The sequence below is a fragment of the Gossypium arboreum genome, chromosome 5 (assembly GCF_025698485.1).
Source record: "Gossypium arboreum isolate Shixiya-1 chromosome 5, ASM2569848v2, whole genome shotgun sequence".
NCBI lineage: Eukaryota > Viridiplantae > Streptophyta > Magnoliopsida > Malvales > Malvaceae > Gossypium > Gossypium arboreum.
The window spans coordinates 45,448,604-45,509,551 of NC_069074.1; the positions used below are offsets into that span (position 1 = coordinate 45,448,604).

At 32.0% G+C, this 60,948-nt stretch overlaps 2 protein-coding genes across 2 annotated transcripts; both read left to right on the top strand.

The window, feature by feature from the left end:
- The first annotated feature begins 39,912 nt into the window (after window positions 1-39,912).
- Window positions 39,913-43,812, top strand: LOC108451968 (putative Myb family transcription factor At1g14600). Its single transcript, XM_017749685.2, has 7 exons — window positions 39,913-40,192; window positions 40,329-40,567; window positions 40,664-40,740; window positions 40,845-40,881; window positions 41,275-41,398; window positions 41,690-41,897; window positions 43,300-43,812. The coding sequence occupies exons 2-7, from the start codon at window positions 40,438-40,440 to the stop codon at window positions 43,630-43,632; spliced, it is 909 nt and encodes a 302-aa protein (XP_017605174.1). The 5' UTR covers window positions 39,913-40,192; window positions 40,329-40,437; the 3' UTR covers window positions 43,633-43,812.
- A 1,627-nt stretch (window positions 43,813-45,439) lies between these two features.
- Window positions 45,440-47,064, top strand: LOC108451171 (uncharacterized). Its single transcript, XM_017748901.1, has 4 exons — window positions 45,440-45,803; window positions 46,153-46,247; window positions 46,352-46,413; window positions 46,497-47,064. Exons 1-4 carry the CDS (start codon window positions 45,440-45,442, stop codon window positions 47,062-47,064), a joined length of 1,089 nt encoding a protein of 362 aa, XP_017604390.1.
- Window positions 47,065-60,948: the final 13,884 nt, after the last annotated feature.

Sequence of the window (60,948 nt, forward strand, 5' to 3'; positions counted from 1 at the left end):
GTGTGCCTTGGTCGTGTGCCCTTAAATGGTTGCTGATGTCACAAGTAGAGAGTTACACAGGCTGAGGACATGAGCGTGTCCCAAGCCACACGGACGTGTGTGACCACACGGCCTAACCCACATGGGCGTGTGACTCTCCAAAGCAGGAAAATTAGTTAAGTTTCCCAAAGATTTTCAAATTTCTCGATTTAGTCTTATACCACCCCGATATATGTTATGGGCTTCGAAGGCTTGTATGATGGACGATATGCATGTGTTTGAGATGTTTTAATTTTGGGCAAAAATTTTGTGGCCCGATTTTTCATGTTGTGAATGTTTAAGTCTGGTAATGCCTCGAACCCTGTCCCGGTGTTGGATATGGGTGAAGGGTGTTACTTTTAGTAGTATCAGAGTTATGGTTTAGTCTATTCTCGGACTAACCTAGCATATGTATGAGAGTCCAGCTATACATGCCACCGATCTGTGATAGTGTGATGTCTCCCGACGCGTATGAGAGCCATTTTGTTTAGACAAAGGTACTCTCCAACTGAGCTACACCGACCATGCTAAATGTGATGCTAAAATATTCAAGTAAAGTACAATCATGATAAACTGAAACTTGGAAATGTATGAATGAGGAGTCATGAAATGTGTACATGGTGAAATGAGCTTATCTATGATTAATAGATAATTTTATGATGTAAATGGTCTATTTGCTTGAGTGAATACATTTGTTTAGATAACTTACCAAAGATATAGATGGAATGAATATTCACGTATGCTTATATGAAAAATCATGGTTGATAAGCTCATATTGCTTAAGTAAACGTGTTAAATTGCTTGTATGGATTCATATGATTGTAACGATATGCCTGAATGATGGTGTACGAGGTAAAAGTATAGATTGTGATAAATTTATTTGTGTTTGTTGGCCCATGTATGATATCATGTGCATGACTTATATGATTAAATGAATAGATAAGTAAAGTTATCCAGAAAACATGGAATGCATGTATAAGTATACTTGTTAAAATGAGATAACTGGAAAGTGGGCATTAAATCAATATGAATGTTAGTTACCTGAAATGAATGACATGATTGAGATATGATTGCTATGATGATGAAAATGGTGTTATATGTATATGTATATGAGAGTCGAGTTAAAGGCCCTACGACCCCTCCCCCTTACCAAAGTGGTGTTTTATAATGGAAATTCCTGATATTTGTGTTGAATGAGTTTCTAGGTGAGAAACCAAAAGAGTTCAATGATAGAATGGTTATAAGCATGATAGAGATTGAGAAGGGGTTGATAAGTACAGACATGAGCTAGAAGTATATCGGATTGACCAAAAGATTGTTTAATTTTCGTAACATCGCAGTTAGTGAAAAAGGTTAATTTTGGTAAAACAATCTATCCTGGTATGACGTCGAGAAATGTATTGATTGAAATTCCCTCATGAACTGGTTCTCTTAGTGAAGGGAATATTATGGAATTTGGGACAGCAGAAATAGTTAAAGGAATAATGTTCGAAATATAAAATGTACAAGCATGGTAATTACAGTGTACAGTTTATGATTGTCTCTATTAAGATATTGTAAGAGATTATCTGACACCGAAAATATTATTGGGGTTATCTAATCCCTGATGAATTCTTATATTATGAAAATGTTCCCTGATCTTAACGTTAGACGAATATGTTGTCAGTCTCATTGGGTTATGATCTGCATGGTTCTGTTTTTCTCTGGTATTTTGTTATATTCCGCCTATTGGGAATCGATGAGAAATTGTGTATGGTGCCATGATTTTGTCTCTACTGATCATTGCTCTGACTGATTATACACACACACACACATATATATATATATATATAAAGAGCATATAGTTCCGGTCGTATTTGTTGTCAGTGGTTTGAAATGATGTTATTCTGGATTTCTTTATTCTGGGCTTCTCCATCTCGAATTTCTCTATCTTGGAATTTCTGGTTATTTTTATCTTGTAACTTGTTGATCATGGCTTGCATTTACAGCATGACCTCCAGCTTGTGATTGATATATATAGAACAAGTATGACTATACCTCTGAATTGATCATGATAATATGGTGAAATTTCCAGTCCCAATGTGTATGGTGGATTTCTTTTCTCAAGTAAGTTAATCAGAGTTAATGTATTCAGTTGAGGTGTTGGTATTACTTATGCTAATGCATTTGTTATATTCTTCAATTGGCATGATGAGTGAATTTGGAATGATGAATGTTGAATCATTTTGTTGACTAGAAGAGAGAATTTCTTGAAATATCAATTACAGATGAATAAGGTCGACTTGATTGTTCAATCTGTGTGGAATATATGTTTAGAATTTAATGGGATGTCCATGCTTGAGAATAAGATTTTATTTCTTCACTGGTAAAAAGACGAATAGTCTAATTAAGAAGTGTATGTTTCCTAGAAAAATTGAATGCGATAAGAAGATCTGAGATTGATAGTGTGAAGATAATTTGGGTATTTAAAAATGCTGAAACGATCATTGTTTATCTTTGAGTACAGATTCTTGAAATGTTGAAAATTTAAAGATGTATAGCAAGAATCATCAAAATTATTTTTACCGATTGGGCACTATAATGGAAATAAAAAAAAAAGTTAATATGGATTTTCTTATCTAGATCATTCCTGTCCTTGAAAAAGGAAAGTGATATGTAGCATTGTTAAACGTTATGAGATGTGTAAATTATGCCGGTATACCCGAATGCCTGCTTACCAGATTCATAGAATTTCGTGTCTTTATGAATTTTGGATATCATGGAGTTTTAATCTTCACTAATTGGATTGAGATCCGAGTTTCATATCATGATTTCTTTGAAAAGTCAGAAGAGGCTTGAAATAAAGGGTAGCTGAGGGTTGAATTGGCAAATATTTGGACTATGTGGAATTATAAAGAGTATGAGGCTAAGATGAACTGACTAGTTTCACTATTCGAATCCAAAAAGATTTGGATGTGAATGTATATGTGACATGATGTTATGGATCAGACTTTTGAGTACATGAGCTTTCTAGTAGAGATTAAGTTTCAGTGAAAGTATTGTAAAGCGAATACCACTTATGATTTTTGTATGTGAAATTTAAAGAGATATGCAGTAAAAGCTCAGCCTGAGTGAAAGTTCTTTGACATTGATTATAGGATTGAGGAATCTAAATTAAAACCAAAACCACTTTCCTGGTAAGATTTTCGAGGATGAAAATCCCTAAAGGGGGGAGAAATGTAACATCTCGATTTTGGGCCTCGTCAGAACAGTGGTTTCGGGACCACAAATTCGATGAGGAAAATTTTATTTTTATTATATTTTTATGGTCTACGATTTCATGAAATGATTTCGTGAATATTTCATTCAAAAATTTCGAAGTTTGGGCACTCAATTTAGTAAAAAGGACTAAATGGTAAAAGTGCAAAAGTTGAGTTCTACATGTTAGAGGTGTCCAATTGTCATGAAATTTAAAATTGGGAGTCCTTATGTGGTAATTAGACCATTAATTAAGTTTTGGACAAAAATGGATATGTTTAGGTATGTTTTAAATTGTTTTTCATTAAGGGTATTTTAGTAATTTGGCTAACAAAGCCAAAATAATATGAAAAAAAGATGTCATCTTCTTCATTTTCATGCCTTGGCCGAAATTTTGAAGACCACCATGGCTAGGGTTTTTTTCAAGCTTTCCAAGCTCATTTGTAAGTGATCTCGAGCCTCGTTTTTAATGTTCTTTACATTTTTAAAGTCTTGGTAACTCGATTTACCTATTTCTCCCATTAATTTGAGCTAGGGTTTATGTTTTAGAATTTACCCATGAGTGACATGCTTCTATTTTGATGTCTAATGGTAGAAAATGAGTGTTGGGTGTTAAATAAACGACTTTTACTAAGCGGTTTTCGATGAAAACGTTCGAAAGGACCGTTTTGTAAAAGTTGTAAAATTGGTCATTAAAGGGTGATTTAGTGGGAATTGGAGGTTGGCATAGTTATAAAAATGATTCACTAGACTTAAAATGTAAGGAAATTAAATAAAAACCATTTTACGAGCATTGAGGCAAAAGTGTAAATATGTGAAAGTTTAGGGGTCAAAATGAAAATTTATAAAAATATGATTTTTAGACCCATATGAATAATGTGACTAATTAGTAGGCTAAATGTGATATTATAGATCAAGGAAATTGAGATTCGGGATTAAATCGGGAAAATACAAGGTTATGGACTAAAATGGTAAATTGTCGTTTCTGGATCCGAGGTAAGTTCACGTGATTTAATAAGCCTATTATTCATGTTATTATTGTTATACATGAAATATATATTGTTATAATTATATTGAATTTGATGTTAATAGAAATTTGATGGAATATGATATTTTAAAAAAAATAAGTTCGTATAACCTAATTAAGCAAGTAAATACGTTAAATTGATTGTTGAACTATGTGAATAATGACTTGTAATTGGTATGTACATGTAACAAGTAAATTTTTATTCATAATTTACTTGTAATAGATGAAAAGATACACGAATCCGTTTGAATATTGATTTCCGATTGCGTAGGTGGTTACCGTGTAAATTAGGTCCTGCATATGTTGCAGTAAAGGTTGTCCCGAAAGGGTAATCTTTTGATCTCATTATGGAAAGGAATATAACCCGAAAGGGTAATACTTGAAAAGAATTTTTGTACCTAAATGGTACAATTTGAAAAGGTTATGTACACTTTGTGTGTACACTTGAAAAGGTTATGTACACTTTGTGTGTACACTTAAAAAGGTTATGTACACTTTGTGTGTACACTTGGAAAGGTTAGGAATACTTTGTGTATACCATATGAAAAGGAAAGGTATACTTTGTGTGTACCACTCAGAAAGAAACGTACACCTTGAGTGTACAACTGAAAAAGGAAAGGTCCACCGGAAATTCAATAATGCAGCGGTAATGACATACATAGTGATATAACGAAAAATGACATGATAAACTTATCTATGCTTAGTTGATACTAGTATGATGCATATGATTGTCCTGTTTGGATGAGCTGTTGTGCTAAGAGATAGCACAGGTACGTACTCGAAACCCATGAGTATGTGTTTGACATGTGAAATGAAATGGACTTGTGATAAGAGTGCAAATGAATGAGTGATATTTATGAGAATAATAGTGGAACGAATTTGAAAATCCACTAAAAATAATGGAAATTGAGTTAGAGGCTGAATAAAATATGAAATTAAATCTTATCAAATCTAGTTTCTGATAAAGGAAACAATGTAAGTAAAAAATCTCATATGATGAGATTTTGGAATTTTTGTGAAATAGGGTCAGAGTGATCTTGTACTTCCTTGTCTCAACTTTGGAAAAATCACTAAAAATTGTAAAAACATAATTATGAGTTAAAATTCATTTGAATGAAATCCTTAATGAGTTTATTTTCAAGAGAAAGGGATAGAAACACTATCCGAGTCTCGTACTATGAGATATTTGATTTTTAGTAGATAGAGGTCGAAGCTGTCAGATAGCGAAACAGGGGAGAGTTTAAAAAATAAACTGTACTTATTGGCTAGACCAAAAATTCTAAAAATTTTATGGTGGGAAGGGATATGAGTCTAGTTTTTGGGAAAATTAACGGATCTTGATTTGGAGTCTCTTAACTCTAGATATAAATAATTTAATGATTGTGACTCGAGAAAACAGCTTAACCAGAATTTGAAAAAATAGAAGAATTTGAAAATAACATGTTATCACTTTGCTTATTATTTTCATGTGAGCTTATTAAGCATAAATTTACTCACTCCTTTCCATTTCTTTTAGTTTTGTCAGGTCCACTTGGGGTTAGAGATAGTCAGAGGTAGCATCACACTATCGAGCCATTACTCTTGGAGTATTGACATGTGTATGTTAAATGTTTTCAAGTGAGTGGCATGTATAGGGACTTAGTTTTTCTATGATGAATATTGTTGTGATTAGCCAAATGTATTGGCTTATATTGATTTGTTGTTTATCGCCATGAGATGTGGCTTATAATGATTTTGGCTTGTGAGCCTATTTATCCATGATATGTGTTAATGTCTTGTGATTGTGCTTGTTCACTATGTATGAGAAGTATATGGCATATGTACACGATGAATGCCTTAGGACCGTTCAAGGTGGTCATGGTAATAGATTGATTGTATGATATGGTAATAAGTTATTAGTGCCCTGAACATGGATGTTGATGTATAAGTTAATAACCATAATATAATGGTATAAGTGATTAATAAAATGACAAGGTCAAAAGTATGTGTGTGCATGTGAAAATGACAAAAAGGCTTGGAAATTAACCTAAGTTTTGACCACATGGGCAGAGACACGACCGTGTGTCTCATCCCGTGTCTCTACCCGTGTGGAGGACACGGCCTCTCACCACGGGCGTGTGCCTTGGTCGTGTGCCCTTAAACGGTTGCTGATGTTACAAACAAAGAGTTACACAGGTTAAGGACACGGGGTGTCCCAAGCCACACGGACGTGTGTGACCACACGACCCAACCCACACGGGCGTGTGACTCTCTAAAGCAAGAAAATTAGTTAAGTTGCCCAAACATTTTCAAAGTTCTCGATTTAGTCCCATACCACCCCAATGTATGTTATAGGCTTCGAAGGCCTGTATAAGGGACGATATGCATGTGTTGGAGATGTTTTAATTTTAGGCAAAAATTTTGTGGCCCGATTTTTCATGTTGTGAATGTTTAAGTCTGATAACACCTCGAAGCCTGTCCCAGTGTTGGATACAGGTGAAGGGTGTTACACTGCACTTATTTCGATTGCTCCATATAAGATGGCTTCAACGGAATTGAAGGAGTTGAAATTTTAGTTACAGGAGTTGACCGACAAGGGTTTTACGCGGTCGAGCTTTTCACCTTGGGGTGCTCTCATACTATTTGTAAAAAAGAAGGATGGTTCGATAAGGCTATGCATAGATTATCGACAGCTCAACAAGGAGACAATAAAGAACAAATATCCTTTGCCAAGGATTGATGATCTATTTGATCAATTGAAGGGAGCCACGGTATTTTCAAAGATAGACCTAAGGTCCAGTTACTATCAATTGCGGGTTAAAGAATCAAATGTTCCTAAGACTGCCTTTAGAATGATGTATGGCCACTGCAGATTCCTCATTATGCCATTTGGGTTAACAAATGCTCCTGCCGTGTTTATGGATTTAATGAATAGGATATTTCAGCCTTATTTGAATAAATTTGTTGTGGTGTTCATCGATGATATTTTGATTTATTCAATAGATGAGGCAGAGCATGCCGGACACTTGAAAACTGTTTTGCAAACTCTAAGAGACAAACAATTGTATGCCAAGTTCAGTTAAAGTGAATTTTGTCTTCTGGAAGTAGGGTTTTTAGGACATATTGTTTTGAGAGACAGTATTAGAGTTGACCAAAGCAACATCTTGGCTATTGTTGATTGGAAACTGTTGAAGAATGTGAAAGAGCTCAGAAGCTTTTTAAGCTTAGTTAGGTATTATAGACGGTTTGTTAAAGGATTTTCAATGGTTGCCACTCCAATGACGAGGTTGTTACAAAAGGATGTCAAGTTCGAATGGACAGAGAAGTGCCAACAGAGTTTTGAGAAACTGAAAGCGTTGTTGACTGAAACTCCAGTGTTAGTTCAACCTGAGCCGGGAAAGGAGTTCGTGATCTTCAGTGATGTATCCTTGAATGGTTTGGGATGTGTGCTTATGCAGAAAGGCAGAGTGATAGCCTATGCATCTAGACATCTGAAACCGCGTGAGAAAAATTACCCAATACATGATTTAAAACTAGCCGCCATTGTGTTTGCATTAAAGATTTGAAGACATCATTTGTATGGTGAGACTTGCCGAATATTCACCGATCACAAGATTTTGAAATACCTAATGACCCAAAAGGATTTAAATATTAGGCAACGGAGATGGTTAGATTTGATAAAAGATTATGAGTTAATAATTGACTATCATCCGGGAAAGGCGAATGTGGTTGCCGATGCCCTAAATAGAAAATCCTTGTTTGCTTTGAGAGTCATGGATGCTCGGTTAGCCTTATCAGACGATGGTGCTGTCATAGCGGAGTTGAGAGCTAGGCCGATGTTCCTTCAAAAAATTTGTGAAGCCCAGAACAACGACAATGAATTGCAAGCCAAGAGAACTCAGTGTGAGTCGGGTTTTGAATCCGATTTTCTGGTTGATCCGATGGTTACTTGATGTTCTGAGATAGAATTTGTGTTTCTAAAAGACACCGAGTTGATTCGTAAGATTTGAATGAGGAACATAATAGTCGTCTGTCAGTGCACCCCGATAGTACTAAAATCTATAGATACTTGAAGAGAATATATTAGTGGGATGGTATGAAGAGAGATATTTCTGAGTTTGTTGTGAGATGCTTAATTTGTCAGCAAGAAAAAGCCGAGCACCTAGTGCCCTCAGGATTACTACAACCTATCATGGTTCCCGAGTGGAAATGGGACCAAATTACCATGGATTTTGTATTGGGCTTACCTTTGACACCGAATAAAAAAGATGCGGTGTGGGTCATTGTTGATCGATTGATGAAGTCAGCTCATTTCATCCCAGTATGTATCGATTACTCGCTTGATAAATGGGCTGAGTTATATATTTATGAAATTGTAATACTTCACGAAATACCCTTATCGATCATATCGGATAGAGATCCGAGGTTTACTTCACGGTTTTGGAAAAGGTTGCAAGAAGCCCTGGGCACGAGGTTGAATTTTAGTACCGTTTTCCATCCACAAACTGACGGCCAATCCAAGAGAGTGATTCAAACCTTGGAAGACATGTTGAGATGTTGTTTCTAGAATTCCAAGGTAGTTGGGAAAAGAACTTACCCTTGGTTGAGTTTGCCTATAATAATAGTTTTCAGACAAGTTTAAAAATGGCACCTTATGAAACGTTGTATGGCTGGAAGTGTCGAACTCCCTTGTATTGCACAGAGCTCAAAGAAAGTAAATTGCACGGAGTTGATTTAGTTAAGGAAACTGAAAACAAAGTGAAAGTAATTAAAGATTGTTTGAGAGCAACATCGGATAGATAAAAGTCTTACGCAGATTTAAAAAGGAAAGGAATTGAGTTCCAAGTAGGTGATAAGGTATTTTTGAAAGTATCCCTGTGGAAAAAGGTTCTAAGATTCGGCAGGAAGAGCAAGTTAAGTCCTTGTTTTATAAGACCTTACGAGATCACCAAAAGGATAGGATCAGTAGCTTATTGGTTAGCTTTACCACTGGAATTGGAAAAGATCCATGACGTATTCCACATGTTTATGTTGCACCGTTATAGATCGGACCCTTTACATGTGATATCACCGGCAGAAGTTGAGATTCGACCGTACATGACTTATGATGAAGAGCCGATCAAGATTTTGGATCGGGATATCAAGTAGTTGAGAAACAAGAATATCGCCTTAGTAAAAGTGTTATGGCATAGGCATGGGATAGAGGAGGCTACATAGGAGCCCGAGGAAGCTATGAGAGATCAATACCCGCACTTGTTTACCGGTAAGATTTTCGGGGACGAAAATCCTTAAGGGGGGAGAATGGTAACATATCGAATTAAGGCCTAGTCGGAACAGTGGTTTTAAGACCAAAAATTTGAGATAGAAATAATTATCTTATGGATGTTACGAGGTCCATGATATATATACATGCCTGTGTGAAAATATCGATAAGAAATTTTTCTGATAAGGTGTCTAATTGAGTTATTAGGACTAAATTGCAATAAGTGAAAAACACGTGTTCTACTTGATTTAAGGGCTTACTTGTGATGAGATTTGAAATTTGAAGTCCTTATTTGACAATTAGACTATTATATGTCATTATGGACAAAAATGGACATGGAAGGGATAAAATATCAAAGTTATAATAGAAGGGCATTTTGGTCCATCGGTTAATAAAAGAATTAAAAGGGAAAAATAGTCAAAATTTGTGTCCATCCTCATCCTCCTTGGCCGAATTTCACAAGAAGCCATAGCTAGGGTTTCTTTCATCTTTCAAGCTCAAAGTAAGTGCATCCTAGCCCCATTTTTAATGTTCTTTATATTTTTAAAATCCTCGTAGATCGATTTAGCTATTTCTACCCTTAATTTGAGCTAAGGTTCATGTTTAAGAACATACCCATGAATGACATGCTTGTGCTTTGATGTCTAATGGAAGAATATGGAGGTTTGAGGTGTAATAAACAACTTTTACTAGGTGGTTTTTGGTGAAATTGATAAAAAGGACCTAATTGTAAAAGTTGTAGAAACTATGTGTAAATGTGTGAACAAATGAAAATTTTGGGTTGGTATAAGAGGGAAAATGATTCAGCTAGGCTTAAATAATGAGAAAAATTGGTACTTTTGATTTTACAAGCCTAGGGGCAATTTTGTAATTTTGTAAAATTTTAGGGTAAAATTGCAATTTTACCATATCGTGATTTTTGGACTCAAATGAATAATTCTTGTATTAAATAAGCTAAATGTGCTATTATAGATCAAGAAGGACGAGGGATAGACCTTGACCGAAGAAAAGGCAAGGTTGAGGACTAAATCGTAAATTTGCCATATATTGCACTGAGGTAAGTTGTGTGTAAGTAATTCAACAACCCCAATATTACGTATTTAATATTTGACATGATATGATGCATGTATGTATGCCTTAATGAAATTGACTTGTGATGATTCATTGGAAGTTTAGTGATAGCCTCATGTCTCAGAAGCCCAAGTGACCCAAAGGAATACTTAGGACTTGGATGTCATGACACCGTACTAAATGTGCCTATGTAAGACAATGTCTAGGACATGGCATCGGCGATGATATATGTGCCAATGTAAGACCATGTCTAGGACATGGCATCAACGATGATATATCTGCTAGTGTAAGACCATGTCTGGGACATGGCATCGGCAATGATATATGTGCCAGTGTAAGACCATGTCTGGGATATGGCATCGGCAATGATATATGTGCCAGTGTAAGACTATTTCTGGGACATGGCATCAACGATGGTATGTGTGCCAGTGTAAGACCATGTCCGGGACATGACATCGGTGATGAGATGTGGATTCATGTAAGACCATGTCGGGGACATGGCATTAGTACTTATTTGTTGTATAACAATCCCGAGTGTCCTTTAGTATTCTGGTGGTTTAACTGGCCATTCGATATGTTGGGTTAAGAAGTGGAGTGATATGAGTAAGAATGTACGGTACAGGTATGTACGTGAACCTCATGAGTATTGATCTCGATTCATGATGGGAAACTTAACATGAGTAGAAAGGAGTAAAATAAGCTTGATGTTTAATGATATTTAATGTCAATTTTGACTATGTTCATGTGTGTAGTATAAGATCGTGGTGATAATTGATAATATGTTTAATCCATGAATATATTAACTTATGTTGTTTATTATTTACATGTAACTTACTAAGCCCTGTGCTTGCCCTTCTTTCATTTCCCTTTTCTTTTAGCATCGTCAAGTTAGCTCGGGGATCGTGGATGTCAGAGCTTGAGCCGCACTATCAACAAATCTTTTGGGGTATAATTAGTTATTACATTCAAGTATGGCATGTATAGGGGACTTAGTATTTTGTTATATATGTCACATTTGTTAGCCAAAGTGATAGCTCCTTTTTGGTATATTATTCCATTTTGTATATGGCCATGAAATATAGCTCATATTGATTTTTGGGTTGAAATCCCTAAATATTGTTACGTGCATGAGATGTGTTATTATTTTTGTGGTTTGTGCCAAATGGTTGATAAAATGTGGAATTTATGCTTGATGGATGAATGATGTCAATTGGTATAGTCATTATATTAATAAAGGTAAAGAAATGTATTGAATGAACTTAATAAGTCAAGGAATCCCTAACTAGGTAAACTAGATATGAATTTGTCATGCATGAGTTAAAGCTATGGATGTTTAAGTAACCCTTTTATATTGTGTCAACCACCATTAGCATATGAGTGTGTGTTGGGGTTGTTAAGGGTGACAAGAGGGCTTGGAATATAGCCTCAAAGTTTTCCACATGGGTAGCCACACGGGCATGTGTCTAGGCCGTGTGTGACACACGGTCAGCCCCATGGGCGTGTAGTCCGGCCGTGTGTCCCCTGCACCCTAGTTTTACAAGTCAGTATGCATGGTAGTAAACACACGGGCAAAGACACGGCCATGTGTCTTAGCCTTGTGGAGGACACCGCCTTAAGACATGGGCGTGTGCCCAGGCTGTGTGAAGTCTGCACCTTAATTATAAAAACTAAATTCGCCACACGGCCTAGCATACGGGCGTGTGACTTGGCCGTGTGATATTAAATTTATGCTGACGTCATAAACAAGGAGTTACATGGACTGGGGACACGAGCGTGTCAAAGGCGCACGGGTTTGTCATTGTGTCCACGCGAGTGTGTCATTGTGTCCACACGGGCGTGTGACCCTGTTCTAAGAAATTTTTCTAAAATTCACGGCTTAGTCCCAAACCGCCCCCGATGTATTTTTTGGGCCTCGTAGACCCATATATGGGACGATATGCATGTTCTTGAGTAAATTTTAAACTTGAATGAAATTTTTATGGCTCGGTTTTACATAGTATTGTATGTTCAAGTCCGGTAATGCCTCGTATCTTGTCCTGGCATTGGATATGGGTAAGGGGTGTTACAGAGTGTATATGATAAAACTTCTGTAAAATCTTCGAGAACATCAAAACTAAGGTTTTTTAAAACATCTATTTTAAAATATTTATTTTTATTTAAATTTTTATTTTAAATTATGTCACATAAGATCTTACCGTAATTTAACACATACATTAACGATTTTAATAATGTAAAGACCTAATTGATATAATCTCAATAGTTTAAGGATGTAATTAGAATGATTTAAAATTTAAGGACAAATTTAAAATTAAAACCATAATTTAAGGATGTTTGATGCAATCACCTTAAAAGCGACCAACACTGAAATTATGCATATATAACATAAGCTGTCAAGCTATATATATTAATTCAAAAATTAGAACCATGAATAACTATAAATCAAAGCTCTAGTTTTTAATCAGGATAAATATTATGTGTGAAAGAAGATATTTCGAGTTGACAAATATATAGAATGATTACATACGATATCATGCTTGGGGGCTAACAATATTTGCGTACGGTTCAAAACATAAGAAACTAGAGAGGTGGTCAAGCTAGTTAACTTGCCCTTCCCAACTTCTTAATTTGACTAGTTATAACACATGAAATGCTTAAACCAAACAAATTAAAGCTTTGTATAAAAAAAAACGTAGAGAACTATATATTTGAGACTTGGACGGGGCCATACATCCAAACCTAAGAACAAGTTTAGATAAAAATATTCGATCTTAAAATAAAGGTTAAACAAAAAAATTAAATCTGTTTAAAATATGCGTCAAGTTTGTGCTGTAACAGATGAGACTTAAATCCTCCTAAATTAATTGGTTTTGAGAATTTAGTTTTGAATCATGAAGATATCATTATCAAGGAGGTAATCATGAATTCCAAAAAATAATCTTTTAAACTGTAAAACAAGCATAAATGATACCTTAATTATAAAAAATTAATATAAAATTATAAAATAGCAATTTTCTTTTATAGGAGATTAAGTAGCAACTTAAAAATGACATAAATTATTTTTTAATTTTTAAAATATGAGTATGAATGAGTTTAATTTAGCTATTAATAAGTATGAAAAATTTTAAAATTTATATTTCAAATCAAACTAAATTTAAATAAATATAAAACGTATTGATATAATAGAATCACTCGACTGAAACTCGATCTAAATAATATGCAAATTGCCATAATTCCATTGTGATTTTCAAGGATTATTAAAATTGATTAGGTAACCTTGAGTCGAGGTAGAAATGAATTAATAATGGAAAGGGTGGTTGGCTTGTTGCCTTTTCTGATGACTCTTCTTTTTGACAAAAATGAAAGTAGTGAAAGTTTTAGTTAATTATCTTAAAAGAAAATTGGTATTCCGAGGTTTGGAAATTCGAGATTAACTCTTCTATTCAGCTGCTAAAATGGGAGGAAGCGATTTTGGTTTCCTTTGGCAAATTCAAGCATTCCCAAGTTCTTAAGTAATCCTCTACACAAAAACGGTAAACATCTATTTTTACCCCCTCCTAATTCATAATTTAATCTTCTTCTTTTTCTTTTTTTTTTTTTTTTATCACTATCCTTCGCCATTACTTTTCACCCCAATGTTTTCTAATTGGAATTGTTAGGTAGCCATCAGTTTTCGATTCAAATGATTTATCTTGCTCAAATTACATAATATTTTTTTCAGTTCCACACTCAACTCTTTGAAATATTAATCTAAAATTCTATTGAATTTATCCAAACCAAACCATTTTCCAACTCAAATAAATAATCAACTCTATATATCATTACAGTTTAATCCAATTTTCAATTGATTACATAAGATTGTATAACTAAAAGTTTACATTAAGATTTTATATTTATCTAAATCCAATTTTACTTGTTCAAATAGACCCTATCATCACCGGCCTATGTACCGGTTGCTAGTGGGTAGCGAAGATGTTCAAACTTGGGGACTTCCCAGAACGTGAGAGTCATATGTGATGCCTCAATTTTTGACATAATTACTTATTTCATTCTTCATTTAATTTTTTTATATTTTTAGTTATTAAATTTATTTTTAAAATTATTTTAAAATAGATAAAAAAATTACGTTTTCTTACTTTAGTGACATGGTATACATGTGAATGAGTTAATTTTTAAAATTTTAAAATTTTTAAAAATATAAATTATTTTAAAATTAACATATCGTTCAAGTAACAGTCTAATACTTGTATGTTATGTTATCAAAATAAAAAAGAAAAAGTTATCATTTTAAAATGATTTAAAAATAAATTTAAAAACTAAAAAGTGAAATATAGAATATAATATTTCTGTAATGCCTTTAATATTTCTCCATCTGCATGCAACATGCCAAACTAACATGTTTTGGATGATTAGAATTTCCAATTTATTTATTTATTAAAATATAAAGGTGGATGTGAAATATTTAAAATTATTCGAAAACCATATCTTATATTTACGTACTCTAATCATTACATGAGAGAGAAATGTAATTAAAAAAAAGGTTCAACATCTACGATAAATTGAGGTAGATAATAAATTGGGGGCTGTAGTTGAGTCTATTTTGGATTTTAGCAAAATTTGAAATCATTCCGCTTTTCTCATCATTCTTTCTGCAGATACGATTCTGCCATTCTTTTTCCCCCTTTCATACTAATAATTCCTTCTGCAAACCCATTAAATTATTACTTTTCCTTTATTTTGTCATTTCCTCAATATTTTATTCATTTTAGTACTTCATGTTTTTTGTTTCTTCTTGTGACCAGCTTGTGAAATTAAGGCTATCCACGACATCCCCATCAATTAAATCATTTCCTATTTCGTCTTTGAAGATGTCACCTAATTTAATTCCTCAATTCATTTTTATATTAAAATATCTCATCCACAATCATTTAATCAAATTTTAATCTAATGAGGTAATTGAAATTTTGAAGTAGTACAAAATTGAGTTTCAGTATGCATAATTATGGTTTTAATAATGGATTGTGATGATTGATGTAATAGTTATTTAAATATTTATGTTTACTATAATTTCTTTTCTTTTTTTTTAAGTTGAATAAGGACAACAACATGATAATATGATAATTATTTCATGATAATTGTTAAATATTCATATTCAAGCATAAATATTTATATTATTATTTAAACTTTAATTGAATAAATGTCAAATTTAATCGATTTTAACTCATTTGTAAAATTATCAAATGTCCATTATTTTTATAAATCAACAAATATAATTTTAAGGATATTTTATTCTTTCATATACAATTTTTAATAAAATACATAACTATACACACAATAAGATTTAAACACAAGATTTCAAAATCTTTCTTCCTTCAACTTGCCATTTCAACTTAAACCACATTTAATTTTTATATATTTTTTTATAGATTTGTTGGTAAAGGTACCATAGAGGTCTTATATTAAGAGTCAGATTGCATTTTACCCTCGTTTTCTCAAAACATGGGCAAATTTATCCATGTACATTAAATTGAAGAGCAAACTAATCTTTCTGTTTAAAATTTTATTATTTTTGCTGTTAAAAATTAATTTTTATACATCAGCATAAGGTACATGTAGCATGTCACTGTTTAGTTATTTCATCAACTACGCCAGTTTTTAACAGTACAAATAGATGAAATTTTTAGCAAAAAAGATTAATTTACTCTTTAATCTAATGTACAAGAACTAGTTTCTCTATTTTTTGAGTAGAGTAAGCAAAATGCAATTCGACTCTTAGTACAAAGGCCTATGTAGTATTTTTATCTAGATTTGTTATATAAAAATTTTCACCCACATTGTGAGTGTACCATGATTTGGTTCATTATAATAATTATAATAATAATTATTTTTACTAATATTAAGTTTAGTATTACCAATCAATCGAGCATCAACTCAGTTGGGTAATGAAGAAAATACCCTTAATTTACAAGGTAAATTATATTATTTTAATGGTGTTATTATTTTGTGTTTACCCCTTAATAGGCTTATGAAACTCGGAGGATTAGTCATTAAACTCGATCCAGTGGATATCTTGTGAAACCAAAAAAAAAGATATTGAGGTTCGTATCATCACAACTAGGTATCAATTTATTTGGGTTATAACAAGACAAATCATATTATTTTAAGGGTGTTTTTACCATTATAATTTTTATAAAAATAAAAAATTATACACATATAATAAAATTTGAACCCAAACTTCTATTATACTCTACAATTTAATAAAAACTGAATTTAAATATTTTATAAAGATATTTACTACATAATATTATTTTATGTAATATTCATTATACAAATAAAATATATTACAATATTATCCCTAACTGCAATTGTTCACCATTAATGCATTCTTGGCTTTCTCATTTATTTCTTGCATTCTATGTAAAGTTAGAATTTCATCATTGTTGACAACCAATTTCGATTCTGGTTTTGATTTTTTTTTTTTAATCATCACAGAGAGTTGGGTATGTTTGGTTAATTTTATATTATCTTACATCTCGTAATTTCATATTTTAAATTATATAATATCACGGCCGTAATCTAAAATTTGAATAAATTTTTCCTTTTATTATTTAATTAGTTTCGTCCTGTTTTTCAAATAAAATTTAAATCTAATTAAATCCAAAATTATTTTTACTTAACAGTGAAACAGTAAATTCCATTCTTTAATATTATAATTATTATATTTATTCTAAAAATTTGTTTACTAGTATATTTATTATAATTATTATTATGGTTTATACTTTATAACTGGTGATGCAATTGCTTTTTATGAGTTATTATAATTATGATCTATAAATTTACTTTAACACCATACATTTACTTTTTAATATATAAATTATAATAAAAATTATCACAATTTTACGAAATTTGAGATTAAACAATTTTAAAGTAATTAAAGTCGAGGCAAATCAAGAGGGTTGACAGGGCCTTCGGCCGCCCCTAAAATAGAAAACTATTGTTATGACCTTTTAAAATATTTTAAAATTTTAATTTAATAAAGGTAAAATTTCACTTTGTCTCCCTTAAAATTATGAAAATTTAATTTAATCCTTTAAAAATTATAAAGATATAGACTATTAAAAATTAAAATTTCATTTCGGCCCACTCTAAAAAAAAAATTCTGACTTCACCCCTAATTAAAGTTATATAAAAAATAAATAAATTCTATAACAATGACGGTTTAATAAAATATGCATAATCTTATATTCTGTCAATCAAACACCAAAATTTTATATTCTAACCAAATGAACCAAACAGACAAACATAAGTCTCCAACATTTTAACCCATAATCTTATATTCTTATAATTTTTTTTTTGTCATCAAATGACTAACATAAAAATGAAAATACCCAAAAAACCAAGTTAGTTGGGTGACCAAAAAAGAAATTTACTAATAATCGGATAATCATTTTGTAACTTTTCATAGTTGGGTGACCAAAAAAGAATAAAAATAATAGTTAAATGACTACTAATATAATTTACCTTCAAAATAAACTACCTGCCCAAAGATCAAACTCCATACTAGTGAAATTTGCATACAAGTCCTTTACCACCCCACATGTGGTTCAATTGATGAATATATATATTTTATAAGTATATTTTTATATAAAGTTATTTCACATTCTGGATATGGGATTATCTAGTGCCTACAAAATTTATAGTTAAAATGATGTTATAAGTTAATCATACATCAATTCAATCAGGAAAAAAGATTTTTTGGCATTCAATTATCATATTGAAGTTCAATCCATTTGAAGTCAATATTGACTAAAAGCTCTTCAAATAAATTATTGGTCAATAAATTATTGATAAATTATCTATTTTTTATTTTAAGAATTTTTACACACTAGATATTTTTGGGAAATTACATATTTTAAGAATTTTTACACACTAGATTTTTTAGGAAATTACCTGTTTTAAGAATTTTTACACTATTATTTGTAATTAATTTTTTATTGGACAATAATTTATTGATAAATCTTATATATTATAAATATACATTAAATTATTATTACATGTATTATTATATATCAAATTTTTATTTGAAATTATGATGAATTAGTTATTTGAATATATATAATTTTTAAATCCTTGAATTGATAGTATTTTTTTAAAATAAAATAAAATTATTTTAGTATGAGGTGGTTCAAAAAATTTACAAATTATTTTATTTTATTAAATATTGTAACAATTAATTATAACTTTTTCAATATTTCTATTTTTTCATTTATTATTTAAAATATATAATATAATATCATTCAAGAACGCATTGAGTTAAAACTAACGATATAAATATTCATGGCATTGTGGAGACTATTAGGTACGTTTGGTTGGGATGAATGGAATAGGGCTATAATAGAATAGAGATGTAATGAAATATAACTGTAATGGAATAGAGTTGTAATCAGTAATTCAATTGTTTGGTTCAATGGAGTGGAATAGAGCTGTAATAGTATTCCTATGTTTGGTTGAATAGAATGGATGTTGTAATAGCATAAGAAAAATGACTTAAATGACCAAATTACCCTTAGTAGCATTTTTTTAGTTAGATGATTTTAGTTATTGTTATTAGATTTTAATAAGATTATTACTAAATATAATTTAATAAAAATAATGATATAATTTAATAATATTTTAACATAATTATTATTAAATACAATTTAATAAAATAATATAGAATTTAATAACATTCTTAATATAATTATTTTTAAAATATGAATTAATAAGAATCATAATATATAATATTAAAAATATATATATAACCTACTTTATTATTTTTAAACGCAATACATATTTAATGTGCTAAAATATCATTAACTAAACAAATAATTTAATTATCTTCTAAACTAAAAAGTAAAAGATTAAAAGTAATAAATAGCCTGAGTAAACAATTTCTTGCATATACCAATAACTTATACATGAGAAGCTGAAACCCTCTATTTGAACATAAGTGACTCAAGTTTAGCTCCTAGGAATCGCACCTTGAAAAGACATGTCTTATTAGATACAAAACCGATTACAACAAGAATACACCAAATCCTGATGATAAACTTACAGAAATTACAGAAATTACAAAGCAAAACTATATCTTCAAAGCACACAATCAAGCTTACTTGCAAAATAAAAGCAAACCATATTAATAGATTAGATGAAAAGACTTGTCAAACATGAAACATAAACCATATTAAAATTGGAAGACATGAAACATTGAAATATGAAGTGAATGGCATAGAACGAAAATTGCATAGAGAAAGGGCATCTGCATGCAACAGGTATAAACAACTTGAAATCAATGTATATAACCATCATCAACTCAAAAAACAATGTGCATGGTAACACATTACATTCTATTAACTACACGGAGTGCAGAACTTTAAGCTTGAAACAGGACTGAGACTTGATAGTAAGAAAAGAACCACAAATAGATAAAGGAAAAATAAGAGAGAGTGTAACATGAGGTAAAAACAACCAAGGTGACTCAAAAACAACTTCTTGAATAAATATGTAGGATGAAAAGAAAAATGTTAGAATTGAGTGACCTGAATCCTTATTTAAATAAAGTACAATGGTAAAATAAAATAAAAGTAAAATCCATATAGAACTACACTTCTTTTATTTTATTCTAGAATAAGGTTTTTTTAAACCTTGTTAAACTCCATCTATTTGATATTGATTAGAATAAGGTATTTTAATCTTACTACACTCCTATTAGAATATGATTTTACAAGCCTATAAATAGACATAGACTGTTCTTCTTGTAATCATTCGAATTCGATATAGTAAATTTTTTCTTCTCTGCCGGTAGTTTTTTCCCGAAAGGGTTTCCACGTAAAAATCTATGTTTTTTATTTTTATTTCTCTTTTCTTTGCGATATATTTGTTATTATCAACTTTCTATTTTTCAAAATTGGTATTAGAGCTTTTGGATTTTTCATCTTAATCACGGTAATGGCGTCTTTGAAGTATGAAATTCCGCTGTTGGATCACAACACTAGATTTGTGTTGTGGCAGATTAAGATGCAAGTAGTTCTTGCACAAATGGATCTGGAGGATGCCTTGCTAGGGATAGATAAGATACCTTCAACATTAACGATAAAGAGAAAAAGCGTAAGGATCAAAAGGTGTTAACACAATTACATCTGCATTTATCTAACAAAATTTTGCAGGATGTGATAAAGGAGAAGACCATCGCTGCATTATGGAAGAGGTTGGAACAAATATGTATGTCGAAAACTCTAACCAGCAAGTAGAATATGAAGTAGCATCTTTATGCTCATCGTTTGGAGGAAGGTGCGTTTGTGCACGAATACTTAACAGTGTTTAAAGAAATTCTCTCAAACTTGGAGGCCATTGAGGTTCAGTATGTTAAGGAAGATCTAGGGTTGATTCTAGTTTGTTCGTTGCCCCCATCTGATTCAACCTTTAGAGACACAATTTTATATAGCCGCAAGTCTCTCACAGTTGATGAGGTTTATGATTCTTTAACCTCGTATAATAAGATGAAGCATCTTTTTGTTAAAATTGACTCTTAGGGAGAGGGTCTCATTATTCGTGAAAGATAAGATCGGAATGCTGATGATGGTCGTAGAAGGACACAGGAACCAAATTCTCGTGGTAAATCTAAGGGTTGATCGAAGTCTTCAAATAGAGGTAAAACTTCTAACTTCTGCAAGAAGAAAGGATAAATTAAATCTGAATGCTATAAGCTAAAGAACAAGATCAAAAGGGAGGCTACGAATCAAAAGAGAAAACAACTAAAAAATTCTGGTGAAGCTGATGTTGTAGAAGACTACAGTGATGGTGAAATTCTAGTCGCTTCTGTCAACAATTCTAGAGTGAGCAAGGAGTGAATCCTTGATTTGGACTGCACCTTCCACATGAGTCCCAATTGAGATTGGTTTACAACTTACGAAACAGTGTCTGAAGGTGTTATTTTGATGAGAAATAAAGGTGTTATTTTGATGAGAAATAATACTTCGTGTAAAATCGTAGGTGTTGGAACAATTAAAGTTAAGATGTTTGATAGAGTTTTCAGAACACATAGTGACGTATGACATGTTCCAGAATTGAAGAGAAATTTAATTTTGTTGAGTACTCTTGATTCAAGAGGGTACAAATACACATCTGAAAGTGGAGTTTTGAAAATTTCCAAAGGCTCCCTAGTTGTGATGAAAGGGCAAGGAAAGACTGCCAAGTTATAAGTTCTACAGAGTTCTACTGTTATTGGTGATGCAGCTATCGCTTCCTCTTCCTTGTCAGATGATGATATTACTAAACTTTGGCATATGCGCTTAGGGCATATGAGTGAGAATAACATAGCTGAATTGAGCAAAAAATGACTTCTTAATAGGCAAGGAATTTGCAAACTGAAGTTTTGTGAGCACTGTATTTTTGGGAAGCAAAAAAGAGTTCAATTCACCAGAGGAATCCATAACACGAAGGGAACGTTAGAGTATTTTCATTCTGATCTGTGGGTGTCATCAAGAGTGCCTTCAAAAGGTGGAGCTAATTATATGCTAACTTTTATTGATGATTTTTCTAGAAAAGTTTGGGTGTTCTTCCTGAAGCAGAAAAGCGACGTGTTTTCCACATTTAAGTCTTGGAAAACTATGATTGAAAAATAGATGGGAAAAAAAATAAAATATCTTCGCACAGACAATAGCTTAGAGTTTTGTTCTAATGAGTTTAATAAACTGTGCAAGTAAGAAGGGATCGTGAGACACTTGACAATTCGTCATACTCCACAACAAAACGGCGTTGCAGAACGAATGAATAGAACGATCATGAAGAAGGTTTGATGTATGTTTTCAAATGCCAACTTACCAAATTCATTTTGGGCCGAAGCAGCCTTTACTACATGTTTTTTGATCCTCCGATCTCCACCCGTTGCCATTGAAAAAGGACAAGAGGTATGGTCTGGTAATCTTGCAGACTATTTTAATTTAAAGATCTTTGGGTGTCCTGCGTATACTCATATTGATAATAGAAAATTGGAATTGAGATCCATTAAATGTATTTTTCTTGGTTATAAAGCTGGTGTAAAAGGGTATAAGTTATGGTGTCTTGAAATTAGAAAATTTGTGATTAGCAGAGATGCTGTTTTTGATGAAACTGCTATGTTACCTAACTTATCTCTTAAAGTCTCTTCAAATAAAGAAAATCAAAAGTAGGTGGAGCATCAGATTAATCCAGAATCTACAACAGAGTCGACTCCTCAAGCCAGTACAAAAATTCAGAATAGAGTTATTTCTTCACCATAATACTCTATCACCAAAAACAGAACTAGACGAGAAATTAAACTTCCAAAGAAGTATGTCGAGGCTGATCTAGTTACTTATACTTTAAATGTGGTTGAAGATATAGATGCAAACCAAGAGCTATCTAATTATTTTGAGGCGGTTAGCTATGAAGACTCAGAAAAGTGGATGTTTGCTATGCAAAAGGAGATGGAATCACTCCACAAAAACAAAACATGGGATCTTGTGAAACTTCCTAAAGGTAAAAAGGTTGTTCGCTGTAAATGGGTGTTTAAAAAGAAAGAAGGTACTCCAGGAATTGAAGAACCCAGATATAAAGCAAGACCTATTGCAAGGGTTACAGTCAAATTCTAGGAATGAACTTTACAGATGTGTTCTCTCCAGTTGTGAAATATAGTTCGATTCGAGTTTTGCTTAGTGTTGTGGCCATGTCCGATTTGGGGCTTGAGCAATTAGATGTAAAAACTGCATTTTTGCATAGAAAACTTGAGGAGGATATTTACATGCAACAACCAGAGGGTTTTACAGTCTCAGAAAAAGAGGACCATGTTTGCTTGCTGAAAAAGTCTCTTTACGGTTTGAAACAGTCACCAAGACAATGGTATAAGAGGTTTAGTTCCTTTTATGACTTCTCATGATTTCAAAAGAAGTAGCTTTGACGGTTGTGTTTACTTTAAGAAAAATAGTGATGGTTCTTTTATGTATCTACTCCTTTATATTGATGACATGTTGATAGCAGTGAAAGATAAATGAGAGATAAGAAAGGTTAAAGGCCAACTAAGTGAAGAATTTGAGATGAAAGATTTGGGACCAGCAAAAAAGATACTTGGTATGGAGATTCTCGAGATAGAAAAGCAAGCAAATTGTACCTAAGTTAGAAGGGGTACATTGAGAAAGTTCTTTGCAAGTTCAATATGCAGAGTGCTAAGCTTGTTAGTACTCCTTTAGCAGCCCATTTCAAACTTTCTTTGGCTTTGTCTCTACAATCAGATGATGAGATTGAGTACATGTCACATGTTTCATACTCTAATGCAGTGGGATCTCTCATGTATGCTATGGTTTGTTCACGTCCAGATTTATCATATGCAGTCAGTGCAGTTAGTAGATACATGGCAAATCCCGATAAAGAATATTGGAAAGCAGTTTAGTGGATTTTAAAATACTTACAAGGTACTACTGATATTTGCTTACAGTTTGGAAGAATTAGAGACGGAGTCATTAGGTATGTTGGTGCTAATTTTATTGGTGACATTGATAGAAGAAGATCTCTTATAGGTTATGTCTTTACAGTTGAAGGTTGTACAATTAGTTGGAAAGTCATTTTGCAAACTACAGTCATTTTGTCTACCACTAAATCTGAGTATATGGCGATTACTGAGGCTTGTAAAGAAGCTATTTGGTTGAAAGGACTCTTTAGTGAACTCAAAGAAGACCTTCAAATCAATACAGTATTTTGTGATAGTCAGAGTGCCATCTTCCTTACAAAAGATCAAATGTTTCATGAGAGAACAAAACACATTGACGTTCGGTATCATTTTGTTCGTGATATTATTACTCGTGGTGATATTGTTGTGAGCAAAATTAGTACTCATGAAAATCCTGCAGATATGTGACTAAGTCACTTCTATAACCAAGTTTGAGCATTTTTTAAACTTGGTTGGTGTTCATTGTTGAAGTTAAACCCTTAAGGGGTTTATGGAAGAGGTGGAGAACTTGTTCGTTAAGAGTTTGCGATGAAGAGCTTCTTAATTGAGAATTCGTATCAAGGTGGAGATTGTTAGAATAGAGTGACCCGAATCCTCATTTAAATAAAGTACAATAGTAAAATAAAATAAAAGAAAAATCCATATAGAACTACACTTCTTTTATTTTATTTTAGAATAAGATTTTTTTAAAACCTTATTAAACTCTATCTATTTGATATTGATTAGAATAAGGTATCTCAATCTTACTACACTCCTATTAGAATATGGTTTTACAAGCTATAAATAGACATAGTTTATTCTTCTTGTAATCATTCGAATTCAACATAGTAAATTTTCTTCTCCTCTGCCCATGGCTTTTCCCCAAAAGGGTTTCCACGTAAAAATCTGTGTGTTCTTTATTTTTATTTCTCTTTTCTTTGCTATATATTGTCATTATCGACTTTCTGTTTTTTACAAAAAATTAGGAAGATAAATCTAACTTAAGAAATGGAATTAAAAAACAAATAATTTTTCATAATAAATATTTATTTTTCAAAAGGTTAAATTGATGGGAGAAGCTTGTTAAGTCTAAATGGTAGTGCATAGAGTACATTATTTCTAACATTTGATTTGTAAAAGCAAAACTTTTCCCACCAATTCAATCCAATGTCCTTTCTACTTTCATCATTTTCTCGGCAAAGTATTAAATCAAAGAATAAAACAATCAAAGCAGTAACTGTTGTATGAGACATGAAGATCACAACCACTTTGTCACTGAATTGCATTTCATTAGAAAAGAAAATTGTTTAGTTTCTAATAAACAGAGAGTGATTAATTTATTACAAATTGTTCAATTTGGAGCATCATATATCTATATATATACATAGGTTGGCATGTGTTGGAAAATGTCAAACATGGATATTTCAAGAAAGCCTAGTATGAATTTTATTTTGAAACTATTCAAGTTACAGAACTGGAGAAAGCTAAGACCAGCAGAAGAGACAAAGCTGAAGAGAACACAATATACAGCTGCCACAATTGGTAATTGTACAGAAGCTGAAAAAGGCTCCAATTGGTAAGAGCCTGTTGCCAAATACACCACCTCAAACACTAGAATAAATGCATCAAATGCATTGACATAAAACCAAACAAAGCCTAAACGGGTGTGATGACAAAAAATTAAACTTATCTTTTTTCTCTTAGAAGTCCAAATACAGAAGATTTAGCACTAAAGTAAGCTACAAAAATCCTTGGAAAAAGAGTACATTGGAAGCTTGGAGACTTTTGCAAAGTCTATGATCCTCTTTTGCCAGACTAATCAACCAAAACCTTTTTTTTATATGGAAACACAACAAGTAGAACATAGGGACAAGTGAAATTAAAAAGGTTCATCCTAAGACAGATATAAAATTAAGATTTTGCATACTCAAAACACTTATATTAAGTTCCCTTATAGCAAAAAAATATTTTAAAAATTATATACAAATTCCCCATGTAAAGAAGCATGGAACAAAAGTGTAAACCAAGTGTGAGACCAACTTTTTAAATGTTTTTCTATCCAATTACATGTTATTTTGCTGCTATGTTTTTTTTTTTGTGTTTGCACCCATGAAAGAACTTGCAATTGCAAACACCTGTTCACTATATATACATATGTGTTGTTCAAAAGGGATTTGTTTTTGGATATTTAAGATTAAATCTAAACAGGTAAGAGTGCGAAGAATAGAGCATAAAAACAAAGACCAACCTACCCTTATTATATATGTGATGTCTATATTTTCCAACAATCTCCCACTTAGACCACATATGTATACTAATTGCTCTATAATTACATGTCATTCTATAATCTTATGAGCTCAAAATTTTACTATCATATCCGAAAGGTATTCCGCACAATCTCGTCCATTAATTATGTTAACGTAGAACCAATGCGACTTTCGTTACATATATCGTAACTAAGTCCATCCCTGATCACGTATATTAACACAAAAAAATGGCATAGATTAAGTATGGATGTGTAGTATGGAAATTACATGCAATATGATCTAAATATGTCTATTTCCAACTGGTCCTCCTTAGTGAGATCAAACCTTACCAAAATCAAATTGTGAATAAACCAAATAAACTTTATTTCTACAGAAAATAAACTTAATATCTTTAAACTGAAATAATCGAAAATGTGTCTGTAACATAAAAGCATTTAAAAATACAAACTTCCATTAAAACCAAATATCCTTTAAATGACATTACACCTATATGAGCAGTGTGCTCTTATAAAACCTTAGGTGTAGTTCCTTAGTAAGCGGATCCGCAATCATGGAGCTTGTCCTAATATGCTTTATAAGCACCTAACCACTCTAAACTTTTACTTTAACAACCAGGAACTTAAAGTCTATGTGTTTTTACTTTGATGTGCTCCTGTTGTTATTAAAATAAAAGACTGCAATTTGTTTTCACAATTTGCACCTTAGTGACAAAATCTTGTATTCATATTCCATCAAAATCAGAGTCTATATACTTGATGATCTCTAACTGATTAGACCACCGATATGTGAGCATATAATCTTTTATTCTCTGAAAATACCTTATAACCCTCTTGGATGCTATCCAATGGTTCAAACCAGAGTTGTTTAAAATATCTGCCTAACACCCCAACAGTGTACACAATATTCCAATGTATACAAACCTAAACATACATTAGACTTTCCACTGCTAAAATGTAAAAGAAAATCTTATGCATTTTTGTAATCTCAAAATCATTCTTAGGGTATTAATTAGACTATACTTATTATTGACAAGTAGTATGCCATTAACATATGAAACCAAATATAGAACCTTACTCCCACTAAACTTATGGTATATACAATTATCAGCAAAATTCATCTCTAAACAGAATGAGATAATCATTTCGTAAAATTATAATACTATTGACGAGAAGTATGCTTAAACTCATAGATGAAGTTCATTAATTTGCAAATCATTAACTTTGCATCATTAGACACAAAGTTTACTAGTTGTACCATATAAATGTATGATCAATGTTACCATTGAGAAACTATTAACTTAATATTCATCTGATGCAGCTTAAGGTCAAAATATTCCACTATAGCCATTATAACCCTTTCTCTAGTAGACCTTTTTAATGGAATTTATTCTTGATGTTGTTGAGTTTGTTCTTCTGGAACAATTACCTCATCTTGAATAAGGAGTTGTTCAACATTGTCTCATTGAGGTTCTAGATTCACTACTTAATCAATAATAGGTATGAGAACCTAAAAATCATCAAAAGTGATAGTAGGAAATGAGTTAGCATTCAATTCCTCATTAAAAGCAATGTCTCTAACAATTTAATTCCTCATTAAAAGCAATGTCTCTAACCTTATTTCTCCCTCCAAATTCAACATCCTAAAAGAATGTTGCAATTCTCATCTCAAAAATATTCTAATTGTAGGACCATAAAACACATAGCCCTTAGATCGCTCAGAATTTCTTAACCCTTAACTTTATAGACATCAAAGAAGTCAGAAGTGATGTCATTTAGCAAAATGTTTTTTAATTTCATCAAGGAAACCTTGGCCTGAGTAATCTTTCCAGATTCTATGCCCCTAAAGGCTTCTGGAATGCTGTGCTTCATGATCATTAGACTCTTGCAATTTGAACGATCCCACCTCTCAAAATCCCTTTTAACATCAAGGTTTTTTTTTTTTTTTGCAGTGAAAGGTGCGGGTTGTTCTTCCCTTAATGCAAGTCTATGTTTATACAGTCAAGCACTATAAGTAAATGCCTTTTCCATTCATTGAAATTAGTCCCATTAAGTATGGGTATAGAATTTATATTAGCAAATATTGTGGTAGTAGAAGATGAATTAACTGAATATAGAACAAAAAATAAATAAAAATAAGCTCACATCAATATTCATAAGTAAACAATAAATTCAGGATAATGGCTAATCCCATCTCAAGATACCAAACACAACATTAATATCAAGTCTTTGGACAGTAATATTAACAGTAAGCGGTACTCTTGTTGTAGGAATCAAATATTGACAATAAATTATGTCAAACAATGAATTAATCTTTGGACTAACATATTGCTCACATAAAGTACCTTATAATTGTCATACATTTATCACCACAGATGTCACGGAAATTCTACCAAATATTAACTTACTTTTGGGTCAATTAATAAACGCATGAATCATAAAAACATATAATCATCTTGATATTTCAAATAAACTAATCTACACAAAAGAGGTCACTTTGGCAGTATTTTGTTTCAACTAATCTATTTAAAATATTAGATAATTAAAACCTAAAGCCAAAATCTGAATTTATTTGTTTCAAAATATTTCTCTTAATTTCATCTTTCAATTAAATTAAAAGAGAATAGTGTGTATATATATTTATTCCAAAACAACATACAATGACGTTGGCAAATATAACAATAGTTGAATAAATCATAAACCATAAACAACTTCATATGTGTAACACCCTGAATTTGGGCCTAGAAGTTTTGGGCCTTGGGTCTAGGTTCGGGTAGGAGACGGCCCAAATAAATGGGATGATTTAATTATTATTATTATTATTTAGTATGTTTAATTAGTAATTAAATCAATTATGAGGGATTTATAGTGTGGGGAAAGTCCTGGGCTCAACCTAGGGCTCTGGCAAAAATTTGAGCTTTTTTTTTTATTCTTAAAGGGATCTGGGCAGTAGGCCTTATAAGTGGTTTAGGCTGGGATTGGACACAAATGAAGTGGCTGGCCCAGTGGCTAAGGGCACTAGGCAGCAGGAAGGGAGAATGGGGTTCGAGGCACGGCGCGCGCAACGTTTGCTTTTTTTAATAATTAGGTGGCGTAAAGATAGGCCTTAAAGGAAGTTGCGAATGAAGTTTGACACAAAGAGTGCCCTTGGTGCAGTGGCAACTGTGCGCTAAGGAGACCCAATGGTCGCGTGTTCGAATGCAGGGGACAGCGAAACTTGTTTTATTTTTTTTAAGTAGCCCGTGACTGAAGTGAATAAGGCTTATAAGTAAACGCAGTCGTATTATAACAAAAGAGAGGTTGTGTCGCAGCAGCAAACAGTGTAGCTGAGTTTTCTGGAGGTCGCAGGTTCGAGTGGCGGGGAAGGCGAATTTCTCCTTTATTTTTAAGCGGACCGGAGCTTCAGCAGGTAAGGCTTATAATTAATTGTGACCCTATATTAATAAAGAAAGAAGCGTGGTACAGTGGCCAGCAGCACGGGCCAAGGCGCAAGGGCAGACGGAGGTTTGGGGTTCGAGCCTCACCTCGCGCACTGAAGGTTAGGTTTTTGCTGCACACATGAGGAAGGAGTTGGGGTCTGATCAGGACTCTCTTGGCAGTGTGCTGAAGTGGTGCAAGGAGTGGATAAGGATGCTACTAATCGGTGGAAGGAGTTTGAGTGAAATTCAAACTTTGCTACGGGCTAAATTCAAGGGATTTGAATTAGAGGGAGTGGTGTACTGAAAGTAGGACTTTGGAGTTGCATATTCGACTAGGAGAGTTTGGTGTAGTAAATTAGCATTTTTAGTTTGTAGGGGGGTACCGATTGTTTAGTTGCCGAATAGGTGTAGGTTCTTTAGGGGCTGAATTCTGTTGGTTGCTTTCATTCTTTTATTTTTCCGTTTTACCTAAAGCCGAATTCTTTCTTCTTCTTTTCTCTCTTTCTTTTTCTCATCTCTTCCTTCCTTGATTTCCTTCAAATCCGAGTCTCTACTGTTATCTCCTCTCTTCCTCTCCTCTTCATCCATATCTCTCACATCTTGTTCTTTGTGGTCGAATCCTCTATTCTTTCCTTAAAAGCCGAAACCTTCATAACTCATACTGACTCGGGAATTAATATCTAGTTCTATTCTCTACTCGTATTTTAAGATTGGATTCACTGTGGATCTGAGATTGGGGAAGTGTTGGAAGCGCTCTTGATAAGTGCATCGTTGGTGGTAAGTACTTGGAATCTTATTTCCATTCTTTATTTCGCGATTTAAAGAAAAGTCGAAAACCCCAATATGCAAAGGGTGCCTGTCGACTAAACTAAAAGGGTTTAGTGGTGTTATTTGATTTGTTTTGCTCTAGCGTGGATTAAAGGCTACTGATCGAGGGCTTGGATAATTGGAAAGACTAGATTTAGGTCTAGTCCATATTCTGGCAAAGGTAAGAACTTTAGTGCCTAAGGTGTTAATGGCCGATTATTGGTAAGGGAATTTGTATATAAGTTGTTATGGATTCATAGTTTAACGTGTTAGTAACTGGTTGTAGGCAAATCATGTGTGGAGCTCGTCAACGTTTCGTCAAAAAACAGGTGTGTAAATGACACCCACTAGTAGACTAGATCGACAAAAGCCAAAAAGCCGAAATACCGAAAAGTCGACATTTCGAGAACTTGCGAGCGTGCGAGTGCTCGTGGGAGTATTGATAATTTTGGTATCTTTAACAGTAAGATTGCAAAGTGCGCAATTTCGTGCACCTCGGTGAATTCGGGCTTCAATGGGCCAAAATTGGGTAATGGGCAACGGGCCCATTTCGGTAAAAACGTCCGGTAAGTATTCTGAAGACAGGTTAATAACTGTAATGAGCATGAAACCCTAAAAAGACTGATAAAATTACTGAAATACCTCTGTAAGGTAGAATTACCGTAATACCCCTAAAGGGGTAAGTTTACGATTACGCCCCTCGAGGGTAAATAATTGTTCTTACGCTATAATCTGACTGTCTTTCTGAAGCATGCCTTGTTAATTATATATATATATATATATATATATATTCTGTATACATGTCATACTGCATGGGGTTGGGTTTTGTTATGGAGGAAGAACCCGTTCTGGTGGCTGTGCCACATATTCTAATATAAGCAGATTTGCTACGGCTTATAGTTAGTGCCGCAACCGGTGCTAACACTGTAAGTGTAGGGATGACGTGGGTGATTTATTCCCCACAGGAAGTGTAGGGATGGACGGAGGCAAGTGCAGGGTTGGATGGGGTTATCATGCGTTAATCATATGAGACTGTTTTGAAATGGGCCCAACTGTGTTGATATGGGCAAGGCCCAATATATCTCAACTTGTAATAGGGCTACGGCCAAGATTGATACTGATATGGGCTAGGCCTAGTATACTCTGATACTGTAAGGGGCTATGGCCCAGATTAATATTGATATGGGCTAAGGCCCAGTTAACTCTGATTTCTAAATAGGGCTTAGGCCCAGTAAAGCTTGAACTGATTTGGGCTCTGGTTGGGATATTTTACACACTGAGTTTTCTAAACTCACCCCTTAATTTCATCCATGCAGGAAATCTCCAACCATAGTGGACTTGGAGCCGTGAGGGATTCGGAGTGGCCACATGTTCTGCAAATTTGCTTTTCGTCATGTGTTTTGATCAACACTTACTTACTTTAATTGTTTTGGGTCTTTAAGTTGTAACAAGTCCGCTTTAATTATTTTTAATTATTTTTAGTATGTTTTGTTAGCTTAGATATGATATTGTTTTAATTGTTTGAAATTGAATAGCTTTAGGGCGCGTTTTAAAAGGGTTACTTGATTTCAAAATATCGCGATAACAAAGCAAAGCTTCCGCAACGAAAACATTTTCAGAATTAATAACCTTTTCAAATGGTTTTAAACGAATTGGTTTTCCATGAACAATCACTCAGTTAAAGTGTAGCAATGGTTGTGTGCATGTCTAGGATTGGATTCGTGGAGAGCTGGGTACTTAAGCAGTCTAATTGACTCACCTCCTCTTTTCTGGCATCCTACCTGGTGCACAGCTTCTATTCACTTTAATCTATAACGGCAATATTCTTTAAACACTAAGAAAGACTTTAGATAAAACATGACTTTTCTAGTAACGCTTCAATGTGACACGCCGGATTCGGTCATAACGTCTGGGCTGGGTTTGGGGTGTTACAATATAAGACTTCAAATTTAAACCAAAATAATTTGAATAAAGGTAAACCTCATCTCAAGATATCGAACACTCCATTAATATTTTATCTTTAGACAAAATATTAACTTGTAAGTGATACATTGGTGTAATAGTCAAATACTGACAATAAGAGCAGGTCAAACCATAAATATTCTTTTAGACCAATTTATTGCTATGTAAAACTGAAAATTTGTCACATGTTTATTACCATAGCTGCACATGTAATATTATTAACTTTCATTTAGGCCAATCAATATTAACATAACTTAAATTACATGCACACAACCTTTTACATTTTAAAACAAAATAATTTATACAAAAAATCACTTTGGTGACTTTTTGCTTCAATTAAGTTATTTTAATATATATATATATATATATATATATATATAAACATACCAATATTCAAATTTAAAATTTCCCCAATAGTCAAATGTCAACTATTTTTTATTGCTTTATAGACTCCTAAATAACCCAAAATAAGGTTATCTTGATATTGCAATAAAAACCGAAAACCTTAATTTTTTACTATTTCTTTGTTTTTTTTTCCAAAACCATATATATCAAAACCAAACAAAAATAATGTAGTGGTTCAGAGCCAAATAATTAACAAACACATGTATTCATAATTTTGGCATTGACAAAAACACCAAAGCAATTCACGCATATACATGTATTCATAATCAAATAGAAAAACTTACCCTGAATTTACCATATAAATCTAAAGTTGTATTTATGATTAAACAAATATTCACATGAATACTTGAAAAATATTTTCAAGCCAATAAATCTCAAAAAAATAAAATCATAATAGTTGGCATATCCCACAATTCATATAATAAACCATATCACCATAATTTAACAAAATATTTGGAACCATAAGATGCCAAAACCTAAAATTATAGAACCAAACTTAAAACCAAGTATTTAAATATGTATATAGTTGACATGAATTTGCACCAAAGCACCCATAAAATTGAATATATAACCATAACAAAAAAAAATTAACAACTTCAACGATATCCATCAAAACTTAATTTCACCAATAAAACTATAAAAGATATCTTATTGAATAATAGTTATAAACACCTATTCACACAAACTATAATCATGCATTAATCCTCAAATTCATTGATATGCATATAATATATATACACACAATTATAATAATATAAAATAATAATGGCTTGCCTTACATATTTCATGTAAACTCAAATTTATATTCATGACTAAAGATATTATCATGAAATTTCATAGCCACCATATTTAAAAAAATTCCAAATATATTAATTTTATTCGGGTTCCATAAGGACTAAAACTTATATAAAATAATGATAATGAAACCAAAAGTAATCATTCATATATATGAATTGAATTCAATAGTGAATATAATTCATCGTGAATAAAGACAAAAGATGATAATTCCATATGTATTCAAACATAAATAGAAAATTTAAAACAAATAATGCGAAAATAAAATCTTACCAACATTCATTTATTTGATGATCAAGTGAATTAACTTTCAAAACCAATTATACAACCCAACTAGAATTCTTCAACTGCAAAATGTTGTAAGTCTTTAACTTTAATTTAATAATGACTTTAACCAAAATTTATAAAATGATTGTGTGAAAAGAAGATAAAAATCTCACAAATCAATTTTTATCAATTGATTATAAATAAATAAATAAATAAACCTTCATATTTGAATAGCATATGCAAATATTAAACTAGATTATATTTATAAAACCCTAAAACTTTATTTAAAGAATCAAAACCCAAAAATTTATCAGAATTTCAAATATTCAACATAATATATAATTAAGATATCAAATCCATAAAATTAAAAAGAAAAATGAATCAATCCAAAAATAATAAAGAATCAATTCATTCTCAATGATTCAACATGACAAAGCTCGGATGCCACTTGTTAGATTTGTAAAATAAATTTGAAATAAAACTTAATAAACCAGGATTATCATGTCAAATCATTAAGAATAAATCAAGAACAAAAATAGATGTAAAAGTGTACCTAAATCCATAAATTTCTTGAAGTTTTACAGGATCTTGGGAGATTTGATCTTCTAAATTAGCACACAAGAAATTCAAATAATTTCTGTTCTCTCTTTCCTAAGGATAAGATATTAGAGAAGATGTCTTGTGTATAATTTGGGGCCTATAACCCTAATATTTATAACATTAACATATTAGTTCTAATTCCTAATTAGCCTATCATTAATTAGAATTTTATTAGAATTCAATTACTAGAGTATCTACACATATTTAACCCATACTTTATTTAATAATTAAAGCCCAATAAAACTTTAATCAAATTAGATCACTTTTAATTTGGGCTAACATATCATGATAGTAAATAATAACATGTAATTACCCTTATTATATATGTGATGTCCATATTTTCCGCAAGAAAAATGATGAAATCATTTGGATTTGTATGGTAATTATGGCAGTCCAAGATTCTTCAATTCATACATCCAACATAGGATTGACTCAATCATTCCAGGCCTAATTGATACACAAAATATTTCATTTAGGCACAATTTGTTTTGCTGGTTTTACAATTTGCTTTGCTAGTTTATATCCAAATACAAAAGGGAAAAAGAAAAGTTGAAAAAAGTGAAAGAACTTCAACTAAAAAAATAAGAGAAAAAAAAGGAATCAAATGCACTTATTGTAAATAAGGAGGTTCAACTAGAAGGAAGATGAAGATGAAGATGGCGAATGGATGCTTGATTTGTCGTTGATTAAAGAGCTAATTTCTAGGGTTCACTTTGGGGATAAATGTCGAGGAAGAAATATGAAGTGAAAGTGAAAATGATGAAGAAGAGAGGCAGGCTATTTTGGTTTAAAAAAGGAAAAATGTTATTACGAGTGGGTTTAAAAAAGGAAAAATGTTATTACGAGTGGGTTTGAATAGTCAATTCAGACCCCCAACCCCTGAATTGCTATTACAAGTTGTACAATAATTGTAACATCTCGGAATCTAGGGTTAGAAGTTTTGAGGTTTGTGGTTAAGGTTAGTGAGTGGGTTGAACATTTGGGTTCAATTTCAACTTTTAATGTCAAAATGAGCTTGCTGGTCTGGTGGTTAGTTGTGTGTTAATGTGTCTTTGGGTTCCAAGTTCGAATCCCTGTAAGTGTTTTGATATTTATCTATTTTTTTATTTTTTAAAGAGGAAGTTAACTTTTAAATAGAAAATAAGTTTACGTTCTTTTGTTTTTTACTTTTTATTTTTGTTCTTCCCATCATTTCTTTTTGCTCTTTCCAAAGTCCAATTTCATTTCTTTTAATTTCTTGTTTCTTCCGTTTTACACATGTTACGTGTTGTCTGTTAAGACTGAGCATCCTAGTGTGTTTCGTTTTACCGTAAGTGAAGTGGGTAAGTTTTGTTCATGAAAGTTGTGATAGAATTGTTGTCTTTATTATTTTTTAATTGAAGTTTTTATAGTTTAAGTTGTGTGTGAATTGAGGTTTCTGAACAGTTGGTGAGGGCGAATTGATTGATCTTTGTTGCTTGGTATCGCGTTTTAAGGTGTGTGTTCTGAAATGGTTTAACTTCGACATTGAATTGCGGTGAAATTCGATAATGTCTTGTGTGTTTATGAGATTGGTTATTTAAAGTATCATATTGATTCTGAAGTGCATGAAATTCTATATGTTTTGGCATAATTCTGGGTTACCAATGGTTGGGGATCGTTTTGGCATCAAAAGCTTGAATTTTGAGCTGTTTCGATGTGGTCTCGTGACCACATGGGTGGCCACACGGGCTTGTGCCCCACATGGGTGGCTCACACGACCGTGTGAAATTGGGAATTGGGGTTTTTGGGCAAACTTTTGTGCCACACAGCCTGGCCACACGGGCATGTGTTCCACACAGGCGTGTGAGATCTCCACACGGCCGTGTTTCCTCTGCTCTTTATTTTTGGCATTTTTGGACAATGAGTTACACAGGCTGCTCACACAAGCGTGTGCCCCCTCCACACAAGCGTGTATGGCCTTCACATGGGCGTGTAGACCCCCACACGGCTGGCGCACACGACCATGTCACCCTATTTTGTAGAATTTTTGTTTTGAGTCATAAATTGTATGTTTTATGTTTCTGTGTAATCCAACCATCGGTCGAGCCTCGGTAAGTGTGTTTAGGACTCGGTTTTGTTTGACTCATATATATACATGCGTTTATGGGCTTTAATTTTATTGCTCGTTTATATGATGAATAAGTATGAGTTTATTATTGTTTTCGTAAGTGAATATTTGAATACAAGTGTGATTAAATCTGAATCTATTCAACTGGAAATGCTAATGTCCGTTTATGGATAATATATACATGATATGTGCATTGTTGCATAACATGAAAATTTTGGGATCTGGCTATAAAGAGAAGGAAGACAGACTTAGCAGTTTTAACTGAGATACTTTTGTACAGCGATTTACCGCACTATTCTATAAGTGTATCAGCTCAGCTGTATATAGTTACTTAAGTGGCATAGTTCCACGTTATGGTGTGTTGGGTGGATGAACCTATTATGGTTCTATGTGGTGTGTATGGTGGACGGGCCTACCATAGCCCTTATGTGGTGTGCTGAATGGACGAAGTGGAGTTTGGTTGGTGGGGTGGGATTTTGAATTGTGCATCTGTTCGCATCTAAATATACGTCTGTTTGTTAGAACATTCTGTCTGTTTGTGTGAAGCTTTGGTTATTGACAATATATTTAATGTCATGTAATATGATCTGATTATTGCGTATGACTAGAAAATCATTTTTGTGGTTTGATATTGTACTTGACATACCGATTGAGACTTTCGTAAGTGATATTTTTATGCACATGCTTGTCTGAAGTATTTATTGTGTCACTCCATCTGTTGTCGTCTGTTCATGTTTCGGACTCACACTGAGCTCGCTTAACTCGTCTTTGTAGTTTCTTTCCTTTCAGGTACTTTCTGTGTTTTAGAGCTGGACTCGGCATACCGAAAGTCTCAAACATATATGGTTTGATTCGATTTAAGTAAAATCTCATAAGTTTTATACGGTAAAATTTAAGTCGGTTTGTAAAACGATTATACAAACTGTGGACTGAACTTTAGAAACTGTGGATTTTTTTTTGAATGTTTGACTCCAGTTAAATATTGTTTCAAACATAATGAACAAAAAGGTTTTCTTGATTTAAATTAAAGTTTTTGTTGCTGATCACTTCAGTGATCAATGTAATCTCTAATATTCGGTCTAAACTTTTAGGCTGAGTTTTGAAGTGTTATAGTAATAGAGGCTGATTCCATTCGACACGTAATAGGCTATTACCTTAAACCAAACAACAATTTATAATGGGCCCATTGAATAGAGTTGAAATGCATAGGCTATACCATCCAACCAAACATGCTCTTAGAATTTTAAAATCTCATTTTTAAGTCCCACAATTTCAAGATTTATTTTAATTTAAATCCAAATATATTATAATTATTAAGCTGATGATGTATTGTAACTTTTATTTTAATTGTAAATCTTGTTTATAATTGTAATTATAACTTACTCTTTTTTTGAAAAATAAAATTAGTTAAAACTGATTTAGAGTCAACATTAAATGTGATTTTTTATAAGCATACTAAATATTATAATTGAGTATATACTAATAATTACATATTCTTTTAAAACTTTTATTGCGTGTCATTATATTGAAATAAAAATCTTCACTATTTATTCTTATATATCTACAATTTATAATCTATAATATATATAAGTACGTGTTTAGAGAAACTTTTAAATTGACGAGAATACATTTTATTTTCTATCATATTATTAAATTGATATTTAAAAATAATTATACTATTTAATTTTGAAAATATTAGTTAATTTTTTATGTAAATAAAGTTTTGCTAATTCTAAAATAGAATTATTAGGAATAGAACTCTAAATATAAAATATATGAAATTATTTTGATAATTATAACTATAAATTAATTTATAGTTATTAGTTAAAAATAATTATAATTTAATTTTGAAATTATTATAAAACTGACTTTTTTATTTTTTTTAAAAATTGTGCTAATTTTATTTATGCAAAATAGAGTTATTAATTGAGTAGAACCTTAAGCATCTTAAATATCGGTTAAATAGTATTAGAGTTATATGCCAATTAAAATTTAATTTTAGCTTTACAAATAACATTCGTAGTTAAGTATATTCAATCAAATAACATCTAAGAAAAAATATTAGTTAAAAATAGAGGTTGTTAGCAATAATAAGTTAGAATTATATTGAAAAGAATGGTTAAAGTAATGGTTTTTCGAATAAAGTAATGGTTTTTCGAAGAGGCAATATGAAACCATATTCGAATAACAATGACATCGGAGAGAGATAGAATATATTTGTTTGGTCTAGACTTGATCACGGGTCGGGCTACCCGCCTAGGCCCGAAAGCTTGCCCGAAAAGTGGACTTGGACAAAAAATAAGGCCCATTTAGGAAATGAGTTGGACCTCGGGTAAGTTTTGTTGTCCCGGGCCCAACCTAAATTTGCCTAAAATATTTTTCACTTTTGTTTTGCTATTATTTGTTACTATTTTGTTGTTGTTTGCTACCATTTTGATGTTATTTTGCTGCCATTCTGCTATTATATTACTACATTTTATTGTTGTTGTTTGAAAATTGTATAATTCTTCTTTTATGATTAAATTTTCTATTATTTTCGAGCCATTTCTGTGTAAAGTTGTAACTATCTTAGCTTTATTTAAATATAAAGACTTTTTTAAATATATTTTCAATTTGTTGGGAAACATATTTATTTTAATGTTTTTAATGTATTTGATGTATTATATTTTTTAAAAATTTATTTTATATAAAAATAATATAAAAAGTTTTCAATACGAGTAGACTAGACCAAGCTCAGGTTTAGCATTTATATCTGAGTCGGGTTTGGAAAAAATCAGACCTATTTTTTTAAGATGGGCCTGAACCTAGAAAACGGGCCTAAAATTTTATTGCTTAAACCCAAACTCGACTCATGATTAGATCTAGTTTAGTTCAAATGAAAAATAAGTTTTGTGAATTTGTTTTGAAAAGAAAATTAAAAGTCAACAATTCATTTTAATAGTTATTACTAAATATGATCATTGATTTTGTGTAAATATTTTCGTTCTTATATAGTTTCCAATTTATATATTATTTTAATAATTTTATGTATTAATTCAATTTATTATTTTTATTATTTTTAAAGTGATATTTTATTCTCTCAATTATTTTTTCAATATCAATTCAATTTTAATATAAATTAAAATAACCCATATTTAATTATCACAAATATATTTTTAAAATTTAAAATATATTATTTAATAGATTAAAAATATATAAAATCACATAAACTCACATCACATGATATTATATATTTATGGGGCTTTTTGTGATCATGACGACGTTGGCCTGGCCGTACATAGATATAATATATTTGTAGGAAAAACATAGCTGATAATTCTCTGGATATTCAGAGAAAGTGAGCAAAGGTCAAAGTAAGACAGTTGAAGAGAGAGAGGGGGTAATGATTTAAGGGAAGGGCAGATCAGAAATCTCGTGATGGAATTTTCATTCTTTTCTTAATTTTTGTTTTAAAAACAAATTTGGGTTTTGATTTTTATCAGCAGTAAAAATGTTCAGAGTTTATAATCTGCAGTAAGTTGCAGGGATTAGTAGGGAATTTTCAGCTTCATCTTTTCCTTTTCTCGTGATCTTTCCTCTTTTACTCTTCTTGTAAATTTCTTCTTCTTCTCTTTTGGCCATTGACCATTGATTTTGCTTTGTAACCTAGACAAAAACTTCAACAAGACTGAAAGAACTAGTTGCTAAGAAACAGCAGATAGAAAACCAGATAAGATTGATCGATCGTGTTAAGGGAATTGGACTGTTTTAAAAGATTGATGGGTCGTTGTGGGAGGCATAATGGTGCAGTGAGGCAATATATAAGATCAAAGGTGCCTCGTTTAAGATGGACTCCTCAACTTCATCACTGTTTTCTTCATGCCATTGACAGACTTGGTGGCCAACACAGTAAGTTATTCCTCTTTTTTTTAATATTACTTTTAAGATTATGAGAGAGACGAAAATGCTATTTAACAATGGGTTTTTTTATTTCATTCATGGTAGAAGCTACGCCAAAGCTTGTTCTTCAGTTGATGGATGTGAAAGGACTCACCATTTCACATGTCAAGAGCCATCTTCAGGTCTATTTCCTTAGCTTTTCAACTCCTAATTTGTTTCTTTGAAATTGTTTGTCCTTTGATCTTTGTTGTTCATATGGTTTGTTTTTTCTTTCCTTTCTAACCAGATGTATCGAAGCATGAGAAGTGATTATGGCAGACAGGGTATCTCCTTTTAAATGCTTCTTTTTTTTTTCCTTTAAATTAAACCCAGAATTTCTATGATATTTTGCCGGAATATTTTGTATTTTGGAGTTAAAAACCATGTGTTTAACTTCATTTATTATCTTCTCTCTCTCAGAGTTTCTTCATTTATTATTAATAACTTGTTTAATTGCAAATCTTCTACATTTGGCATCTTTGATGAAAACCCATGACTCACTTGTCCGAATCAAACCAAACGACGAAAATCCCAAGATATATGCATGCATATTATCATAAACTCATTTTTTCTTTCATTTACATTAGAAAAATTGGTCTCCTCTACCTAACAAAGTTTTTGTTGACTTTTTTGTGTTTGATTTTTTGGCTCTTTTTTTCTCTTTTTTGCAATGACAGTTACGAGCTCAACCCATGAAAGAAGACAATCTTTTGATGACAACCATGGCTTTGATGGATGTGTTGTACCCATTGAAGAATCATGTTCTCATTTGATCGACAATAATCCATTCCCTCCTAAAAGGTCAGCAGCTTAACTTTAGCATTAATGGCCCTAGATGTTATAGCTCTTAGGCCAACTTTTCAGTTTTCTATGGTTTCATTTATCCAAACACTTTGGGTCACTCTCACCCAATGAACATACCAAGATTTGAGACAAAATCCCGACCAAGAACAATATCCGATGGGTTGACTTTTCAAATTTTAGATAAAAAAAAAGGTGATATTGTAATGCAAGAAACAATCAAACCAAAAAGACTTGTGTTGCATGATGTTTTTCTTTTTGATCTGATGAGAATCTGCACTATGCATGCAGGCATGGAATATGTGAGACGAGGGTCTCGAATACGTGCTCCTTTGATGATTATAAGCAAACCATGGATGCACGTAAGAGGATAAAACAAGACAACGGGGATTACGTATGGGATCAAACAATCAACTATTCTCATTCACTGGGTCAACCCTTAGCTTTGTCTCTGCCACATGATCTTTACAGTCTCAACGCTTTCAGATCATATTCACTGGTACAACCTGATTTCCTTGAGCTACGCTAGATAAAGCACTTCCCTCTCTTCCTCACTCGATATATTATTTCTACTTTTCCTTTTAATTTTTATGAGGGTGATTTTCTCCTTTTTTTTATTATTAAGATATTAATATTTATATAAATTTTGTTAAGTTTAGGATATTGCATATTAATATATTGGTAAAAAATTTCTGTAAGTTTTTATTTACTCTAAATTTGATATAGATGATTTATCTAAATAAAAATGAAATATTATGGTAGAGTTCACATATATTAATATAAGCTATCATAATTTTAAAATTAATATAATTTTAGGTAATAATTTTGTTCATAATTGATATTTTATCAAGCCAACTAATTTAACACAATAATTAATATTTTATTATATAAAATCAACATTGATAAAATTGCTTTATTTTTCCAAGGAAAGAGTTGTATTATGTGGTCCACTGCAATTCTAATTTCTAACGAATAGGGGACCCTTTTTATGGAAATTCAAACTCAATTTTATTGCATCGGATGGACCACAAACATTGCTTCTTTAAAGCCTATGGTCTTCACTCATTAAAAGGTGTTAGGATTACCACTCTATTGACTTTCTTCATCATATATTTTTGAACGCTTTTAAAAAAATTTCGAGTAAAATTAAATTATATATTTATACGATGATAAAAATATAATTTTATTGTTTTAATAATTTATATTTTTATATTTTTAAAAATTAAATTAAAATTTTATTATTTTTGAGGTCGATATGTAATTTTATCATTATTAATTTAAAATTATAAATTAAAGAATTATAAAAGGCTTAAAAGATATTTATTTTAAAAGGTCAGGAACACTTATCAACCCTTTAGCTTCATTGAAATTTTTTTCAAAGAGTAAAAATTCATGTGCTAGACCTAAAATTATATTAAAAATTACATCTATATCCAAGTAATATAGATTTTCTTCCCTTTCATCCTATGTTATTTCCATGCATCATAGTAATATTTAAGTTATTATATATTAATATATTATATTCATATTTTATATTAATCTGTGTTTTAATAATTTTTATTCCTATCCAAAATTCTCCATATATAGATTAATCGACGCAAGTTCTATTTTCTTATTTTATTTTACAGTTTCTTTTTTTACTGTAGTTTTTAGTTGTTACTGGTAAATCAAATTTGTCATAGTAGTAAATGCTTCCCCTATTCTGTGACTGCTTTATTTAATCAAATTGATTCACCCAGGGGCTTTCAGCCATCTGATTTCTAGCATAAATGTTTATATTGGGCGTGGACTCTGACCTATCATATGTATGGTACTCCAATTCGTAAATGGATGTCAAATATGAATGTTGTGACATGAATTTGCATGTAGCGGTAATTAAACCACAGCTTTCCTTGACTCAGGCAACCAAGGTAGAAGTAGAAGATCCGAAACGTGCACATGAGCAAGACGCTAAACTTATCGAACGTAATATAAGGAGACAGGAAGAAGATGATGGTGGAGGTGGTGGCTGTGAGTTATCATTGTCATTGTCATTGTCATTGCAATATCATAATACATCTTCCACAAGTGAAACCAGAAGCAGCGAGGCATTCTCTTCGTACTTAAGATCAAATTATAAAGACTGCTGGGGCTCCTCTTCTACTTCTACTTTTTCATCGTCATCGTCATCTTCATCGGTCACCCGACGTAGTGCTATAAACTTAGATCTATCCATTGCTCTTTGTGGGAACTAATGTTTAGTTTATATGAATCCTCCTCCTATAGCTTGTTTCTTATTTCTTTTGTTTTTGATCATCTAGGGTAATTTTCGTTTCCTTATTATACTTAAACATGGAATCTGCAGTTTTGTTTAATTAGTTCGTCGTGTAGTCATTTCCAAGAGATATCACTAGCTTTCTAGTATTTACATAGAATTTGATACATTATCAGTATGTCTAATTTGATCCTCCACGTATCATTTGATCTAGAAAGGTTTAATTAAATTGTGGCCGCAACGTAACGGCAGCATCGTAATGGAAATGAAAATTACTATGATGCAATATCGGCACAACGCATCACAAAAATCACATCACGATCGTTACAGTTAAAATCCGTTATGTAATGCCACAATAGTTATTAAAAAGCGGCGCAACGCCGCATTAGCACTGCAACAAGTCATTTAGAGCTTTGTTTGCTTAATTGCAAACTTAATTACACCTAATAATCAAATTTAAAGCTTCTACAAACTAATGTTGGAGTTTTTCAATGTTTAGGCTATAACAAGATAACTATAGTAGCCAACCAGAAATAATCATTGAATCTTAATAATTTTAAAGTAAGAACCAAAAATAATCATTAGTAGAATGACAGTAGTAAGCATGAAACTTGTGGACATTGTGAGAGACTTAAAAACTAAGTTCCCCTAATAAGATACAATAAAACAATTAAAATGATAGGTTTCTTGTTCTTGAAAATTAAATAACACTCATAAAATGTATAAATATAATTTGTTAAAAGTAGACAGGTCTAGATCACGTTTCATGTAAGCTATAAAACTTTTTTTTAGTTTGACCGAGATTTTTAATTTTAAACTTTTGGTAGTATATCAAATTTTTATATCAATTATTATATTGAAGAGTTGTGCCTACTTGTACAATTATTTTGGCAGGAACTAGGCGTGTGGGTATTGAGTTTTCTTTTGAATTTTTACAAAATAAAACTGTCCAAAGCTATGTGAAATAAAATGAAATGACAGTATCACATGCTTTGTGTAAAAATAGGAACTAATGTATATATATATATATAGATATATATATATCCTTTTACTTTAAAATTCAGCTGAAAGCTTTAAAACAAAAATTACAAAGGGTCCAATTTTTTTTTTTTACACTACTAGTCTACTACAGAATAACATTTTAGGGTGAAAGAGTAAGACTATTGAATTTCAAATTCTCTCAACTATTTTCTTCAACATTTCAAGAGCTACTTCTTCTGTTTTCTATTTCAAGAGTTGCATTCTTGAGTTAATAATGAGGAATCAACATCATCTCAACTCATTTGTGAAGCAAGAAATACAAGTAAATTATGTAATTATTCTTTTTAAAATATTATTATTTTATTTATTACTTAGTTTAAATAATATATTTGTCTTACAAGTTAAATTTAGAGTTGCTATGTAATTATTATTTTTACATATTTAATTAATAACTAATTATATTTATATTGAATTTTATCTGAATTTTTGTAAATATTTTGTAGTGTTAATTATAAGTTTTATATTTTTGTGAATCTTTTGTATTATTAATTATAGGTCTTATAATTTTTTTCCATTTTTAGTTTTAAGTCTTATTAGTAGTGTTTACGCTATTAGAGTTTTAAGTCTTATTATTTTTGTTTTAGTTTTTAGTTTTAAGCCTTGTCATTTTTGTTTCATTTTGGTGAATACTTTTTATTGTTAGTTTAAGTCCTAAAATTTTTGTTTCATTTTTATGAATCTTTTACTAGTTGGTTTGAACTTAAGTAATGATTAATAATAATTTTCATGCAAATATAAGAAAAAAAATGCCACGTTTAAGAAATAAAGAAGATGCAGCTCCTAGTGATGATTATGGTTGGAGGTGGGGAGAACCTGTTGAAGGTAATCATAATAATGTCAAATGTAGATTTTGTGGAAGATTTATTAAAGGAGGAATAACACGGTTGAAAGAGCATTTGGCTGCAAAAAAAGGGAATGTAGCACGTTATCCACATGTCTCGGTAGAAGTTAGAAAAACCATTGTACAACATCAAGAATATCATAGTGAAAAAGCTGCGAAGCAGAGGAGGAAAGAAGAATTAGAGGAAAGAATAAGATTAGGAGACCGTGGAGACTATGGTGATAGTGGTGGTGGCGATGATGAAGAGTTAACTATCGCAAGACGTGAGAGTATGATATCTCAAGTTGAATAGGAAGAAAGGAAATGTTGAAGAGCAAGAACTGGTTAAGATTCAGTTTTTGAAATTGGAGGAGGTCGTAATTCTAGAACTCAAAGAATTAGACGATCATTTAGTGTCTGTAATTCTGAAAGAAGTGGGATGGAACGTCAATGGACTAATCTTGACCCTCCTAGAGCTAGATTAGCAAACATGGATCTTGTTCTTGAAAGATAAAAAAGTTCGAATCAATCAAAACTTAGTTCGAGCTTTCTTAAAAATGCAAAAGCTAAGCTAGGGAAAGAAATGTCTAAATTGATATTGCATGAAGTTTTACCTATTTCTTCAACTTTTACTTCAAGTTGCAGCGAACGTTGCAAAATTGGTTAAGGGTCCTTCAGCTTATGAGGTGACAGAGGTGTATTTGGAAGATGAGTATAAAGAGATACAAGAATGGGTAAATAGCTTTAGGCCTTTATAGGAAGAAAAAAGGGTGACGATTATGTGTGATGGGTGGAAAGAGACAACTAATAAACATATAATCAATTTCTTGATTTATAGTACAAAGGTACTGCTTTTAAAACATTCATTGATGCTAGCAGTGTTACCTCTTGTACTACTGAGTATTATTTTGGTTTAATGGACAAAATAGTCGATGAAATCAGTGAATAATTTGTTGTTCAGGTTGTTACAAACAATGAAACAGCTATCAAAGCCGATGGTCAAATGTTGATGCAAAGAGAAGGCACTTGTATTGGTCTGCATGTTCTACTCATTGCTTGGATCTTATTTTGGAAGAAATTGGCAATAGGAAAAGTGTGAAAAAGGTCTTAGATGAGGCAAAAAAGATAACTTCTTTCATATACAATCATACTTGGTCAATTGATTATATGAAAAAATATATCAAGGGTGTAGATTTCTTGCAACCTGGGATCACTAGATTTACTACCAATTTTATTGCTTTGGAGAGCATTGTTAGAAGCAAACAAGCCCTAAAGGAAATGGTGACTTTTTCAGCATGGAAAAGGTTCACATATGCAAGAAAACCAACTGGACTAGAAATGATGAAAGTTATTAACTCAAGTGAGTTATGGAAAAAGGTTGTTGATGTCTTAAATATCCAAGAACCGTTCGTTAAAGTGTTAAAAATATGTGATGGCGATGAAAAACCAACTATGGGTTTTACTTATGAAGCTATGGATCAAGAAAAGTTGGCAATTCAAAGAGATTGTCACTATTACCAGAAATATTGGGATATTATTGATAAGAGATAGAGTGATCAACTAAGTAATAATTTGCATTCTGTTGGTACATCGTAAAACTTTTAAATATTTTAATTTGTATAGTGTTTTATTTAGATATTTACTATATTATTTATTATACAGGATATTTCTTAAATCCACAGTTTCTGTATGGAGGCAGTTCCACAAACCATGTACTTTGTGAAACCATGAATGGAGTTAGAAATGTTATACAAAAGCTAGAGCCTAACATGAGTAATCAAGTTTTGGAAATAAATCAAGTATATATTTATATACCTAAATTTGTAAAGGAGCCTATAAATTCTTATATTGTAATTACTGATTTATTTATTTTTAGTTGTTGCTATATCGAGATAAAGTGGATTCTTTTGGAACACCATTAGCTCAAGCTGCAATTCTAAAGATTAATTCTGGTAAAAAAGAATTTTACCTTTATAGTTTTGTAGATAATAAAGATATATTTATAGATACTTTACGAATTGAATCTTATTATTTATATTTTTTTTTGTGTAGCTGAATGGTGGATTAATTATGGAGGTTGTGCTCCTCAACTTGAAGGCATTACTGTTAGAGTTTTGAGTCAAACAACTTCATATTCAAATTGTGAGCACAACTGGTGTAACACTCCTAACCCGAATCTGTCACTGAAATAGGGTTGCAGAGCATTACCGAAATTTACAGAACAAATAAACGGATATTTCATATCATATATGTAATACCCCTCACCCTTATTCACTGTCAGAATAGGGTTACAAGGTATTACCGATCAATACACGTCATTTATCATACATGCATCATACATTTATGCATTCATATTCAAATACCATTCACCATAATTACGTTGTCCCTTATAAGGGTCTATGAGGCCTTAAACATGCATTAGAAGTGGTTCGGGACTAAACCGACAACATATAAGAATTTTAGAAGCTTAGAAAAATTTCAAACATATAAGGGTCACACGCCCGTGTGAACAGACTGTGTGCCTCACACGGTTTCAGACACACTCGTGTCACAGGCCGTGTGAAAACAAGGCATACATACTGACTTGGGTCACACGACCGACCACACGCTCGTGTGTCTAGCCCGTGTACCCTTCGAAGTGGCCACACACGCCTGTGTGCTAGGCCGTGTAACTCACTGACTTGTACCACACGGCCAGTCGCACACCCATGTGTGAGACTGTGTAGAGCATACTGACTTCAATTCAATTTCAACTCGAAGGGATACACGACCGTGTAGCATGACCTGTGTCATACACGACTGAGACACATACCCGTGTCTCTGCCCGTGTTGTAACACCCCTAACCCGTATTCATCACCAGAATAGGGTTACGAGGCATTATCGGACTTATACACTAGCATTTGTACAAAACCGAGTCATAAATTTACATTCCAAATCAAAACTTTTCAAATTTCACCATAAAGACCTAATATGGGCCTATGGGGCCCAATATATGTCTAGAAGTGATTTGAAACTAAACTGGTAACTTTGGAAAACTTTAAAAAAATTTCTTGAAGTTAGGGGCACATGCCCGTGTGGCCAGCCCATGTGGCTCCCATGGACATGTGGCCAACCCGTGGGCAATTCTGACTTGCAATTTCTTAAGCATCAAAAGGGCACATGGCCTGGGCACATGCCCATGTGGCTAGGCCGTGTGGTAAACTAATTTTTCACCATTTTTAAGCCATTTTTCACACTATTTTGACACACGACCATGCTTGAAACCTGTGTCCTTCACACGACCAAGACACACCGCCGTGCCTTTTGCCCGTGTACTATCTTGACTTCACATTTAAGGATGCAGAGGACACACGGTCATATCACACGCCCGTGGTCTTACCGTGTATCACACACGGTCTGATCACACGCCCGTGTGCCAGGCCGTGTAGACTCAAAATGAGCCATTTTGCCTCAAGTTTACGAACCCTACATAACTTAAGCTTCAAGCTAATAATTTCCTCAGCTTTTAACTCAGCCGAAACTCGATTAAACACACTTAATACATATCCAATTAAACAATAAATTATCCAGCCAATGTAACCTCATTGGTACCATAATTCATATCAAAATTATACTACATTATCATACTAATCAAATTCACGTAAATTTAACTTCCAAAATATGTATATTTTATACCATGCTTCAACATCTTTCATGTTCATTCACTATCATTTACAAAATAACATCTTAACAACTTAGGTACAAGCCATTTTACCAAAAGAAAAGTATTTCACCACTTTAAGTCCGGGATTGGCTTGGACGCTGAGTCCTTAGCTTTCTTTTGTACCTAATCCTGCGCACGGAAAACAAACCGTACGCTGAGTATGCACTCAGTGGTATTTCTATAAACTAACTCTTAAACAAATATTAACATCAAAATGCATTTAAGTTACTTAATTCAAATCTATTGGCACTAGTTATATTTAAAGTTCTTTTTCAATGAAATGTTCAGTTCAATGATATCAGTCAGAAACAGTCGATTTTCAGTACAATGGCACAATCATTCAATAATTCATTACATTAAATTACCCCTATTAACATAACTCGAACCTTAACAGATACACGAATCCAACCCACACACCGGGATAGTATATAGTGTTTCATCAGCCAAAGCCGGAATACACCGTAACAGTAATAGTAATAGTAATAGTAATGAAGATGGCGATGGCGATGGCGGTACACGAGTACCACATCGAACGAATCCGAACGATGTGATGAGTAGGCATTTACAGTGCCTCATCGACACAGTCGGAATATCCCTGAACATTTCCAATCCTATGGCATGCCAACTATATCCGACTAGCCCAACACTGTTAATTGGGTTTTCACTTTCAAATTTTTGTATAACAGTTAATACATTTCAAATTTAACAATACTTACATTTAATTTACTTACCATACATGATAAAGCAATACATACAACATTTAACTTAAAAGCTTAGTTTATAGAAATACAAACCGTAATTCTCGAGTTTTTTCGTTATCTTCGTTCACTTTCTCTTTTCCCTTCTTTGATGACGTTTCCGGTGTTATGTTAGCTACGAAAAATATTAACATTTAAAATCATCAATACATATCATTTAATAACACACTCTTCTATTTTCCATGTAACTTTTACATAAATTCCAATTTAGTCCTTCCACCATAACTATTCTTTCTCTTCAAATAAATCTCATATTTTCACTTAATACTTACTTTAAACAAGTTTCAGTTCTTAATATTCAATATAAAATATCAATTCTGAATTTTTTTCAATTTAATCCCTATTATGTCAAAACTTATTTCTCTTTTACAATTCAATCCTTCTCCCAATTCTAACTTGAATTTTTATCACTTTATCTCATAATTGACTAAATAGTTCAACTTAATCAACATCTAAAAATTCACTAACTTCCTAAATTTTAACATAATTCAAGTAGAGCTTTGTTCTAGGATTCCAAAAACATCAAAATTACAAGAAAAGGGACTAAATTGACTTACCAATTAAGCTTCAATCCCTAAAACTCTATTTTTCCTTTCTTTTTCTTTCCCTTTTTCTTTCTTTCTTTCCCTGTTCTGTTTCATCCTCCTTTCTTTCCTTTTTCTTTATTTTATTTCGTTTTATTTTCTTTATTTATTTTAACTATTATATTATATTATTATTAAATTTTAATAATTATTATTATTTACTTTTAATATAAGTAAACATATACTTTTATTACATATATATGTATTATACTTTATACATATGTAGTTAATTTTAACCACACATTTGTCCTCAATTCGTTTAATTGCTAATTTAATCCTTTGACTTTTCTTTATTCTACAATTTAACTTTTACCCTTTATTCAATCTAGTCCTTTCACTAAATTAGCCTTAATTCAAACTAATTCACTTAACCAAAATCTAATTAACCACACTACTAACTTCGTAAATATTTCTAATTAATATTTACGAATTCATTTTGTGGAAATAATGACCCGAAAATTCAATTTTTCTGATACCCATAAACTTTAGGTTGTTACACGTGTGGACAAAAATAGGCCATTTGCAAAGCCAATTTGTCACCCTTTTTACACATACCTACACAAGCTCATAAGGTATAATTTTAAGTCACAAATATACAGCCAAAGTTCATTAACCAATACATAACCATACCATATTCATTTCAACTAAATTCAATAATCATGTCAATACCAAATACTTATTCAAATACTTATCAACTCAACTTCTAAAATCATACTTCACCAAATGTATTTCATAAGCATTAAACTCTATAATTCAATTAACCATTTGGAATTATAAAACCACAAATATTTTCATACCAAACATGCCAAAATAAGCCATCACTCATGGCTATTTGCACAACCAAAACATATACATTTGAAAGCCAACTCTCATGGCTATATTCACAACCAAAGTATCACAACTAGCCTATACATGCCATATTCCATATATACGCAACTCAAAAGTACCAACTTAGGTGTTTGATAGTGCGATGAAGTCTTTGACAATTCCTGGATCCAAGCTAGGTTCGTAAAACTATAAAACATTTAAAATTAAACAAAGTAAGCTTTACAACTTAGTAAGTTCATATGTGAACATGAAATAATCACAACATTCATATAACAATTCAAAATAGATAATATCATCAACATCTAAAGCATCAATTCGTGAGCTAGCATAAAATTTATTCATATCCTCATTCATGAGTTCTCAACTTCATCTATTTCAATACTTGAATAGTTTTCTGTACATACCTATACCGAAACCTTTCTATTTCTTATCAATACTCTTATCAAACCGCTTCGGTTTATAAGTACTTACGATACAAATTCATCAATTTTCCGATGCCATAGTCCAACTATGGTCTTTCATATACATTGCCAAGGCCCTGCCGTGGTCTTTCATTCACATGCCATAACCCAGTTATGGTCTTATTATTCGATTATCATAGCTTGGCTATGGTCTTATTCGGCAACTTGTCTTACTCAACTTGTACATTTCATTTAATATCTCAATATTCATCCAATAGAAAAACAAATACTATCTCAATTTCATCCATTCAATAAATAGATACACATTTAAGTTCATTTATACGAACTTACATCGTATTCAAAATTGTTGTATCGGGTCAACTACTCGAAAACCTTGATTTTCCTCCAATCTAAATCTGAATTATTTTTTTCTTGATCTATATGAATTCAAAATTAACTCATTTATTCATTGATTCATTCAATTCAATCCACAAGCACATATTTAGGCACACTTTAGCCCTTAAAGTTTCACATTTTTACAATTTAGTCCCTATTTCACAAATATACAAAATTCACACAATTCAAACCAAATACATGCTAGCTGAATTTCATAAGGACCCCTAGCAGCCCATAACTTTCATTTATTCCACATTTCAACCCCTTAATTTACATATTTCACAAATTAATCCCTTTTTGACATTTTTGTCAAAAATCACTTTACAAAACATTAAAATCTAGCATCAATCTTTCATATTTCAACATTAAACATCAAATAACTCAAGCATTCAACAACAGAAACTTGCTAAACCTTTAAAAAATTCAAAATCTAAGGTACGGGCTAGCTAGAATACAAAGCAACGATCTCAAAAACGTAAAAATCATAAAAAAAACTGAGCTCAAACCATACCTTAATCAAGCCTAATGTGTCTCAAACCCTAAGTGTTCATCAATGGCTTTTTTTCTTCTTCAAAATTCGATCATAAGAAGAAAAGATGGACAAAATTTCTTTTGTTTTTATTATATTAACCTTTATTAATGAATTACTATATTAACCTTAATAATAAACATATAAAATCATATAATGGATGTCCATTAGTGTCCATTAACATCTAAAATGGTCTAATTACCATTTAAGGCCATCATATTTAAAAACCAAGGCCAATTGACACCTTTAACAAATAGAATGCAACTTTTTCATTTTACGCGATTTGATCATTTTTCTCAAATTGAGCTATTAAACGATAAAATTAGCTCACAAAATTTTCACACATACATGCTATCATGCTGTAAACACCAAAAATAATATTAAAATAATTTTTTGACATCATATTTGTAGTTCTGAAACCACTATTTTGATTTATCTAAAACCGAGCTGTTACAATATAGCATTCATATCAGAAACCAATCGAAATCAAGGATAATGTCCCTTATGTGAGCCTTCGAGGCCCAAAATGCACATTAGAAACAAGTCGAGACTAAATTGGGTACTCAAAGAATTTTTCGAAAAATATTAAATTTTTTCAAAGGTGCAGGGGACACACGCCCATGTGGCCAGGTCGTGTGTCTCACACGGTCAAGAGACACGCCTTTGTCTCAGGCCGTGTGGGCATTCAAAATAGGGACACATGGCTGTGTCTCAGCTCGTTTCCAAACTTATGAGCTCTTTGAATTGGGTCACATGACCAAGCCACACGCCCGTGTGCTAGGCTGTGTGAGCATTCTGTTTTGCAAATTAAAAGATATAAAGGACACACAGCTATTCACCTGGCCATGTGTCACACACGGTTGAGACACACTCCCATGTGGACAAAAATAGGCCATTTCCAAGCCACATTTCTCACCCAATTTGCCAACAACCTAACCAAACATTTTGGACATCAACAATTTATATCAAAGCATTCAACCAAGCCAAAGCCAAATTTTATGCATGATATAACATCACATATATCCAAGAATCCATACTTACCAAATTAACCAAATACTCATGTATGCAAACATGACAAGGCCATGTATATATATACCAAATACAAGCCATACAAATGAATAATCTCAACAAAATGTTTATATGCCAACATTGGCCAAATTAACCTATACATGCCATTATAACCAAAATTAGTTTACTATTTATACCGAAATGGGCTGTTGGATCGTGTGAATCTACTCTAACCAGCTTCCAACCAAAATGAGCTTCTAATTTACTATAAAACATGGGAAATAAAATAGAGTAACCATTTAAGCTTAGTAAATTCATATAACATGGAAATTAACTTACCATTCAATTGCATTTAAGGTAAGCATACAAAACTTATCCAAATTATTTTGGCCAAAGCCTAAACACATATCTTCAACATGTTAGCCAGGTAACACTTTCAATAACCAATAAACATGGATGTACATAATCACTAGGCAAGTTTCACATACATGTATCATCCCTCTCATGTTTCAATATACCATGTAATGTCATTTCCATGTATTTCTAAGTATATACCAGTAATAGTTCATTTCAAACTCAGAATGTCTCATATCAGAACTTTGTCCGCTGAACCATTTAAAATATCATTAGATATAAGGGTAGTACACATGAGGTGTACAAATTTGTAATTCGTCAATTCATATATAGGTATGCCCATACGAGCATGTAAATGGGAAGCTCTTTCGAGCCATGTAACGAGAAGCTCATGTAAGCTGTATAACGAGGTAGCTCAACTGAGCTGTATATCAAGAAGCTTATACGAGTCATAAATCAGGAAGCTCAAGAGAGCCGTTAATTGAGAAGCTCGTGAGAGCCAAATATTGGGATGCTCATAAGAGCTGTGGTGTGTCCGCAACACATGTAGGACCACAACCAATCTGGGAACCCTAATGACATGTCATTTGTATCCATCAAATTTCTAAGGTTCAAACGAGACTTTGTACTTTTCAGATATGTGATCTATAACACACATGGCAATTTATACAAATCACATACACAACAATATTCAATTCAAATCATACAAATATAAAATTTAGTTACACGAACTTACCTCGGCAAGTGTTCCTAATTTCGTAGGCTACTAATCCGATACTTTTTCTTTTCCTCGATCTAACTCGGTATTAGGTTTATCTGGATCTATATATGAATGAATTTAACTCAATTTAATTCAATTCATATTCAATTCAATCCAACACACATCTTTGGTAAAATTACTATTTTGCCCCTATATTTTTAATTAATTACGGTTTTATCCTTAAGCTTGGAAAATAAAATTCATAAAATTTAATCCTTATTCCAAGCCTAGCTGATTTTCATTCATATTAATAGCAACCCATGTATTTCACAAAATTTAGAATTTTTCCATAAATTTTTCATCTTTTCAATTTAGTCCCTAATTGATAAATTCATCAAAATTCTCCGTACAAAAGTTATTTATCTAACAACAACCTTTCATTTTCTACCATAAAACTTCAAAATTCAACTATACTCATTCATGAAAAAACTCTAATACTTTAATAGTTTTGCAAATTAATCCCCGAGATAGCTAGATTAAGTTATTACGATCTCGGAAACATAAAAATCATTAAAAATGAGACAAGAATACTCACCTAATTAGGAAAAATAAGCTTGCTTGAACTTAAGTTTCCATGGCTAGGGTTTCCATGTTTTTGTTTTAGGAAAGATGATAAAAATGATAATAATTTAATTATTTATTTCATTTATCATCATTATTTTATCATCTTTACAAAATTAACCTTAATAATTTCTTAATTTCCAATGATGAATAATCATCCTTATCTACTAACTCCTATAAATGGTTTATTTTCCATATAAGGACCTTAAATTTTAAATTCCATAGCTATTTGATACTTTTAGCTACTAGAATTCAACTTTTGCACTTTATGCAATTTGGTCCTTTTTATCACATTAAACATGTAAACAGTAAAATTTCTTAACAAAAATTTCATACGATATTTCTATCATACTATAGACTATAAAATAATTTTAAAATAAAATTTCTTCTAACTTCAGATTTGTGGTCTCAAAACCACTGTTCCGATTTCACTAAAAATGGGTTGTTACAACTGGAGTACATTTAGTTTAATCCACACAAAGAAGAGTAACAGGCTCATGCATAAAAAGCTTCAAAAATTAGTTTATGTCCATTATAATATGAAGTTGAAGCTAAGACACATGAAAAGAAAAAGTGTAAAAGAGTTAGAAATGGGATTTAATCCAATCAATCTCGATAATATTTTTGAAGAGGATGATCCATTAGAAAAGAGAGGATTCTACGCTTAATAGTGAACCCAATTTTTCATGGTTGCTTGAAGAGTTACTGAATGAAACCGATGAATAAAATGTCGATGAATAAACTCAAGGCGACGATATGGATGACATTTCACCTGCTCAATCTAATAAGGAAAGTGTTCAACTATTGACATCAAGTGGTGGTGATGGTGATGGTCCTGGTGGAAATAATGAAAATACATGCCAAAGAGAACTTGAGCACATGTTTTCTGACACATTTTATGGAGGCCAAGGTATAGCTAGATATCATTATGCTGCTGATCTAAGTTTGTATGAAACAAATGCATATATTCATTTACAACATAGAAGAGGTAGAAATGATAGAACTCATGGGAGGATGAGAGAGAACTTTCATGATTCATTTACAGGCTCATCATCACGTAGTTTAGCTACAAATGAGAATGAAATTAGTGAATCATCGTCTCAGAGTTCTCATTCCTACCAACCAAATGCATTTTATCCACCTTACTTTGGACATAATTCAAGCTATGGATCTTTTAGTTATCATTTACTTCATCACATGTTTCCTACCAATGATGCATCTCATGGTTCTATCCCTCCACATTTTGCATACAGTGTGATGCCTTTTTCACATGGAACGGGAGGTGATTGAAACCAAGGGAGTGATGAAAATAAAGATGATTTAGATCCTCACGTCATTTAGTATGGTGGTGAATTATATAACAAATGGAGTTTTTATATTTGTATGTTGTTATTTTTCTTTTTAAGTTGATGTAAAATTAACTTTTCATGTCAAAATATGAGATAATTTATATGTTGTTTATTAAAATTATGGTTATTATTCATGATTTAGTGTGATAACGTTTGTATGGTTCATATTTGTTTTTAATGAATTTTTATTTATAAAATTAGATTTTTATAAACACATAAAAGAGTATCATTAATATTAGAATAATAAAATATGATTGTAAAATGTATAAATATAATATTTTTGAAACATTGTGATTTTTGAAAAAGAAAATCACGTCCGTAACAACTATTTTGTGTTACATAACGTCCACAGCATCCGAAACCACAACAGGCTCTGCATCCACAATTTAATACTATGGGTTTAACACAAATCAAGAAGCTTGTTAACTTGGAAACAATGAATTGCTATGTGTACAACTTTTAATTATTTGGCTGCATGGAATATACATAAATTATCACATGTGATTCAGCGTTTTTCATTAAACTTTATCCTTTTTCTATTTTTGTTAAGAAATAATATAAAAGAAAAAAGAAGATATAAAAAAACCCAAACCTAAAGGAAAGCAAAATTAACCTCTCAATATTGAGAGAGGGAGCCACAACATTAATCCCTTTTTTTGGGGACTAAAGGAGTTATCCCTTTATCATCAGAAGATTCGAGAACTATTATTGGAATAAAAGAATTTGTCCCTCTCTTCAATAGCAATCGTGTCTACAAAAATCATAAAATTGAAATGAAAATTATCAATTAAACCCTCTTCATTTGTGGCACTAGCTAAAAGCCCCTAATCACGTTTCTTTGCAACAAAGTAACACATCCCTAAGTTTCTATCAATATTCGTAAAAGCAAACCTATATAGCTTCTTGAAGGCAGTAAATATATAGAAGCATTGGAATATCTACTAGAAATTAGAAGCTCACCCCTTATACGTTAGTTTAAGAAGAAAGCCAATAATATCTACTAGGAATACCCCACCAATTATCCAAGAACAATCCCAAAATCATTCAAGATAGCAACGAACCACGAGTGTAAGGATAAGTGGAAACCTGCCTCAAAAACATATAGAGGCAAGTAAAATCCCTACCCATTGAATTCCATATTAGTCAATTAGTGGATAGCAGTAGCACAAAAAATTCATACATTAAATGGGGAGCTTGGGTTCCCCTAATTCTTATCATACTTTTCATCTCTACCATTGTGATCTTAAATACCCACAAGGTACCCACAACTTCACTGTTAGATTTCCTAAAGCTGCTAGTCAACCTATTTTCCTTTTATCAACCATGTTATCTAAAAAATAAACAAAAAACAAAAAAATTATAACATAAAATAAAAACGAGACAATAACGGTAGAAAAACCCAACTCAAAACAATAAAAGAAACGACAACAACACGACCAGAACACAATGCAACAGAAGAAGAACAAAGTAGTACAATAAAGAAATGATTAATACAACACAAGGAAGAACAATGGAGACTTACCCAAGTAAGGATTTCTTCAAAATCACCCATGAACTAGATAATCAACAGAAAAACTAGTAGAATCTTTCAAAGTTTCCCAAAAAAGTTAAAGTTTTTAAAAGGCATAATTATCAAAAATACCCTCAACATTTATGGTTTTTCATTTTTATGCCTTTGACCTCTTTTTTTTTTTTGAATTAATGTCCTCAACATTACAAGTTTTTCACAAATCAGCCCAATTTTAATGGAAAATGTCAGTTGACCTTCAGTCAAGCACTGGTCAAGGAAGTAGCCTATGTGATGTGCGAGAATATAGATGAAGTGTCAAAAATAAAGAATTAAATATGAGATTAAAAATAAATAAATAATTTTAACCCGAAAATTAAAACCTATCATAAAATTACCTTATTCCCAAATCGTGAAATCCCTAAAACTCTTACGATAAAAAAAGCTTCAACAATTTCTAATCTTCAAGAAATCTATGACAGTAAAAGAGTTTGATTGCAAAAGAAATTTCAGGGAAATGAGAGGGAGTCAAATTTTTATTCGATGAAGGTTTTCTTGTTGCCGGGACCACCAGGATATATATGAGTCAATTTTGGTTATTTCAACTGTTTAAGAGGGAAAGAAAAAAAAAGAATGATCTGTGTTTAGTTGAAGAGAACACAAATTTTATTAAAGATGAGTAACCAAATGTTGTTTGTATATGTTCTTTTCAATAGATCAATTCTACAAAATACTAGAGAAGGATGTGTATTTCTAACTTGCTAGAAAGTAGGGATGAGATTCAATAAGACTGTAATGCTAAAAGAACAGAAATGAAATATTAGTGCGAAAATAGCTCTCTGTTATGGAAATATAATGTCAAGATTATTATATATGTTTCTAGTTTCCTTAGATCCGTGAAAATTTATGGAGATGAAACTTGTAGATGATGATGACCTGGGCACTATGATCTCAATGTATTGCCCGACTGGGATTGACAACCTAGTACTAGTTGAGTTATTCCCTGAGTTAGTCGATCCCAATCCCGTTTAAATTGTCACTCTAATAAGTCAAAATGTCTGGTTTGACTTTGATCTTAATGTCAGATGGGAAGATCAGTTAGGATGTGGAAGGACATTGCAAAGGCCCAAAAATCCAAACTATGGTGGGATTTCATATAACAACCTTATTTGGGGTCCCCGTCTAAAGATACATCCAGAGGTGAAAGTCACTAACACAGATGGTGAAGAAGGGTCCGATAATGATGATGGTTCTCATCATGATGGTGAAGAATACAATTATTCCAATCTAGATGAGGTCTCAAAGATATTGACGATGAAGGTGCAAAGAGGGGTCAAGATGTACACCTTCCTTCAGTCGTGAACCCAAATCATGGTATAGTTATAAGGAACGATCCTAGGGACGACATTTTGAGTGTAAACCTTGATGCGATGCTTGCACCTGATTCCCCGAGTATTTAGATATAATACCTGCTCACCACTTGGAGGTAGATTCAAATTTTGGAGAGTTGTTCATAGGGCAACAGTTCAAAAATAAGGCAGGCTGTGTATTTGCTATCAAGCGATATAACATGAAGGTGTTGGTGGAGTACAAAGTGGCAAAGTCTACTATCACACCCCAAATTTGAGTAACCCAAATTTTACGTGCATAAGCGACAAGATGTCTTTTATGTCGCACTCTGAAAGTTAGTTCGCCAAATTGTAGCTTCTGGCGAACTAATGTTTTAGGCGAATTGAGTATCCGCCCAGAGAAGTATATCAGGATTCAGTCTTGAATGTGTTCTTTAGTAAAGAAAGTAGATGACATATAGGAAAAGTAAGCTTATATAGGTAACTATTAAATGTATATTACGCCTAGTTTGTTCCATTACTGTTAAAGGCAAGTCTCAGTAACTAAATCTGGTTATAAACCAACTAAACGGATTGGACAAATGGCATTTGGAAAAGACTTTCATTTATGTTTTCTTCAAGTTCTATAGGCCATTATTAAGGGTATGTTCTGAAATTTTGGTACACTTTTCAAATTCCACTAAATGGATGTGGATTATATATATGTGTGAGAAACGTTCGTGAGAATATTTTCTTCTTCCTTCAGAGTAATTTTTTAATTCTTTCTTTTCATAAATACTAAATGTTATTTCTAATTGCTCTTCTTATGTGATATGGAAGCTAAGGATTCTTGAATAAGATTGAGGTGTTCTATCTCCTGGTAAGTCTGGTAACTTTGCATGTTACGGATAAGGATATTATGAAGTATATAGGTAGTAAGTTACGAATGAGAAACCTTGCATGGGGATTTTTTGTAATTGAAATGTTAGCAATCTATGTGTAAATGGGTTTAATGATGAATTCACGTTCTGTATGCAGTTGTTGTTGCTGGTTCAAATTGGATGTCCATGTTTGAAGCTAGTACCTGCAGGAGGTGAGTCTTAGGTGAGTCCCTATAACAACCCGTTTTTAGGGTTAATCAGAACAGTGGTTTCGGGGCCACTAAATCCGATGAGTAGATTTGTAAATATTATATTTAATATTTATGAGTTAATTGTGAGTTTAAAAAAGGTTTTTGATATTGTGATTTTTGTTTTATAAGCGATTTATTAAGCTCAAGTGGTATGACCCTAAGGTCAAGTGGGTTTAGAAAATGAGGTATCGAGACCTCATTTCTATAAACCAGTCGTAAATATTTTTATAAATATT

Bases quoted from the DNA above. Each gene is read 5' to 3' on its own strand.
- LOC108451968 (XM_017749685.2), top strand. From the start codon at position 40,438: ATGGGTCGTTGTGGGAGGCATAATGGTGCAGTGAGGCAATATATAAGA. The intron at 40,882-41,274 runs GTATCTCCTTTT...TTGCAATGACAG, and splicing joins AAGTGATTATGGCAGACAGG to TTACGAGCTCAACCCATGAA. The intron at 41,399-41,689 runs GTCAGCAGCTTA...CTATGCATGCAG, and splicing joins AATCCATTCCCTCCTAAAAG to GCATGGAATATGTGAGACGA.
- LOC108451171 (XM_017748901.1), top strand. From the start codon at position 45,440: ATGCCACGTTTAAGAAATAAAGAAGATGCAGCTCCTAGTGATGATTAT. The intron at 45,804-46,152 runs GTATGATATCTC...TTTTACTTCAAG, and splicing joins AACTATCGCAAGACGTGAGA to TTGCAGCGAACGTTGCAAAA. The intron at 46,414-46,496 runs GTATTATTTTGG...ACAATGAAACAG, and splicing joins GTTACCTCTTGTACTACTGA to CTATCAAAGCCGATGGTCAA.